General features: G+C 42.8%; 1 protein-coding gene across 3 annotated transcripts; it reads left to right on the forward strand.

Annotated features, from left to right (window-relative positions):
* The first annotated feature begins 11803 nt into the window (after positions 1-11803).
* LOC121541504 (scavenger receptor class B member 1) lies at positions 11804-44136 on the forward strand. 3 transcript variants are annotated; one of them, XM_041850570.2, is made up of 14 exons: positions 11804-12215; positions 19984-20144; positions 23414-23555; positions 23654-23857; positions 25046-25141; positions 26759-26874; positions 26960-27126; positions 29372-29490; positions 38963-39036; positions 39275-39326; positions 39720-39866; positions 40734-40778; positions 41664-41736; positions 42828-42925. In XM_041850570.2, the coding sequence occupies exons 1-14, from the start codon at positions 12102-12104 to the stop codon at positions 42839-42841; spliced, it is 1524 nt and encodes a 507-aa protein (XP_041706504.2). In that variant the 5' UTR covers positions 11804-12101; the 3' UTR covers positions 42842-42925. The 3 variants fall into 3 exon arrangements, with proteins under 3 accessions (XP_041706504.2, XP_041706506.2, XP_041706505.2); XM_041850572.2 differs by lacking the exon at positions 40734-40778; XM_041850571.2 differs by lacking the exons at positions 40734-40778; positions 41664-41736 and having other exon boundaries at positions 42828-44136.
* Positions 44137-67832: the final 23696 nt, after the last annotated feature.

The raw sequence follows: 67832 nt of genomic DNA on the forward strand, positions 1-67832 counted from the left end.
GGGTTTTTCACGCTCAACAGTTTCCCGTGTGCATCAAGAATGGTCCACCACCCAAAGGACATCCAGCCAACTTGACACAACTGTCGGAAGCATTGGAGTCAACATAGGCCCGCATCCCTGTTGAACGCTTTTGACACCTTGTAGAGTCCATGCTCTGACGAACCGAGGCTGTTCTGAGGGCAAAAAGGAGGGCAAAAGGTGTTCCTAATGTTTTGTACACGCAGAGGTTCGATTGTCACAATTAAAAAGAAATGTGTTTGCATGATTAATACCTAAGGAAATGAATTTCCATGTGTCCTGTCGGTGCTTGGAGTTTTAAAAAAGTTAACCCAAAATAAGCTAGCAGTGTAACTAAAAGTCTTATTGAAACATCTCAGAGCTTTAATAAAACCTCCCATGAAAACTTTTAAGGAACCAGAGTAAAACGTTCTCAGAACCTCCCTGCAACCTAAAAATTTACGTTCCCATAAAAGGCAACATTTTAACTTCTGTTCTCAGAAGATTTAAAAAACGTTCAGTTTCACTGGTCAGGAAACTTATGGCTTCGTTCCCAAATCCAATGTGAAACCAAAAACATACGTTCCCACAACTTCCAAAGTACCAAATGTGCTATCTGGGTACCCACTTAATATTTGTAAATCCAGTGTATATTATTACTATGCACACGGCCTCTTCTATTACTTCTATTATTTTTGACTTGACTCTTTTATTGTTATTATTGACAAGATTGACAAGATGGCGCAGACAGACACGGTCTCCCAGTTTCTAGCTCCTAGCCAACTTTGCAGTATTATTTCTTACATTATTTGCTCAGAATGTTTCTAGCATTATTACCTATAGCCGGAAATACATTTTGGACATTAGATTGGTGGTCACTCACAAAAAATTAGACCAGAAATCCGACTTCCCTGACCTGGATCATTTGTTTGGTCTTTTTGAGGGAGCCCCATTTATCCCGGGTACCTTTACCGAAAAAACTGGCTTCTGGCAAACAGTTGTGGCGAACCTTTGGCCAATTTGCCACAAATTTGTAGGAAGCTCATATTTTAACATACAAATTAGTTTTGCTGAAAACTGTTGCAGTAAATTTACGGCAACTTGTGAACCTCTGGCAAATAATTCTGGGAAACTTGTGGTGAACATTCTGTGTGTTAAACTGTGTGTTAAACAACATAGAAATGTATCTACATAAACCAAATCACATAACTTTAAATGAACTTACTTCACAGAGAAAAAAACTAAACATACTAAATGTAGTAAATATACTAACCAACAAATACAATTTGATTTGACATCTATTCAATGTTTTTAACAGATAAAAAATAAATCCAATACAACTTGAAATCATCAGCATGGTAATGAAAACAATAGCAAAGACTGGATATTTCCCAAATAAATTATTTCAATATTTTTATGTAGCTACATTTATATGAGAGAAATTTGAACACTATGGGGATGTTGACCTTAGGATGTTTAAAGGGACAACTAAATAATTATTTACATGAGCCAAGTGATAACTGAGCAATAGATTAACCAATGGAATTTTAAAACATAATCAACACAATTTTAATAATTAAAACAACAAACTAAATCAAACCCAGTTCAGAACTATTGCCTTTTTTAGTTAACTTTGGAGATGGTGGCCCTGTGGAAGTCCTTCGTCCAAAGCTTGTTGAATGCATGCACTGGAACAATCAGAAAACAAAAATTATGATACTGAAAACAATATATATTTTGGCATCTTAAAAGGTAGAAATTGAGTTATGCCTAATGTGGCAATTCATATTATTATTGTTACTCTAAAAAATGCTGGGTTAAAAATAACACATTCTGGGTAATTTTGACAACCCAATGCTCGGTCAATATTGGGCAAACACAGCATTGGGTTAATTCAACCGAGCAGGTTTGGGTTGTGCTTCTAACCCAGCGCCTTGGGTTGAGCGCTTGACCAAACTGCTGGGTAAATTAGACTATATTGCTGGGTTAAAACAATAATAACTGTATTTCATTCATAAAGCACTTTTCACAATCCCCAAAATGTAAAATTGGTATTTAAAAGAAATTGTTTTTGCGATAGAATGAAAGTGTACCAGAACGCGCTTCAGTAGTTGAACTAAAGGAAAACAAGAAACATACCATACTGTAGGCTAATGTGCATTAAAAAAAAACTAAAAGTAAATTTAACAGAGCTACAAATAGTGCCTTAAGTGCATATTAGCATTGGAATGAGACACTCATGGCTCATCCATCCATTGATCTATTAATTCACAGGAACACATCAGCCGGAGAGCTGTGCTTCCTCCTGTCACTTCTTACAGTACATACAAGGGCAGATACTTTCCCACTATTGTTCAATAGAAAACAGATATGCTCGCAACAGTCTTAATGCGGGCGATTCTGTTCCTTGCAGCTGCTACACCGTGGTCTTTAGGAATTCCCATGCTGGGGAACAGTGGGAAAGTTGATATCAAACACATAATTGGACTTGAAGCATCCAGTGCCCTAAGTAATGTACCTTGCGCCAATGCCAGTCCACTAATGACTGTCAACACCTGTGAGTAGTCCCCAAGAGCCAACACAAATGCGTAGGGTCTGGTCACCTCCGCCTGGTGCAGGTACTCAACCATGTTGGTCCCAACCTGTTAGAGGAATCATTTGATTTTAGAATATGAGGACTTGTGCATAGCATGGAGGCACACTGACCATGCCATCACACACAATTTATTTTATATATTTTATAGCCATCTATCAACACCCAATCCTTGTTTGATGCCTACATCTTCCATTCATTTGGGGTCATAGGTCAATTTACGCAACACTAACCATGTTTCCAGGCAACCATTTTATGCGGATGAATTACCTGAAATTACAACCAAATAATTGCAGCCTTACCGCAAAAGTGGAAGAGGAAAGTGGAAGGGGGAGAAAGTAAGGAACTTGTCTGTCGGCCTTGCATTAAAGAACATAATTGGTTAAGGAAAACTGTGATAAATAAAAAAGTATATCAGTTTCACTTAAGGACCAAAGGATTGACAGCCGTCCCATATAGATTGCAAAATAGTTGGGAAGAGATCTTTGACGTACCGATCCCATGGCATAGTGTTTATGAACTGACACGCAAAACGACACCGGATTCAAAAATTAGAATCTTTCAATTTAAATTATTATATAAAATTCTTGCTACCAATAGAATGTTATTTATATGGGGGATACAATCTTCCCAGCTCTGCAGATTTTGCTGTGAAGAGACAGAATCATTAGATCTTTTGTTTTGGTTCTGTCCATTTGTAGCTTGTTTTTGGACACAGGTCCAGGAATGGCTAAAGGATTGCAATATTTACCTGGAGCTAACCTTGCAGATAGCATTACTGGGTGATCTGAAAAGTCATAGTCAATCAATCAATAATATAATAATACTTTTAGCAAAAATGTTTATTTTTAATACACAATCTGTAAAAGCAATGAGAATAGAAAGGTTCAGAACTTTTGTAAAACATCACAGTACGGTTGAAATATATATGGCAAATAGAAATCCTACATGGATGGTGTTAAGAGATAGATGGGAGGTATTGAATAGAGTTGAAGGATGGGACTAATAACAAATAACAACAAATTATAACAAAGATAGCTAATAATGTAAGCATACTGTGTCCATAATAAGTATATAGGTTGTATGTTGGGAGCTTTTGGGAAAGAGCACAGTTAGAAAGATATGGCATATAGAAGCAAACCGGATGGACATCATGAAAATGATCAGAGAGGTTGAGAGTAGAAGAAGTTCAGGAGCAAAAAAATAAATAAAATAATATATATATAATAGAATTATTGTAAAATTAACTCTGTCCATAAGGTGTAGATAGTAAGTATAGATCGGAAGTAGAGGCCTGGGCATTGTTGTTCACTAATTTACTCCAAGTAGGGAAAGGATGGCGGGGTTGAAAAGTAATAAAGGGGAGTATATATATATATATAAAACATGGGGGATTGGAAGTGATGCAGACAATTACATTGATAGAAGATACAATCTATCTGCAATATTAAACTGATCCATCCCCCAAAAATGAAAAAAAATGAAAAAAACACTAACCATGTTTCCAGGCAACCATTTTATGCGGATGAATTACCTGACGCATGAAAAAAGTCACAACCTGGCTGATGGAAACATGAAATGCCGGTACAATTTTATAAATGCCTACAGACAATTTGTTCATTCGACATGGTGGGATCTTTTTGTGTCGTTAAAATTAATTATGCGAGAAATGGCGGTGGAAACTCAAATATTGATATAATAACCATCATATCGAAGTAAACTTGGAGTCACGCGATGATATATTGTGTGGTCCTCCCACTATGACTCGGGAAAGTATGCAGTTTATTAGGCTACAGATTAAATATATTATGATGAACTTCACAGGATGGCGAATGTGCAAGGTGATGAGCTTGATGCTCCTTTTCAAAAAATATTCAGGTCTTAATCTGGTGATGATTGATGCTTGGCTGCCGTTTGACAAATACAAACAATATCGCTCTTATCCATAATAATCTCATAATGTAGATAGCCTACACCCACTGTATGTGCGAGCTGTTGGCTAGAGTGCATGTGCCAAGACCAGAGTGGGCACATTTTCTATATAACGCAAAAGTTTGTGACAAAACCATCAGTAGAGTTGAAAATGCGATGGAAACCCATTTAACTTTCTTTTTTTGTACATGGGAATTTAACGGCAAAAGTTATTTTTATGTAATCACGCACAGCCTTCTAACCTCAAAAAGTAAGTTTCCTGGAAACATCTCTAGTTGAAAATGTGCATATTGTTTTATGCAGATTTTAGAATATTCGCATGAAAATCTGTGCAAATTGGATGGAAACCTACCTAATGTCTTGGAGTGTGCAGTTATGAGTAACAGATTTTGGAATGCTGTTCCTTTCATTCAAGGTTTACAAAAGGCCATCATCTAATTTCCCCATCAATCTCCCTATGCCTATCCACTATTTAAACTTACAGGCTGCAAGTCAATGAAGGATTTTCTGGTCTCCATGAAGCTGGGTCAGAATGTCTTCCAGCCTATCTTGTAGACTGGTGTTGGGAGGACCACTGGCAGAAGTCTTAAAGAGATGTCACCTTGTGTATCTGGAGAGAAGAATGTGTAGTAAATAACGTAAATAACTTGTTTCAGGCTAAAAATAAATGAGCATTTGAGGCACCACCAGCAGGGTCATTTCAAACTAAACCTGCACATCGAAGATAAGATCTTGAGCCTGCTTCTCTCTGGGCTGGCGAAGCGAAGTTTTTTGTCCTTGAAAACCGCGATCGAGTTTTCAGTGAGTTTCCCCAAGCAGTCTGGGTTTAAAATGTAGAAGTCCTGAGCAATTTATAGTAAAGCAGACAATAACTTTTTTTGTAATATTTCATTTTACTTATTGTTTTTTTGACAAAGAAAAACATACATTGACAAAAACAATAGACAACTTAACATTTACATACATATCCACAAACATGAATGACATCACACTTGCTCAGATCCACATGTTCCCACCGTATCCTTCTAATGCTTGTGAGACTCTGCCCCATATGACTTCAAATTGTGTTATGTTGTAGCCTGACAAACAATTCATTTTCCATTGCAATTAATCACTAGTCTGGCTAACAGCTAACTCTTGAAGTCCTACTGACTTCAGAGTCTGGAATGGCTCTTTGATGTTGTCGGCACAATGTGTCGATAATGAAGGGGGCTGTGCTTTTACTGGTTGGCTCTCCTCTGTGTCTTTCTCACTAAAACACCCACAGCCACATACAGCCCCTGAGCGCCGCCCCCTTCTATTACAATGGATGGATTTTCAAATCCAAACAATGTGGTCTCAACCCAGAGGGGAAAAAAAACATTTGAGAGAACCAATCAAACCCTGTTGCACAATTTATTAGCGAATATTGCATTAACAAACAGCCTCCTTTTAAGACCAGTGTGGTCACATCTCTCCCTGCGCTGTGAGTCACGTGGTTCGAGTCAGCCAGGCTAGTTAATTACAACAAACAGAATCAAATTCAAGTCTAATGTTTTAGTAAAAAAAGCCTGGAGTATCCAGCAGACGCGGATAATCTCGGACTATCTCGACTGTCATGGCCCCATTCTGTTCAGACTATAGTCGAGTCGTCCAAAAGCAAGAGCTTTTCCTGGTCCATCTCTTCCGCTGCAAAAGAGAGGGTCAAAAGTAAAGGGGGTACCTAATCAGTTGCACATCTGAATGCATTAAACCGAAATGTGTCTTCCGAATTTAACCCAACCCCTCTGAATCAGAGAGGTGCGGGGGGCTGCTTTAATTGACATCCACGTCGTCGGCACCCGGGGAGCATTTGTTGTTGGGGGTTAACTGCCTTGCTCAAGGGCAGAATGGCAGATCTTTCCATCTTGCTGGCTTGGGGATTCATACTAGAGACTTATCAGTTACGGGCTCAACGCTCTTAACCGCTAGGTTTAACCACTAGGGGATTTTAAGGGATAGTTTCACCCACATTTCTAAATAAATACTTTGAGGGAAGGGTTGATAAGCCAGGTCAAATCATTGAATAAAGGAAATGGAGTGAGGAAAGATCAAAATGAATAGGGGCGGCAGTAGCTTCGAGGTTAGAAAGGCAGGCGGATATTCGAACCCCCGAGCTGCCTGCGGGGAAATCTACAGGGAGTGATCTGTCAGCCAGAGGGTTACCAGCTACAATATCTCTGTATACTACCTACTGCTGTTGTGCCCATGAGCTGCTCCCAGCCTGTGATATGTGTGTTGTGTGTCAGGTTGGTCAATGTGATAGAATATCTGTGCAAATGAAGGCCAGACTATCTATGGTAGCTGTGCATGTAATGTATCTAGACCGAAAGTATGAGATAAGCCTGCCAAATTGCTTGGTTAAATTAACCCAGATGTAGAATAAGTAAAATCTAGCTATGGCAACTTAGCTAGCCAGCTAACTTAGCTAACATTAGCTAACAAGTGAAACAGTGTCCGAGACAGTCCAGAAGAAGTGTCAGTTTTAGCTAGCTACCGTTACAGACACTGACATAGTTAGCTAGCGAAATGTCGACAAAAACCGTACATTTAGTTATATTCCACGTCAACACTTCAGTAAGCTAGTGTCCCAAGGACTGGAATATGTTCCGGGATTCATCCAATGGCATTAGGGGTTTATACCACCTCAATCCGGACGTTTATAAGAAATCCCGCTATGCCTTCAGACGAACCATCAAACAGGCAAAGCATCAATACAGGACTAAGATTGAATCCTACTACACCGGCTCTGACACTCGTCGGATGTGGCAGGGCTTGCAAACTATTACAGACTACAAAGTGAAACCCAGCCGCGAGCTGCCCAGTAATGTGAGCCTACCAGACGAGCTAAATGCCTTTTATGCTCGCTTCGAGGCAAGCAACGCTGAAGCATGCATGAGAGCGGCAGCTGTTCCGGACGACTGTGTGATCACGCTCTCCATAGCCGATGTGAGCAAGACCTTTTAACAGGTCAACATTCACAAGGCCGCGGGGCCAGACAGATTACCAGCACGTGTACTCAGAGCATGCGCGGACCAACTGGCAAGTGTCTTCACTGACATTTTCAACCTCTCCATGACCGAGTCTGTAATACCTACATGTTTCAAGCAGACGACCATAGTCCCTGTGCCCAAGAAAGTGAAGGTAACATGCCTAAATGACTACTACCCCGTAGCACTCACGTCGATAGCCATGAAGTGCTTTGAAAGGCTGGTCATGGCTCACATCAACACCATCATCCGGAAACACTAGACCCACTCCAATTCGCATACCGCCACAACAGATCCACAGATGACGCAATCTCAATCGCACTCCACACTGCCTTTTCCCACCTGGACAAAAGAAACACCTATGTGAGAATGCTGTTCATTGACTACAGCTCAGGGTTCAACACCATAGTGCCCACAAAGCTCATCACTAAGCTAAGGACCCTAGGACTAAACACCTCCCTCTGCAACTGGATCCTGGACTTCCTGATGGGCCGCCTCCAGGTGGTAAGGGTAGGCAACAACACATCTGCTACTCTGATCCTCAACACGGGGGCCCCCAAGGGTGTGTGCTTAGTCCCCTCCTGTACTGCCTGTTCACCCATGACTGCGTGGCCAAGCACGACTCCAACACCATCATTAAGTTTGCTGACGACACAACAGTGGTAGGCCTGATCACCGACAACGATGAGACAGCCTATAGGGAGGAGGTCAGAGACCTGACAGTGTGGTGCCAGGACACAACCTCTCCCTCAACGTGAGCAAGACAAAAGAGCTGATCGTGGACTACAGGAAAAGGAGGGCCGAACACGCCCCCATTCACATCGACAGGGCTGTAGTGGAGCGCGTCGAGAGTTTCAAGTTCCTTGGTGTCCACATCACCAACAAACTATCATGGTCCAAACACACCAAGACAGTTGTGAAGAGGGCATGACAACACCTATTCCTCCTCAGGAGACTTGGCATGGGTCCCCAGATCCTCAAAAAGTTCTACAGCTGCACCATCGAGAGCATCCTGACCGGTTGCATCACCACCTGGTATGGCAACTGCTCGGCATCTGACCTTAAGGCGCTACAGAAGGTGGTGCGTACAGCCCAGTACATCACTGGGGCCAAGCTTCCTGCCATCCAGGACCTAAATACTAGGCAGTGTCAGAGGAAGGCCCAAAAAATTGTCAAGGACTCCAGTCACCCAAGTCATAGACTGTTCTCTCTGCTACCGCATGGCAAGCGGTACCGGATCGCTATTTCTAGGACCAAAAGGCTCCTTAACAGCTTCTACCCCCAAGCCATATGACTGTTGAACAATTAATCAAATAGCCACCCAGACTATTTACATTGACGCCCCCCCCACCCCCCACCCCCCCGCACGCTGCTGCTACTCACTGTTTACATGTACAAATTACATAACATTTTTTTACATTTTAAAATTACCTCGACTAACCTGTACCACCGCACATTGACTCGGTATCTGTACCCCCTGTATATAGCCTCGATATTGTTATTTTATTGCGTTACTTTTTTTTTTTTTTTTTCTACTGCATTGTTGGTTAAGGGCTTGTAAGTAAGCATTTCACTGTAAGGTCTACACCTGTTGTATTCGGCGCATGTGACAAATAACATTTGATTTGATTTGATGTTGTCAACAGAAGAGTTAGTGAAGTAGGTTACTGCCAAGATTGCTAGTTGCAGCAAGTTGCCTGTGTGTTACAGGCAACATTTTGTAAGTCAGTTATTGTCAGTTATGTATAGCCTACGCTCCAGAATATGATGTGATTCGATGAGATCACTGACATTTTGCCAAGGCAGAGAGGAGTGGCGAACACCGGACAGCAGTGGCTTAGTGCCAAATGTCATTACACTTTTTGGTGTTTTGTGTAACAGTCTCTTTCCATTCACCACTGTTTGGAGGCTGGAAATGTGTTGCTAGTGGATGAATGCGCGGGTAGCCTAGTAAAGGAGCCCTTTAAAGTGTTTGTTTGACAATCAGATAAAAACATTATGACTAGTTGTATTTATGCCACAATAAAAGGTAATAAAAAGTTAAATGACATACAGTATCTTTACAAGGCCCACAGAGATCCTATTGAATTAATATGGATTTTATTTGTAATTCTATGACTAGGCCCATAAAATGTTTTGGTGCACATGCAAGCGCGTGCACACATACAGTGAGGGAAAAAAGTATTTGATCCCCTGCTGATTTTGTACGTTTGCCCACTGACAAAGAAATTATCAGTCTATAATTTTAATGGTAGGTTTATTTGAACAGTGAGAGACAGAATAACAACAAAAAAATCCAGAAAAACGCATGTCAAAAATGTTATAAATTGATTTGCATTTTAATGAGGGAAATAAGTATTTGACCCCCTCTCAATCAGAAAGATTTCTGGCTCCCAGGTATCTTTTATACAGGTCACGAGCTGAGATTAGGAGCACACTCTTAAAGGGAGTGCTCCTAATCTCAATTTGTTAACTGTATAAAAGACACCTGTCCACAGAAGCAATCAATCAATCAGATTCCAAACTCTCCACCATGGCCAAGACCAAAGAGCTCTCCAAGGATGTCAGGGACAAGATTGTAGACCTACACAAGGCTGAAATGGGCTACAAGACCATCGCCAGGCAGCTTGGTGAGAAGGTGACAACAGTTGATGTGATTATTCGCAAATGGAAGAAACAGAAAAGACCTGTCAATCTCCCTCGGCCTGGGGCGTCATGCAAGATCTCACCTCGTGGAGTTGCAATAATCATGAGAACGGTGATACTTTTTTCCCTCACTGTAGGAGGTCCCGTACCAGGCAGAAATTGTATCTATTTTCACCCATGCTCTATGTCAAGTGTCCTTGAGCACTGCTAGTTTTAAATTAATGTTACTTTTGAGGAGATCATTTGACAATTATTTACTTGATTCTGTGCAGCTTTAAGTGAAGTGCAGAAATGCATTCTTGCCAATAAGTCTGTGGCCATATATCTTTCAAACTCACAGATCTGGTGGTGTAGCTGCACTGTAGCAGGACATTACCAGTTGCCTGTTGAGGTTATGAGTTCAAATTCCATTTAATGCTGAGTCCTGAGAGTTGTCACAGTACTAGATTCTTGACATATTTATATACTAGATTCTTGACATAGCTCTAATATATCTACTGCTGTACATATCACTCTTAGTATATATTGTGTTAATTGCATTTGGATTACTGTTACATTGCTATTTGGTTGTTAATTGGATTCATTGCGCCATTTCTTGATTTATTTTACATTTTATATTATTGTTTACTGTTTGACATTTTACTGCATTGTTAAGAGCTAGTAACATAAGCATTTCGCTGCACCCGCTACAACATCTACTAAACTGTGTAGACTATGCAACCATTTATTGGTATTGATTAATGTACTGCATTGTTGAGGGAGCTAGCACATTAGCATTTCACTGCACCCTTTATACCTGCTGTAAACTGTGTATGTGACGAATACAATTTGATTCAATTTCTGATTTGACATGCGTTACTCGCCATGCATGTCTGTTTCTGTTTTCCCACCACCCACCCCAGCCTCCACTTGTTTGGGCTCTGCTTTTGTTTCGGTCAGGGGGATTGGTATAGCATACCTTGTTCACTGCCTGTAATTATTATTATCTTACATGATGTATGCTCTGGCAGTGAGATACCCTGGAGGAACAGAGCCTAATGCCAAGCACTGCATGTAATCTTCGAATAAATGGCTAACGAATACGCAGTGTTTCCTGTCTGAAAGAAAGGCTTCCCTTTTATAATTCCTTTGAAGGGCTGCTTCCTTTGAAGGGCTGGAGGATACTGTAATGTGTATGTCAGTAAGTCAGCCTTGAGAGTCAACTTGGATCAATCGAAATAGCCTTCACAGATTTGCAGCCTTCCACGGGGCTCTTTCGGTCCAGAGCGTTAAACAACAATTTACACATGGCATTAATATTTTCTGTCTGTTGTTTGTCTGTCTGTCTCAATTCATAACTACAACACAAAAGGTGACTGATCAATATGTTGGGCTCTGTCTTCCTTTTCCCACCTGGGGCCTCATTTATGAAATGTGTTTAGTTTTTTAAATGTTAATGTATGATCAGTTCTTAAAATGTGAGGAAACGCTATTCATACAATATTTATATACATGAATAATCATATATATAGATTTTGCATGAAATGTTGTGACATAAATGAAATGCATCTCTGTTAACGCAAATAAACTGCAGCCCCCACCAGCCTCAGCGCGTAGGGAGGCGTGGCTTGTGCAATATAAACACTGCAGTTCCACTCTTGAGCGCTCACAGTCGACTTCAAGACAGCATTATTTTTGTACCTGTTTTTGTACTTTAGGGTCATATTCTGTAGAGTGGCAAGGTCCTTCAACACTTGAGGTGTTGTTGTGAATTGGTTGACAGTCCGTATTTTTCTCGCCTTGTCTAGATCTGCAACGATCCAAGAAGCGCCCCGAACGAAAGCCAGTAAACTTGACATAGCCGATAGCTCTGCATGCATTGTTTCTAGATACATTTCAGTAGGGCTACAGTTTTATTGGTGAATAGTTAAACTGTGTCCATAACAATGAATAAATCTAAGTTAGCAATCGGACTTTTTGTCGCAGGTATTCTGACTGTAGTGTTTGGGACAATTATTGTATTCGTTGGACCAATCATCATTGACGAGCAAATAGTAAAGGTAAGTGACTGAGATTAAAGCTAAATATTGTAGCTTTTTCCTATAGTTTTATACTTCGGTTGTAGGCCTACGTCTAATGCAAAGGCATCGTTTTCTCCTCGTCAGTCACGACTAACGTATAGCGAAGTGCCTATAGTTAACCTGATTTATTACTCTTATTTCTATTTCTCGTGTTTTTTTTCTTTGTACTTGACTTTTTTTTATTTGTTTTATATTGCTATTGATTACTGCGTTGTTGGGAAAGGCATTTCACTGTAGGGCCCATCAATGCCTATACCTACCATGTGGTTACACAGTCTGAGATTAATGCCATACATTTGTTTGGAACATTTCCTAGTTCTCTACAAGCCAGAACGTTGAATAAAATTTCATTTGAATGTTCTCCACTGGTTGCGGTCGGTACTTTTGTGGGTGTGACTTTGAAAAAAACGATCCACAGGTAAGCATTATTAAAATGACTTTTCCAAACGCTGGTACTGCCGTTGAGATTTATCAACTGGCACATGTGCAAAACCATGTAGGCTCTCGGTGTAAAGTCCTTAAGTAAAAATACTTTAAAGTAGTTTTTTTGGGGTATCTGCACTTTAATATTTATATTTTACAACTTTTACTTCACTACATTCCTAAAGAAAATAATGTACTTTGTACTCCATACATTTTCCCTGACCCAAAAGTACTCGTTACATTTTTTAAATACTTAGCAGGACAGAAATTGTAAAATTCATGCATTTATCAGAGAACATCCCTGGTCATCCCTACTGCCTCTGATCTGGAGAACTCACTTAACACTCATGTGTCGTTTGTAAATGATGTTGGAGTGTGCACCTGGCTATCTGTACATTTGCTAATTATAAGGAATTTGAAATGATGTATACTTTAGTGTATTTTAGCAATTACATTTACTTTTGAAACTTAAGTAAATATAAAACCAAATACTTTTACTGAAGTGACACACTTTTACTTTAGTCACCTTAATAGAAAATATATTACATTTTACTCAAGTATGACAATTGGCAACTTTTTCCACTACTGTGTAGGCTAAATACCTGCAAGACTTCGGTTGGTATGTGTTGATGACTGTAGACTTATATCAGGGTTCCCCAAGGCGATTTTATTTGAAAACACCAGCAAATCAGCTCCAAGTGATTTTAATTTAGGAAATCTGTTCCAAAGTAGAACCACACATAATAGAGATGCATTACCAAAAGTATGTGGACACCTGCTCGTTGAACATCTCATTCCAAAATCATGGGCGTTAATATGGAGTTGCCCCCCCTTTTGCTGCTATAACAGCATCCACTCTTCTGGGAAGACTTTCCACTAGATGTTGGAACATTGCTGCGGGGACTTGCTTCCATTCAGACACGAGCATTAGTAAGGTCAGGCATTGATGTTGGGCGATTAGGCCTGGCCCGCAGTCTGCGTTCAAATGTATCCCAAAGGTGTTCGATGGGGTTGAGGTCAGGGCTCTGTGCAGGCCAGTCAAGTTCTTCCACACCAATCTCGACAAACCATTTCTGTATGGACCTCGCTTTGTGCACAGAATTGTTATGAATGTAATTGTGCGCTGTAGCTTTTAAGATTTCCCTTCACTGGAACTAAGGGGCCTAGCCCGAACCAGGAAATACAGCCCCAGACCATTATTCCGCCTCCACTAAACTTTACAGTTGGCACTGGACATTGGGACAGGTAGCGTTCTTCTGGCATCCGTCAAACCCAGACTCGTCAGCTGGTGAAGCGTGATTAATCACTCCAGAGAACGTATTTCCACTGCTCCTGAGTCCAATGGTGGCGAGCTTTACAACACTCCAGCTGACGCTTGGCATTGCACATGGTGATCTTAAGCTTGTGTGCGGCTGCTCGGCCATGGAAACCCATTTCATGAAGCTCCCGACGAACAGTTCTTGTGCTGACGTTGCTTTCACAGGCAGGTTGGAACTCTGTAGTGAGTGTTGCAACCAAGGACAGATGATTTTTCAGCACTCCCTGGTCCCGTTCTGTGAGCTTGTGTGGCCTACCAATTCGTGGCTGAGACGTTGTTGCTCCTAGACGTTCCACTTCACAATAACAGCACTTACACTGACTTGTTGGAAAGGTGGCATCCTATGACGGTGCCACGTTGAAAGTCACGGAGCTCTTCAGAAAGGCCATTCTACTGCCAATGTTTGTGTTTTTTTGCCTGTGTATATGTTGTCAAAAAATTCTACCCACAAAAGGACGAAATCAGCAGACAACAGGTGGTTTACACTAGATAGCCAATTCTGACTGTGGCTGTGCTATCGTAAAAATGTATGACAATAAAATTTGTTTTTGTTTTTAAAGGTTCAATATAGTAATCTATACTGTATATTATTTGATATGTTCTTTATCGATTGGTTTTGCCCCACAACTTCCCCTAAATGTTAGGCTAGTTCTTTCTTGATCACGTGGCGCAGTGGTCTAAGGCACTGCATCGCAGTACTAGCTGTGCCAGATCCTGGTTCGAATCCAGGCTCTGTCGTAGCCGACTGCGACCGGGAGACCCATGGGGCGGCGCACAATTGGCCCAGGGTAGGTGAGGGAATGGCCGGCAGGGATGTAGCTCAGTTGGTAGAGCATGGCGTTTGCAACGCCAGGGTTGTGGGTTCCATTCCCACGGGGGGCCAGTATGAAAAATTAAATTAATGTATGCACTCACTTAACTGTAAGTCGCTCTGGATAAGAGCGTCTGCTAAATGACTAAAATGTAATGTACCTTTATGCAGTATTATGCATGATTTTCAGCTCTAAGTTCCTGGTTGATAAACCCAAGAGAAGATCGAAATGATATGACATCTTAAATGATTGATATGAACGTGCATATTGGAACCAGTGCTACGGTCAGATGACATGAAAATAGAGGTCTTTGGCCACGCAGACCAGTGGTGGGTTTGCCGTGGAAATAAGGATGCAGAAAGAAAATAACCCCATATCTACTGTAAAATATGGTGGTGGATCTGATGTTATGGGGCTATTTTGCTTCCACTGGTCTTGGGTCCCTTAAGGTCAACGGCATCATGAACTTTACCCAGTACCAGGACATTTTACCCAAAAACCTGGTTGCCTCTGCTAGGAGGCCAAAACTTGGTCGCAATTGGATCTTCCACCAAGACAATGGCTCCAAGCACACATTAACAAAACCCATAAATAAATGATTATCTGATCACAAAAATCAACATTTTGCTATGGCCATCAGTCTCTTGACTTAGTTGAACCCCATTAAAAACCTGTGGTTTGAATTGAAGAGGGCAGTCCATAAGCGCAGACAAAGGATTAAGGATCTGGGAAGATTATATATGGAGGAATGGTCCAAGATCCCTCCCAATGTAATCTCCAATTTCATAAAACATTTTAGAAAAAGGCTCAGTGCCATTATCCTCAAGGTGAGGTATTGAAAACGGGGTGGCAATTTACGTATGTGATTCGTATACAAATGTAAGCAAGGTTTGAAATGATGTTTTAGTCAAATATTATATCAGTTTGGGCTTCTTGCGGTCAATTTGTATTCTACAAATTTATTTGTAATTATTTTCCGGCCCCCTGACTATCCGCTCAATAAAATATATTGTTGTAATCGTCACTAGCTACCACAGCCACAATGTTATAAACCCCACCTATTTCTACAATTTATCTTAAATCTGACACGGGCCTCCCTACTAACCTTATGCCTAAGCCTAGCAAAAATATAAATGCAACATGCAACAATTTCACTGATTTTACAGTTCATTGAAGGAAATCAGTCAATTGAAATAAATAAATTAGGCCCTAATCTATGGATTTCAGGAGGGCATAGGAGCCAGGCCCAGCCAATTAGAATACGTTTTGCCCCACAAAAGAGCTTTATTACAGAAATAAATACTCATCAGTGTCACGACCGTCTATAAAGGGAGCAGACCAATACGCAGCGCGTTGAGTGAACATGATGACTTTAATTAAGAAAGCACGTAACTACAAAACAAAAGACGATAGTGAAGTCCAACAGTGACAAATACTGAACCTGGAACAAAAACCCACAAACACAAGGTGAAAACAGACCGTATAAATATGGCTCCCAATCAGAGACAACGAGCCAACAGCTGACACTCGTTACCTCTGATTGGGAGTCACTCAACCAAACAAAGAAATACCACACATAGAACCACCCAACCAAACAAAACACCACGAAACGAACACACCCTGGCTCAACACACAAAGTCCCGGAGCCAGAGCGTGACAGTACCCCCCCCTAAAGGCGCGGACTGCGACCGCGCCTCAATAAGGCTAAACAAGGGAGGGCTGGGTGGGCATACCTCTTCGGCGGTGGTTCTGGCTCTGGTCGTGGTCCCCACCCCACCATAGTCACTACCCGCTTCCGTAGCCTCCTCCACATGACCACCCCCCAACTAAACCCCACTGGATTAAGGGGCGGCACCGGACTAAAGGGCAGCACCGGACTAAGGGGCAGCACCGGACTAAGGGCCAGTACCGGACTAAGGGGCAGCACCAGGCTAAGGGACAGCACCGGACTCAATGGCGGATCCTGGCTGGCTGGCTCTGGCGGATCCTGGCTGGACGGCTCTGGCGGATCCTGGCTGGACGGCTCATGGCTGGCTGAAGGATCTGGCTGCTCATGGCTGGCTGACGGATCTGGCTGCTCATGGCTGGCTGACGGATCTGGCTGCTCATGGCTGGCCGACGGATCTGGCTGCTCATGGCTGGCGGAAGGCTCTGGCTGATCCTGTCTGGCGGAAGGCTCTGGCTGATCCTGTCTGGCGGAAGGCTCTGGCTGATCCTGTCTGGCGGACGGCTCTGGCTGATCCTGTCTGGCGGACGGCTCTGGCTGATCCTGTCTGGCGGAAGGCTCTGGCTGATCCTGTCTGGCGGAAGGCTCTGGCTGATCCTGTCTGGCGGAAGGCTCTGGCTCCTGGCAGACGGGCGGCTCATGCAGTGCTTGGCAGACGGACAGTTCAGACGGCGTTGGGCAGACGGGCAGTTCAGGCGCCGTTGGGCAGACGGGCAGTTCAAGCGCCGTTGGGCAGACGGGCAGTTCAGGCGCCCGTTGGGCAGACGGCAGACTCTGGCCGTCTGAGGCGCACCGTAGGCCTGGTGCGTGGTGCCGGAACTGGAGGTACCGGGCTGAGGACACGCATCTCAGGGCTAGTGCGGGAGAAGCAACAGGGCATGCTGGACCCTGGGAACGCACATAAGGCCTAGTGCGTGGTGCCGGAACTGGTGGTCCCAGGCTGAGGACACGCATCTCAGGGCTAGTGCGGGAGAAGGAACAGGCCGGACCGGGCTGGCGACGCGCACCGTAGGTTTGGTGCGAGTGGCAGGAACAGGCCGGGTCGGGCTGGCGACGCGCACCGTAGACTTGGTGCGGGTGGCAGGAACAGGCCGGACCGGGCTGGGGACGCGCACCGTCCGGTTTGGTGCGAGTGGCAGGAACAGGCCGGGTCGGGCTGGCGACGCGCACCGTAGGTTCTGTGCGTGGAGCAGGAACAGGCCGGGCTGGGCTGGCGACGCACACCGTAGGTTCTGTGCGTGGAGCAGGAACAGGCCGGGCTGGGCTGTCGACGCACACCATAGCCTTGGTGCGTTGAGCAGGAACAGGCCGGGTTGGGCTGGCGACGCACACCGTAGGTTCTGTGCGTGGAGCAGGAACAGGCCGGGCTGGGCTGGCGACGCACACCGTAGGTTCTGTGCGTGGAGCAGGAACAGGCCGGGCTGGGCTGGCGACGCACACCGTAGGTTCTGTGCGTGGAGCAGGAACAGGCCGGGCTGGGCTGGCGACGCATACCGTAGGTTCTGTGCGTGGAGCAGGAACCGGCCGGGCTGGACTGGCGACGCACACCGTAGGTTCTGTGCGTGGAGCAGGAACAGGCCGGGCTGGGCTGGCGACGCACACCGTAGGTTCTGTGCGTGGAGCAGGAACAGGCCGGGCTGGGCTGGCGACGCACACCGTAGGTTCTGTGCGTGGAGCAGGAACAGGCCGGGCTGGACTGGCGACGCACACCGTGGGCTTGATGCGTGGAGTAGGAACAGGCCGGTCCGTACTGGGAACACACACCACTGGCTTTAACTGGGGATCAGGAACGGGCCGGACCGGACTGGTAACACACCAGTCTCTCACGCCGTGCCGCAACAACTTCCCTTCCTCTACTCGCCAATGGCTCCCGTAATCCGATAGCCTTCTCTCCACGTCTCCCTGTGGCAGCCTCCTGCTGCCCAGCCGCCAAAGCCATGTGCCCCCCCAAAAACTTTTTTGGGGTTGCCTCTCGTCCTTCCAACGATGACCCTGCTGACGCCGTTGCTCCTCTCTCGCCAGGGCCTTGATCTTCCCCCAAGGTCCCTTGCCCCCGAGCATGTCCTCCCAGGACCACGATTTGCCCACCTGGGCCATCGCCAGCCTCTCGATCTCCTTACCAGGCGCCTCCTCCCATGTCCAGTCTCTTTGCTCCTGGACACGCTGCTTGGTCCTTTTATGGTGGGTTTTTCTGTCACGACCGTCTATAAAGGGAGCAGACCAATACGCAGCGCGTTGAGTGAACATGATGACTTTAATTAAGAAAGCACGTAACTACAAAACAAAAGACGATAGTGAAGTCCAACAGTGACAAATACTGAACCTGGAACAAAAACCCACAAACACAAGGTGAAAACAGACCGTATAAATATGGCTCCCAATCAGAGACAACGAGCCAACAGCTGACACTCGTTACCTCTGATTGGGAGTCACTCAACCAAACAAAGAAATACCACACATAGAACCACCCAACCAAACAAAACACCACGAAACGAACACACCCTGGCTCAACACACAAAGTCCCGGAGCCAGAGCGTGACAATCAGTTTCATCAGCTGTCCGGGTGGCTGGTCTCAGACAATCCCGCACGTGAAGAAGCCAAATGTGGACATCCTGGACTGACGTGGTTACACGTGGTCTGCGATTGTGAGGCCGGTTGGACTTACTGCTGAATTCTCAAACTGTTGGAGGCGGCTTATGATAGAAACATGAACATTCAAAATTCTGGTGGACGTTCTAGCAGTCAGCATGCCAATTGCACGCTCCCTCAACTTTAAACATCTGTGGCATTGTGTTGTGACAACTGCACATTTTTAGTGCCTTTTATTGTCCCAGCACAAGGTGCACCTGTGTAATGATCATGCTGTTTAATCAGCTTATTGATATGTCACACCTGTCAGGTGGATGGATTATCTTGGCAAATGGGAAATGCACACTAACAGGGATGGAAACAAATTTGTGCACAACATTTGAGAAATAAGCTTTTTGTGCATATGGAACATTTCTGGGACCAGCACTTTACATGTTGCGTTTTATATTTTTGTTCAGTATATTGTTTCCGATCCTGACATACAGAAGCCCCAGCCAGAAGGGAGCCCTGTGCAATGAATGTTTTACGTCACATAGTTTATAGGCCTACTGTACGTCTTGCTTTCCCAAGATGTCTCTCCTGTTTTTAAGGATGATTCTGCCAAAACCAATTCCCCCCTGGGGATAATGATACTTTCTACTGCTACTACTATCCTTTATTACAAACACTGGTTCAAATCACTCTGGTTGGCGCAGAGTACTGGCAACCACATAGTTATGGGTTTGGTTCCCACGTGGGATCACAAACGCTGAATACGAGTGTCAACTGCCAGTGATCCCATCCTGCAGAGAAGAACAAGCTGTCGTACTGCACACCTTGTATATTATTATGTGTATATGTTATGTATAATAATATGCCTTTTATCATTATTCTCTCAGAACTTAGTAATAGACCCTAAGAATGAGATGTCCTACACCATGTGGAAGGACATCCCTGTCCCCTTCTTCATGTCTGTTTACTTCTTCAACGTCCTCAACCCCACCGAATTCCTGGCGGGAGAGAAACCCATGGTGGAGCAGAGAGGACCCTATGTATACAGGTAGGCTTTCACACCTGACCTTTAACCCGTGACCTATATAACCTCTAACCCAGGGTTTCTTAAACTATGGGTCGAGACCCAAAGTGGGCCCTGGGCGTGTGAGGCAGGCCACGAGATATGAGAATACATCTATATTCACACAATTTCGACTTAATTTGGCTTGTTGAAGGATGATTTGGGTCACGGGAGGACGGTCAATTTCTCATTTCGGTCTCGAATTGAAAAAGTTAAAAAAAGCTCTAACCCTTTTCTTAAATGAAATGTTTTGACATTTTAGTAATTTGGCATACACTCTTATCTAGAGCGACTTACAATAAGTGCAATTATCTTAAACTGGCTAGGTGAGACGACACATCACAGTCGTATGAAGTACATTTTCCCTCAGCAAAGTATTTATCAGCAAAGTCGGTGCTAGTAGGAAAAGATAAGTGCCTTTTTTTTAAAACCGATGACCTATGGTGGAGACAGAGGTCAGCCTGCAGGCGCCCGGCCCGCCACAAGGAGTTGCTAGAGCGCGATGAGCCAAGTAAAGCCCCCCGGCCAAACCCTCCCCTAACCCGGACTACGCTGGGCCAATTGTGCGCTGCACTATGGGAGTGCCTTAGACCACTGCGCCACTCGGGAGGCACGTGTCGTTTCTTTTTAATCCTGGCTTTGCAAAGTAGCCTATCCATAAAATATGTTTATGGTCTATTCATCAGAGTGCCTTGAATTAAATATATATGGCACATCCTAAAACATATACACACACACGCCTACCTGCATACTTAATTTCGCTTGTTCAAGTATCCATCCCCATCTCCAAAGAGCGCTTCTCATCTAGTTACCAAAGACTCGCTCCTCCAAACGTATTTAAATGATTCTGTCCTATAATACAGTATCAATGGTAGGCCTATGCATCTTTTGCTTATTGAGGATAAGGAACAGGATGAGGAAAAGACCATCAACAGAACTTGGGGGGGTGCTGCATACTAACCAAAAACAGGGGAAATCACACAGGCACAGGGAGATGATCAAGTAAGGAAGTAGCTATACTGCACCAACCCGTTCTCACACGATTTTGTAAACCTGCATGTCAATCACAGATAAAGACAGTAGGTTACTTAAGACAGAAACGATATGAACCAAGCACAATTGTATCGATTTTATTTCCGTTTCTCTCGCACACTGCTCTTGATGGGATCACTGCTCTTTATTAAGCTTTATGTATATGTTTGTATACGTTTCTCTCGTAACCCCATTTTCAAATCAGGTGACCCCTAGTTTGGGAAACACTGCCCTAACCCTAAACTAGCATGTTGCTTAACCTTAACCCTTAGCTAGCATGTAACAATTTAACACCCCAAAACTGAACCTTAACCCCTAGCCTAGCTAAATGTAACTGAAAATTGGTTGACACAATTTAATTTAGAAAATCGTGTGGTAGTTTGTCTTTTTCACGATATTCTATGTTGGTGTGTTGACTGCACTGCTGTACGTTTGGAGAAGGGTGCAATTGCGGCCTGCAGTTTGGGGCAATCCTGCATCTGCAGGAACACCTCTTTATACGTCTATTGGTCCATTTTTAAGCTAGGACCCCGGTACACATGTGGGAGGCGGGGGCCCTCCAGTACAGTAGGTGGCGGTAATACACCATAACGTTTGATACAACCGCTGATAAACCCCACAGAAGAAGAGGCAGGGGCGACAACGCCAGTAGCTAGCTAGCTAGGAGAACGGTCGATGGTGTCCTTCGCCCCCGCCTGATTTGCAGGTTGTAGTTCAATAGTTCACAGGCAACCGTGCGAATGTTCTAGGTCAATGAGGCCATTTCATACCTCTGTCACTGAGTTTCAGGTTAATGGCTGTAGTTTAGTGCCAGCTGTGAGACCCAGAGCCCCGTGGGGCTAAATGCTCAGCAACCCAACAGGAGCTCCAACGAACAGTATTCTTCTCATCCTTTCACCCTAGGAGTGAGGGATGAGGAGGGCATTTCTCCATCATTCACCTGGGGGGGGGGTAGAGACTCAAACCCTATTCGAGGGGCTCCTCTCTCCTCCCTCTCGCTTTCTCTCTCACTGTCTCTTAGCCTCTGTCACCCCTGGGTCGTTCCATGTCATTTCAGCAAGCCATGACACCCACCATCTTAGGTTGTTCTGAAATTGTTTCTGGAGTTAGAAACAGATAAGATTAGCGTTCTTGAAATGTTTTTTTGTCAAAATATCATTTGATCTCTGGGACATTAAGCCAAATTGGTCATTTTAATTTAAAGGATTCATATAATATTCCATAAATATAGTACCTAACATCCAATTTGGACAGAGTATTGTTTCTTCGTCTTATGTAATGTTCTCAGTGAATTTGGTGATATTTAGTTTCCCGTTCAGAGAAATTAGTATTTGAAGTTGTTAGGTTTGTCACGTCCTACCAGGTTCTGACCATTTCAACAAAATGTTGCAGGAATACTAATTTTATCTGTTTTCTAACATAAACGATTTCAGAACAATCAGATGGTGGGTGTCAATCTTCTTTCTTGATCTTTTTGAGGTGGAATGACTATTGGATAATCTGTACCCCTTTCCGTATGGATCTTGCCTCTTTCACCCTATAACGTATCCAGTTTCTCTGTTCTAGGACTACACAATTGAATTTGCATCTGTGCAATATTCATATCACAAGCAGCACAGTTCCTCCTCCTCGCTGTTAGATTCACTATGTTTGCATGCTGTTCTGTTAGGTCAAATGCAGTCAACCAATTGTTCCAAACAAGAACGATGCTGCGTTCCACTTTGCTTCTTAATAGAAGTCATTCTATTTCTATGATTCAAACAATTCACCCAAATGTTTGGATTTATATCGCACCAAAAAATTTATATCGCAATATTTGGTTAAAAAAAAAAATCTACCTTTTTCCCCCATATCGTGCAGCCCTATCTTCCTTCTCGCTCGACCTTTCCTCCCTTTCTCTTTATCATTGAACAACTTATGTCTTCTTAGAATTTCTACCCTGTTTTCATCTCAGTAAGCTAATAGGAACCAGTGTCAGTGGAATGTCCTTCATTGTTAATAAGAGGACCTAAAAACTGAGATGCTCTACCCCTGCAAGTGAACTCTCTATCCCCTTTCTCTGTTTCCTCTGCTTCTCTTTTCCCTATCAGCTATTCATTCAGATCTCCAGTCATCTTAACTATTAGTAGTCTATAAACCCTTTATATGTAAATGGATAGACACTTTACAACATTATACTGTCAGTTGGAGGTTGACCTGGGTTTTGTGGTTGTGTGTTTCAGGAAGCGTATTCAGAAGCAGAACATCACGTTTCATCCCAACGATACAGTGTCATATCTTGAATACAGGAGCTACTTCTTTGAGCCCAGCATGTCAGTGGGCAATGAGTCAGATGTGGTCACCATCCCCAACATGCTGGTGTTGGTAAGACTGCACTGCTGAGTGTATATATATACACACACACACTTTTAATACGAACTGGACTCCCATCTCTTTGCCCCTCTCTCCCCTCTGTCTCCCAGGGTGCGGCGGTGATGATGGAGAACATGCCACTCGGAGTGCGTCTGTTGATCAGCACCACCTTTAAAGGTTTTAAGGAGGGACCATTCCTCACCAAGTCTGTAGGAGAGCTGATGTGGGGCTACGACAGCAAGCTGGTGGACTTCCTCAATAAATGGTTCCCTGGCATGCTGCCCTCCACCGGCAAGTTTGGCCTCTTCTCTGAGGTGAGTGAGCGGGTGGAGGAGATGAGAGCACAATGACCGGAAGTCTATAGGTACAGTAGCAAATGCTAGCGTACCTTTAGACTTCCAGTCATTGCACTAACGCTAGTTAGCATTGGCTCGCAAAATTACCTCGTTCTTCCTTCACACTGCACGCAGAGACATTCAAACGGTATTCACTAGTTAATCTGACTCTGAGTATGTAGAAAAACAATTGCCAGGATCTCACAGTATCCCTTTAATGCTTGATCTAATTGAATTGAGGCCTCAGTCAGGCTTTGAAATTATGTAGTGCATGGGCAGTTTCCTCTTATGTAATTCACTGACAGACCTTAAAGATGCTGTATCTCCCGAGTGGCGCAGTGGTCTAAGGCACTGCATCGCAGTGCTAGCTGTGCCACTAGAGATCCTGGTTCGAATCCAGGCTCTGTCGTAGCCGGCCGCGACCGGGAGACCCATGGGGCGGCGCACAATTGGTACAGGGTAGGGTAGGGGAGGGAATGGCTGGCAGGGATGTAGCTCAGTTGGTAGAGCATGGCGTTTGCAACGCCAGGGTTGTGGGTTTGATTCCCACAGGGGCCAGTATGATTATTTTTTAAAAATAAAGAATAATGTATGCACTAACTGTAAGTCGCTCTGGATAAGAGCGTCTGCTAAATGACTTAAATGTAAAGAACTATTTATAACCTGTCAGAAATGTCCAGTTGATCAACTATGTTAGGTAGGTAAATTAGGCTAACCAGCTATCTATCTAAATCATGTAGTTATCCTGGCCAGAATGTGCCCAGTGGCCTCATCCCCCAGGGGGCCCAAATATTTGATTTTGAGTCTGTTATCATATTGTTATATGGAGAGTAGTTAAGTGTTGGCACATAGATGGACACTACATGACCACTTCCACACTCCATCCCCAGAGGACATTTTGAACAGTTTGGGGTCGCATGGGTAGTGAGCAATAACTGTATATATGAATGGACAAAGCCATCGATCACGTGACACCTTTCATTCCTATGTGAAGACTTAACACCGCATTGACGCCAAATAAAGTCGGTTAAGATGCCATCTCATGGAGACATAACATGCGCAGTTTGAGGTAGTATAGAAGTACCCCTTATCTACATCTTGTTTTAAGTTGGCTGTCTGGTTTTAGTGACTGGTTAAACGTCAATCTGTGTCTGTTTCTCCCATCAGTTCAACAACACCAACACTGGTCTGTTCACCATCCACACTGGGAAGGATGACATCCGGCTGATTCACAAAGTGGACTCATGGAACGGCCTGACCAAGGTGAGAGGTCAGGGTCTGGGGTTCAGGGATCACACAGCCATGACCTTTCACCTTTATGGTTGGGCTGAGAGCGGCGGTTAGAAGAAGCAGAGATGAGGAAAACCGATCTGGGTCTCTTGTAAAAGGACTTCATGAAAAACAATGGCAACTGTTACTGAGTGGACTTTTTTCACTTGGTCCACCCACCCCCTCAATGGTCCTGCTGCTCCCCCTATGGTCATTCCCCCCCACCACCTCTGGTCCTGCTGCTCCCCCCTATGGTCATTCCCCCCCACCCCCTCAATGGTCCTGCTGCTCCCCCTATGGTCATTCCCCCCCACCACCTCTGGTCCTGCTGCTCCCCCTATGGTCATTCCCCCCCACCCCCTCTGGTCCTGCTGCTCCCCCTATGGTCATTCCCCCCCACCCCCTCTGGTCCTGCTGCTCCCCCTATGGTCATTCCCCCCCACCACCTCTGGTCCTGCTGCTCCCCCTATGGTCATTCCCCCCACCACCTCTGGTCCTGCTGCTCCCCCTATGGTCATTCCCCCCACCACCTCTGGTCCTGCTGCTCCCCCTATGGTCATTCCCCCCACCACCTCTGGTCCTGCTGCTCCCCCCTATGGTCATTCCCCCCCACCCCCTCAATGGTCATGCTGCTCCCCCTATGGTCATTCCCCCACCCCCTCTGGTCCTACTGCTCCCCCTATGGTCATTCCCCCCCACCACCTCTGGTCCTGCTGCTCCCCCCTATGGTCATTCCCCCCACCACCTCTGGTCCTGCTGCTCCCCCCTATGGTCATTCCCCCCCACCCCCTCTGGTCATGCTGCCCCCCCCACCCCCTCAATGGTCCTGCTGCTCCCCCTATGGTCATTCCCCCCCACCCCCTCTGGTCATGCTGCTCCCCCTATGGTCCCCCACCCCCTCTGGTCCTGCTGCTCCCCCCTATGGTCCCCCCCCACCCCTCTGGTCCTGCTGCTCCCCCTATGGTCCCCCCACCCCCTCTGGTCCTGCTGCTCCCCCTATGGTCCCCCCCACCCCCTCTGGTCCTGCTGCTCCCCCTATGGTCCCCCCCCACCACCTCTGGTCCTGCTGCTCCCCCTATGGTCCCCCCCACCCCCTCTGGTCCTGCTGCTCCCCCTATGGTCCCCCCCACCCCCCTCTGGTCCTGCTGCTCCCCCTATGGTCCCCCCCACCCCCTCTGGTCCTGCTGCTCCCCCTATGGTCCCCCCCACCCCATCTGATCCTGCTGCTCCCCCTATGGTCATTCCCCCCACACCCCCTCAACAGGCTTTACTCTGCCTCATCCCCAATGGACATTATTTATTCATCGCTGTCACAGTGGTTATGTATATACTGCTATTTCTATTGTTTTTATGACTATTTTTATTATTTTATTTCACTTAGTCCTGCATGTTGGAGCTCGAAGCCTAAGATTTTCACTGTACCCTGCAATCACACCTGCAACGTGACTATTCAACTCTGAATCTGACTCTCGGCTAAATAAATGAATATAAAAATCTAAAGTTTGACTTTAGTCAAATCCTGAATGAACTATTTTTTAAAAAATTATTTCATGCTCTATAAAGAGAGCTCAATGTATAATGGATGGTAACCCTCTGTCTTTCTGTCTCTAGTTGACCAATTGGAAGACTCCCCAGTGTAACATGATCAACGGCACAGCAGGACAAATGTGGCCTCCTTTCATGACCAAAGAGTCCACACTGCCCTTCTACAGTCCTGACGCCTGCAGGTACAGACTCTCTCACTCACTCACACGCGCTCTCACACACGCGCTCTCTCTCTCGGTTCTTTCTCTCGGTTCTTTCTCTCTATAGGTCTTTGGAGCTGGTGTACCAGCGTGAGGGGATAATGAAGGGGATTCCCCTCTATCGCTACGTGGCTCCTAAGACTATGTTCGCTAACGGCTCAGACTACGCTCCCAATGAGGGCTTCTGTCCCTGCAGACAGTCTGGCCTCCTCAACGTCAGCAGCTGCAGATCCAGTGAGTGCAGACACAGATACATATACAATCCCCACATATTTATTTGGACAGTGAAGCTAAAACTTGTAGTTTGGCTCTATACTCCAGCATTTTGGATTTGAGATCAAATGTTTCTTATCAGGCGACGGTACAGAATGTCACCTATTATTTGAGGGTATTTTCATACATATATTTTACCGTTTAGAAATGAAATCACTATATCTAGTCCTGCCATTTGAGGAAGTCCTAAGTATTTGGACAAATTCTCTGAAAGTGTATTAAAGTAGTCTAATGCTTAGTATTTGGTCCCATATTCCTAGCAAGCAATGACTATATCAGGCTTGTTACTCTACAAACTCGTTGGATGCATTTGCAGTTTGTTTTGGGTTATGTTTTGCCCAATTGGAACTGAATGATGACTGGAATAATTATTTGAGTAGATAAGCTGTTTCTGAGGTCACATTTCAGGGTTGATTTCCATATACCCTTTTAGTCATGACCCACATACCTTGTCTGGTAAACAGACTGGTGGGGGAGGTATGACACACACACACACACACAGAGGAGCCATGCTGCTGTAGTAGTTATAATAATAATAATAATAATAATATGCCATTTAGCAGACGCTTTTATCCAAAGCGACTTAGTCATGTGTGCATACATTTTTTTACATAGGGGTGGTCCCGGGGATCGAACCCACTACCCTGGCGTTACAAGCGCCATGCTCTACCACTTGAGCTACAGAGGACCACAAACACATTGAGAAACACTTAGGCATGAGACAACGCCTCATGATTCATGACACTTATGTTGCCAATAGCACCCCATAGAACATGACATCTCAAGATAACATGAGCACTTGGTGCTGAATTGTAGCTTGAGAAATGCCCACACACTATAGAAATGTTTTATATAATCATGCATCAATGTCAAGGGGAGATTTAAACCAGGGATGGGCAACTTTGATGGGTGGGGGCCACAAAAAATCTGAACTCATCACGATGGGCCACAGTGGCTCTGGGGTCTGTGTACCCACATCCATACCCACACATGCAGTCAGAGCCGGCCCTAGGCTTTTGGGGGCCCTAAGTGAAATTATGTTGGCCCCCTTGAGAGCAAAACATTTTTACAGCGGAGAGAACATTTACATTTTAGAGTTAATTTACTGTAATTCTACAGATTTTGCAATTGGGTGTGAAGAAAATATTGCAGTTTGCGGCAACATTGTGCCATGGGCGGAAAGAAGATTTAGCAATTGGTTACATCCCCCAGCAATAAAACCCTAACAAAGGGGAACTAACAGAGTCATTGACAACCACCAAAACGAAACAGGTGATTTTAGGAGGGGTTCTGAAAGGTGTCCACTGAATGTTGACTAGCAACAACAACTGGGACCTAAAAGACACCCACCATGAGCGGCCACTCAATTTCCCCAAGAAGAGGCAAACAAAAGTAAAACCCACACCGAACTTAAAGACAGGAAGCAAACCAAAAAGTGGAGCAAAATGAAAACCGGGAAGATCAGATAAAGGATTGTGTTCTTTTAGAAATCAAATGGGGGGGCAACTAAGATGTTAACCCTCCTCATCTCTCAAGACACCTGGAGTACTGGGCCAGCCACTCTTAAATATCACCTGGGCCAGCACAGATGAAACACCTTCCCACTAACGAGATGACAAACCAGCACAGGTGTAACACATACTGACTAATGAGGTGACACCAATCGGTTGCGCTAACGTCCAACCTCGAAATATAAATGGAAAAAACCAAAGCCTGTAACAAATTTGATGCAATTCTACACATTTTGCCATAGGGTGGAGAGAAATGTTTGCAGTTTTTAATATGATATCTGAGTAAGAGTGATTTTAAAAAATCAAGTGGGGCCTGACTGTCTAATTCGACCATGATTACTACAAGTTTAGATAGTCGAGCCGGCTAACTTACTCTTTATTTATTTTGATTTTTTTTTTTGCTGAAATGGGCTTAATTGAGTGACTGACATGACAAGAGAAACTGCTGATGCACAACCAAATTTCAAAATGGCGCTTTGTGTATTCTACTATTCTAACTCAGAATTGATCCGCTTGCCTACAAAAGGTGGGCTGCCAGTTGCCCATCCCTGATTTTAAACAAAGTTCAAAGTTAGGATTCAACCTCTTGTCTCACAAATACTTGTTACAAAGGAAATGTATGATAATGTTGATGATAATAGTGGTGATGATGATGATACAAGTAAAGGTAATGTTGCGTTAATATTGTGTTCTAGACTCGCCAGTGTTCATTTCCCACCCCCACTTCTACAATGCTGACCCTGTGCTGCTGGACTACGTACAGGGACTTCAGCCTACTGAGGACGAACACGGACTATTCATAGACATCCACCCTGTGAGTCTCTCACACACACACACACACACACACACACACACACGCTATCCTGAAGTGGAACAGCTGTATTAAGAGGACATCCCATTTGTTCTAATAGATTCATCTCTTAGATCAGATTAGTGGACGGAGATGCGCACAACAAACAAACAAAAGCCTTTATGATCTGTTAGCCTGTCAGAAACCCACTGGTCTTTGACCCTATCATCCAGAGATAAGACTGCTCCAATGTGGCTCTCCAGGTTTGGAGTCAATCAATTAACCCCTGATCTACACCCTGATGGGTTTTATTTAGATGACAAATGTCACACCTCTGTCAGATTCAGTTGAGTTCCAGTTAGATTTGCTGTAACAGTTTTTAGACTCACCGGTCTGTCTCGGGTGCATAAGTGTTTCAAGACCGTGGTGGTGGTCTTTGCCACAGTCACCATTTGGTGTCAAAAAGGTCTAATTAAATGTCATTGACTTGATTGACAATGCTCCATATACCTGACAGGCAGGGTGCCACATCGTCTGACAGCCTGAAGCATCTGTGCCAAGTTTTCCCCTATTATAGACACGTGTGTGTGTGCTTTAAATTTTTTGCGAGTTGGGCCCATTCACATTAATGTTATAAACGTATAACTCAGAGGCAGTAAAAGTGAGGCCATTTCTCCTTATCTAAATTGATTGTGTAAACACATCTGATCTCATGGCTGTAGCGAATGTACACTGTACAGCCTGTCCTTGAGGCAATCACCTGACAATAGATAGAGAAGGCCATAGCAATTTCTTAGAATTATCCTCTAATTTTAGGTAAGCTAATATTTCTTGTCCCCTGGCTGAGGGGAAAATGTTGTCTTGGACATTCATTCTCGTATTTCAACAATTTGTGTTCCATGGGGACTCCTATGAGTTCAGAGGCAGGACTCATTCGTAGAAAAATGTTAATATCCACTCTGAATGTTTTTTGCAAACATTGTGATCTTCCTCAGCTGTAATCACAGAAAGCTTGACGAAAAGACACTTGTGGGAGCAGCCAACGAGAGTAGATATCATCCCTTTTCTTTTTCCTTTTTTTTTTACAGTTCTTTTTTGTCCCTAACTCCTGTGCCAACTTGGATATAGTGTACAGGCTGTACTATACTCTTTTCATAGTACATTTTTACATTTGTCATTTAGCAGATGCTCTTATCCAGAGGGACTTACAGGCACAAATAGGGTTAAGTGCCTTGGTCAAGAGCACATCGACAGAATCTTACCCTGGTTTTCTCGGGATGCCTTGCTGTAGAACGGTGACCATAACAAGATGAGTTGGTCTGTCGGACCGTAGGGGTGAAAACCATTAATGACCAGGGTTGCTGGGGTCCTTAATTATAAAGAGGGCTTTTCTGTGGCAGCGGTTAGTGTAAATGTCCTCTATAGATGGCAGCTCTGTCCGTACGTTTTTTTGGTGTCGTCTTCACAATCCTCGAAGGCCTGGTGGTCATGTACGTGGTTTAGGTTGCCTGCCATATGCTAATTCACCCAGTCAATGGGAACTTTTATAGTTTCATCAAGTCTCTGAATGTTAAATTCTCTCGAACAGACATTAGCAGCTAAAGATCAAAATGTGTGTTAATGGTAAACTGTCTGGCACAAGACCTTTTTAGCGATAACCTAATTGGAGTTGCAGCATTACTGTACTAGGAAATCGGTATGATGATGGTGTTATGATACCACTAAACCAGATTGCTGTTATATATAGATTAAGCCCAGATGTGAGGGTAAGGCTGTGATTGGTGCTTTTGGTGAGCCTGTACTGTTGCTGGCCAATACACTGGAACTAATAATTATTGGCACAGTGTCGTAATATAGCTGAAGGTGATAAGATGCACATATCCATCCGTACAATACATGTGAGCTGCTAGTATTTGCACCATTTTTATTTGCCCCAATAAAGTTGGGTTTATGATTGCTGACTAAGCAAGAATCGCACACTTGTTTTAGTTAACTCTCTGCTATCACGGCAATTATAAAAGCATTGCAGACACACAAAGACTGCTATAAGCTTTGTCTGGTAATTGGATACGTGACCGGTCTGTTGGTGTGTAGCAATTAAGGGGGGAACAACCACAGCAGGGTTTGAACCAGTCACCTTTTTGGGTCCAGGGCTAATGTGTTGGCGGTGTGCTACCAACTGTGCCAATTAGGGCCAGATCGCTTGGTAGTTTACTTCCATACAAGGAGGCATCGTTATCGAAGTGAAGACGTTATGTGGTTCATAACTGCTGCTGTAACGATTGGCAGTGGGATCAGACGGGGACAGTTGAGCAATGCATACCTCCAGGAGGGTGAGGATGGAGAGCGGAAGGCTCCCCAATGTGTGATTAACCATCTGGGGTTGGATCACAGCTTGATGCCTGATGGTCCCCAGGGTCCGATCCACAGCCCTGGGCCACAACTCTCCTAGAACTGTGTGTGTATGTCAAATCAAATGTTATTTGTCAAATGCTTCATAAATAACTGGTGTAGACTAAAAGTGAAATGCTGACTTATGGGCACTTTCCAACAATGCAGAGATTTTATTTTAGAAATAAAGTAATAAATACATGATTAACGATAACTTGGCTATATACACGGGGTACCAGCACCAAGTCGATGTACAGGGGTATGAGGTAATTGAGATGTAGATATGTACATATACACTACATTACCAAAAGTATGTGGACACCTGCTTGTCGAACATCTCATTCCAACATTATGGGGATTAATATGGAGTTGGTCCACCCCTTTGCTGCTATAACAGCATCCACTCTTCTGGGAAGGCTTCCACTAGATGTTGGAACATTGCTGCGGGGACTTGCTTCCATTCAGCCACAAGAGCATTAGTGAGGTTGGACACTGCTGTTGGGCGATTAGGCCTGGCTCGCAGTCGGCGTTCCAATTCATCCCAAAGGTGTTTGATGGGGTTGAGGTCAGGGCTCTGTGCAGCCCAGTCAAGTTCTTCCACACCGATCTCGACAAACCATTTCTGTATGGACCTCGCTTTGTGTACTGGGGCAATGTCATGCTGAAACAGGCAAGGGCCAGATGATTTTTACGCGCTTCAGCACTCGGCAGTCCTGTTCTGTGAGCTTGTGTGGCCTATACAATAACAGCACTTACAGTGGACCGGGGCAGCTCTAGCAGGACAGAAACTGAGCTCTTCAGTAAGCCCATTCTACTGCCAATGTTTGTCTATGGAGATTGCATGGCGGTGTGCTCAATTTTTATACACCTGTTAGCAACGGGTGTGGCTGAAATAGCCGAATCCACATACTTTTGTATGTATGTAGTGTAGGTAGGGATAAAGTGACTAGGCAACAGGATAGATAATAAACAGTAACAGCAGTGTGTGACGAGTTAGTGCAAAAAGGGCCAATGCATATAGTCCGGGTAGCTATTGGTTAAGTATTTAGCAGTCTTATGGCTTGGGGGTAGAAGGTGGGTGGGTAGGGAACCGGTGTGTGTGTGTGTGTGTGTGTGTTAGTGACAGACCCTGACTGTAACTAAAATCCAGTTTAGATAACGACAGATCAATGACCTCCCTTCAGTCTGTTTTCAGTCATTATCTATTGATTTATCTGTTAATGTTCGCACATGTAACATCGCATATGAATGTAACCTAGAGATATACTGAGGTGTTAGCTAATGGACTCAGTCGAATGTGATTTAGCTGTCTGTGTTATGGATATAGGCAGTAAAACTTTAACATGACAATGGTGGGGAAATCGCTCTTATTGACCAAAGTCCCATGTTATCCAGTTATATTAGGGCTGAGACTTGCCAGAGACCTCGCGATATGATATTGTCACGATACTTAGTTGCTGAAATATATGTATTGGAATTCTATATGTCATTGCTATTAGAAGTTTCAAACATGTTGCTCACTATGTCTGCTGCAGAGGTACAAGGAGATTGAGAGAATTAGTTTTGATCAGTTGGCTCACTATTTAACCCTGTGAGACCCAAACAGATTCAAATGAGGGGGGGGGGGAAACATTTATTACAATTCAGAAATACTTGTAATAAGCTTCTGATTATAAAAATAATCACTGTGAATTTCAAGTTTGTTTAACAATTTGCTGGAATCGTTTCAAAAATGTAACATTGGAATTCAATGGTAGAAAACATTTGGTTAAAAACTGTGTGAAATTATATTAAAATGGATCAAAAGCATTTACATGCGATGGTAAATATTGTGTAATGGAATATACAATGACCAATCCAAATGTTAGAATCAAAAATACTATCAATTTTTTTTTAAATAAACGTGTTTTTTTCTGTTTTCTAGGTATGGAGAACAGCTAATTTACTTTAGTAATATTTGGTTGACCTTTCTGACTTAATTTGGAGAGCACCTTCTCTTACTGCTTTACCATTAAAATGAATGGTCTCATAAACCACAATTATTTCAAATGATGTGTAGAGGGTGCATGAAAGCTACTCTTGAAATATTTGGTTGTCCATATTTGCAGAATTTGGAAGGGAAACGATCTCTAACTTTGCTATCAATATATTAATGTGACCAATGTCTGTTTGGCAACCCTTTAAGCCCAATGTAGCATTTTTGCAACACTTACAAAACTGGCTCGGAATGTTTTGTTTCTGTAATTATTTGTATTTTTTAAGAGAAGACAAGAAAGCATATTTCAAGTCATGTATTTGCATGTATGACTTCCTACACAAGCTTGTGTAGGTGACCAGTGTGGTGTCAGATGAGTGGACAATTTTCCAATGTTTCAGAGGCTACCGATGCCACTAATCATACTGACACACAATTTGATTTGACTTATTTGTTGTATTTGTCACATGCGCCAAATACAACACGTGTACACCTTACAGTGAAAATGCTTACTTACAACCCCTTAACACTTATTTTTCTTAAAACTGCATTGTTGGTTAAATAAAAATTAACTAATAATTTAAGAGCAGCAGTAAAATAACAGTAACGAGGCTATATACAGGGGGTACAGGTACAGAGTCAATGTTCGGGGCCACAGGTTAGTCGAGGTAATTGAGGTAATATGTACATGGAGGTAGAGTTAAAGTGACTATACATAGATAATAAACAGAGTAGTAGCAGCATAAACTACTAAGAGATATGTAGGCCTAATGAGATGCACTATGTAATGTTAGATATGTTTTTTGTTGTTGTTTAGGACCTGTACAGGGTGCAATTTAGGAAATGTATTTTTGCTAAGTTGCATCTCACAGGGTTAAAAAGATGGAGAACAAGCAATAGGATGAAAAATACTGGAGTTTTGGTACAGCTGACTTGCCCTAGATAATGCTACCTACAGTAGAAAACATAATTGAGTTATCGATATATCGTCCAAAAATAATATTGTGACATAATTATTGATTTGGAATTATAATTTTTTCCATCACTGTCATGTGATGTGACATAGGCAGGTATTGATGTTTCAGATGGGGTGAAAGATGACTCATGACTTAAGTTGTGAAAGTAGGCCGAGGGTAGGTGTCTGCTTGGACAACGAAAGCCTTGTTCACAATCACACTGCAGGCCTTTTTGCTGAAATGCGTTTTGGAATACTGACTGTGCAAACAGCAAGTTACAAGTGACCAAATCGGATTTATGTGTGTTCAAACTGCAGTCATTTGCTGACATGGCTATTTGCAAATGTATTACAAATTAAAAAATGAAATATCACATTTACATAAGTATTCAGACCCTTTACTCAGTACTTTGATGCAACTTTGGCAGTGACTACAGCCTCAAGTCTTCTTGGGTATGAAGCTACAAGCTTGGCACACCTGTATTTGGGGAGTTTCTCCCATTCTTCTCTGTAGATCCTCTCAAGTTCTGTCAGGTTGGATGGGGAGCGTCCGGGCTCTGGCTGGGCCACTCAAGGACATTCAGAGACTTGTCCCTGAAGCCACTCCTGCGTTGTCTTGGCTGTGTGCTTAGGGTCGTTGTCCTGTTGGAAGGTGAACCGTCACTCTGTCTGTACTTTGCTCCGATCCTGACTAGTCTCCCAGTCCCTGCCGCTGAAAAACATTCCCACAGCATGATGCTGCCACCACTACCATGCTTCACTGTAGGGATGGTGCCAGGTTTCCTCCAGACGTGATGCTTGGCATTCAGGCCAAAGAATTCAATCTAGGTTTCATCAGACAAGAGAATCTTGTTTCTCATGGTCTGCGAGTCTTTAGGTGCCTTTTGGCAAACTCCAAGCGGGCTGTCGTGCCATTTTACTGAGGAGTGGCTTCCGTCTGGCCACTCCACCATAAAGGCCTGATTGGTGGAGTGCTGCAGAGATGGTTGTCCTTCTGGAAGGTTCTCCCATCTCCACAGAGGAGCTCTGTCAGAGTGACCATCGGGTTCTTGGTCACCTCCCTGACCAAGGCCCTTCTCCCCTGATTGCTTAGTTTGGCCAGACTGCCAGCTCTAGGAAGAGTCTTGGTGGTTCCAAACTTCTTCCATTTAAGAATGATGGAGGCCACTGTGTTCTTGGGGACCTTCAATGCTGCAGATATGTTTTGGTACCCTACCTCAGATCTGTGCCTCGACACAATCCTGTCTCGGAGCTCTACGTACAATTCCTTCGACCTCATGGCTTGGTTTTTGCTCTGACATGCACTGTCAACTGTGGGACTTTTTTATATAGACAGGTGTGTGTGCCTTTCCAAATCATGTCCAATCAATTGAATTTACCTCAGGTGGACTCAATCAAGTTCTAGAAACATCTCAAGGATGCACCAGAGCTCAATTTCAAGTCTCATAGCAAAGGGTCTGAATACTTATTTAAATAAGGTATTTCCGTTTTTTATTTTTAATACATTTGCTAAAATAAAATCTGTGTTTGCTTTGCCATTATGGGGTATCTTGTGTAGATTGTTTAGGAAGAAAGTATTTAATCCATTTTAGAATAAGGCTATAACAAAATGTGGAAAAAGTCAAGGGGTCTGAATACTTTCCGAAGGCACTGTGTGCGCGCCCATCTCAGTGAACTAATCCATTGCGGAGGCCTAGACTAAAAGCCAATTTATGCTTGATTCGAAAATGTGGTCGGAGGCTCCATATGGAGGGTGTGACGCAATTGCGGAGCCTCCAGAGCAGGGTTCTTCAATCCTGGTCCTGGAGGGCCGAAACACTTCTGTTTTTTATTTCTACCTGGTAGTTAATTGCACTCACCTGGTTTTCCCAGGTCTGAATTAGCCCCTGATTAGAAGGAGAGGATGAAAAACAGAGGTGTTTCGGCCCTCCAGGACCAGGATTGAAGAACCCTGCTCCAGAGGCATGCAGAGGCCAAATTGAGCTCTGTACTGCATCGCCATGCGCCTCCCAAATTTGGTAACAATGCGGAGGGCTCTGTATAGCTACGCATTGAGATGATTGGTTGACGGTAGGTGGGGTCATTACATCCTGTATAAACACAAACTCACTTCCTTGACAACAGCTCTGCACTGCGCCGCGAAGCGCAAGAAGTATGAATGCCCTAACTTCTGCAGAGGCCATATCACTGTAAATGCTGCATGGCCAATGCAGACGTCAGATTGACCATGCGCCCAGATGCACAATGCACTTCTATCCCCAGAATATGCTCTCTCCCGCCAATTTGTGCACATTCATTGTGAATTGTTTGATTGTTAGTGTATATCAATCCCCCATTACATACATCACCAGTAGTACATTTACTGTTAATTCCTATAATTTCTAATCTGCAATGTTTGTTACTTTGGTTACGGTAATTTACAGCTGTGTCTGTCCCAAGCTCACTGGCAGGGAAACTCTAAGGGCCCAGAATATTGTAATACAATGTTGCAAGTTCGCTAGCGCAAGCTTCGGGCGTTACCCAAGTTAATAGTTGTTACAATGTTTCAAGTTTGTTGCAGACAGGCCATGTGTAGCCAATGATTTATAGGATATTTATTTTTATCAGGATATTTTCTACCTGCAGACTGCCATTTTTTTTTTTGTTGGCATTATGTAGGCTATTTTTACATAGTTGGCAATATAAGTTATTTTTTAGGTTTATCATTTTCATTTAGATTTTGATAAAATGTTGATTAACCCATGACATTGACTTTGAGGTATGAAGACTAAGACTGTATATTAATTAAATGAAACTTTCACGAAAAATTGCATATGAAAACCATAACTGGCACGCAGATCGGTAGAAATGGTAAGATAAATTGGCATTCCACATGAGAAAGGTTGCTGACACCTTGTGTAGCCTATTACCGGCAACTTCAGGAGAGTAATGGCAGAATCTGCAAAAGCCAGCAGGAGTGGGAGGAGAATAGTTGGGTCAGGTTTTTTTTCTTCTTCTTCTGGTTATCTAGATCTCTGGCGCCCTCTTGAGGCATCAAACCGCAAGCTCAATGCATATAGTTGATTTTATTTTATATGGAAAATTCCAAGAATACCAATATTGTTTTTTTGTCGGGGACAGCCCTAAAAGCCTCAAAGGATGAGATGATCCAACTTTCAAAACTAGTGCTTTTTGGCTAGTCACGAGTCGGCTGGCTAGCTAGGTAGCCGTTTAGCTTTCTAGCACATTCAGTAATGTGTTTGTAAACAATTAATACACTAGCTAGTTAGCTACCACTTGTTCTTGTCAAACTGTCAACAGAGTATCTAGCAAGAAACAAGCTAGGCCAAATAGCAGTCAAAAAACCACTTGAGGGCAAATAAGTCAGATATGACCGTTCGTAAGTTGCATGGCTAGGAATCAAACCACCTACAAAGGTGAAATATCTGATTCCATGTGCTTTTTGGCTGTTCCCTACGAGATTGCTGTGTTGGGACGCACTTGAATCCCTTCAAATGGTCTTCCCACCCAAACAAATCAATCACACCAGCTAGTGTTTCCAGCTAGGACCCAATCTTCAGCTGCTAGTGTGATCCATTAGGAAGTTTCCCCCACTAATGGATTCACTTCCTTAGAAGCATATAAACAGCTTTGACTGACTGACTACTGATCTATTGCTCCTGTATCTGTAATTACATATTCTGGCTACATAGGCAAATCTAACACTTATCACGTACTGTAGATTATGGGGAGATATTTCCAGTATGAAGTGCAGCGCAATGCAAACAGGACAGCAGGGCAAGGAGTGAAGTACAGTGGAGTGACCCGTATGTGAAGCGGGTATATATTTAACCCCTAATGAGCGCGAACCCATTAACTTCACCCATAACACATATCTGATATGGATTTACTGTGTGTGTGTGTGTGTGTGTGTGTGTGTGTGTGTGTGTGTGTGTATATATATATACATTGTAAACCACCAAAAGGACATCCATCCAACTTGACACAACTGTGTGAAGCATTGGAGTCAACATGGGCCAGCATCCCTGTGGAAAGCTTTCGACACCTCGTAGAGTCCATGCCCTGACGAATTGAGGCTGTTCTGAGGGCAAAAGGGGGTGCAACTCGATATTAGGAAGGTGTTCCTAATGTTTTGTGCACTCGGTGTGTATAGATATCTCCCTCTCTCTCTGCAGGAGACTGGTGTGCCTCTGAATGTGTCTATCCGTCTGCAGCTCAACCTGTACATGAAGATGGTGTCAGGAATCACGTAAGGATAACCCCTAACCCTCAACCTCTCTGATTTATAACCCCTATCTATCCCCCCAACCAATCACTCTTCATTTCAACATGTCTGTCACATGAGGACATCCACTTATCCCTGACCCTTGACCTTTAACCCCAAAGGCCAAAAAGCTGAAGGGTCCCATTCAATCTGGGCGTTTCCGTTGTTTTATTTAGGATGTATTTGTGTGTATCTCCTGTGAGTGTCTGTCTGTCTGTTGCAGGGAAACGGGGAACATCTCAGAGGTGGTGATGCCCATGATCTGGTTTGAGGAGGTGAGTGATGATGGGTTCTCTTATCCCCTAACATGCTCTATACCTCTATACCCCACCAACACTCTCCTAATCTAACCAACACACACTCTATATCTCTCACCCATACCCCTTGATAAGCGTTTCTTAATCCTGGTCCTGGGTACTCAAAGGGGTGCGTGTTATATTTTTGCAAAAGCACTACAAACCTGATTCCACTAAGCAACTCATCAAACCTTTGATTAGTGGAATCAGGTGTGTAAAGCTAGGGCAAAAACAAAAATGTTCACCCCTTTGGGTCCCCAGGACCAGGATTAAGAAACACCGCCCTAGCGTATATAACCCTAACCCTTTTAACACCCTCATAACTCTGTCCACTCATCAGATTTGTGTTGTCTGTCTGTCTCGCTCTCGTAGAGTGGTTATATCGACGGTGCCATCCTGAAAACGTTCCACACTAACCTGGTGATATTGCCAATGGTGATGGTGTACATGCAGTACTGTTTCATAGGCCTTGGCCTGGCCACCATACTGGGAGCTGTACTGCTACACTACAGAGAGAAGGTAACGTCTGTACAGCACATGGACAACGCTCGCTGCCTGTGTGGATGAGAACGTTGTGTGTGTGTGTGTGACATTCTTTGCTTTGCATGGCATGCGTACTAAGTAATGTGACTCTTGCACAGTCCTGAGCAGCCCTCTGTTATCCACCAGAGAACAGAGACTCTTCCCACAGCCTCGGCTAACAAATCAACACACTGGTGCTCCCCTTTCTAAACAGCATCCAATCTCCCTCTGAGTATCAGTAGATTGTGATTTATACTGTACAGTGGTGCCACTTGGACACACACACGGTCCCACCCCCACCGCCTTAATCTCGTTAGGGAAATAATCTCGCTCGTGATTAGTCTAACATATGCCTTTGGATGAGTGTATTTTACATAGCGAACTCTATACATTAGCCAGTTAATTTGATAAAGACATTAACATAACTCTCAAGCAAATGCTAGCTGGTGTTAGCGCAATGACTGGAAGTCTATGGGTATATGCTAGCAGATACCAATAGACTTCCAGTCATTGGGCTAATGCTAGTTAGGATTGGCTCGAAACTACCTCTAACTTCCTTCGTACTGGACACAGAGACATAAAAATCATTGCCTCATTGCCAAAATCCTGAAGTATCCTTTTAAGAATCAAGTATGGGGTTATTTGGTGTATCAAGTCAGTGCTATGCACATTTCAAGGTTATTTTCCTTTTGGAACACAATGTTCCCCAGGGACAATAGACTGTACCCATAAGTACTGTATATGGTTATGGCATGCACACACAAACAAACAGCACGTACACAGAGGCATTTCAGGTCATGGCGTTATGACTAGTGTGGTGTTAATGATGCAGGGAATCAGTTGTCCTGTTTTTCTTTCTTCCAGGCATTGTTGAAAAAAGATCTGCCTACAGTGATGGAGAACCATTGGGTTGGTCCACACGTTAAACTGTTCCCAATCACTCCAGAAAAGATGCCGCTATCATATCAATCAGAATAATGTGATAGTAATATGAATGTAAAATAATGATTTACCCTGACAGATTCTGATTGGCTTTGATTTTATCATAAGAACCCATCAGTAGGGAGGGATGGCCAACTTTGGTCCTTGGGGGCTGCTCTGTGTGCAGGCTTTTGCTCCAGCCAAGCGCTTACACACTACAGTGTTCATGGTCTTTAATCTCGACCATCATGAATTATAGTCTCTAGCTCTTTAGTCTAGTTCTGTTGGTCATTGAGATTTGAAGACCGTCATTACTGTAGTATTAGCAGAACCAGGTGTTTGGAAGCTGGGTTGGAGCAAAAGCCTGCTCACACTGGCCTTCCCGGACTGGAGTTCTCCTGATCAGTAGGAGAAAGATGCGTATAAAGAGTGTCAGTTTCAGGCTAATTGTGTTACTGTATAAAGCTGATGTATCAGAGGAGTATGGGATCTGATCATCCCTTCTCAACTGGGTCAGGTGTCAATCAATCCAAATGTCACGATTGATTGGTCAATACTGTCTGTATGAGATGCGTCATTAACCAATCGCATGAACCCTGGTTGTCCTGCATGCCCCGCCCTCAATCCATAGTCTTTCTCAGTTTTGAATCAGCATGAACACACACGCACAAACTGCAACAATGAAACTACACACTGCATGAACACACACACTCAGCACATGATTTAAATGACCCAATGGCTGAGCGACTAAATACTGCACTTCCTGTCTCTGATGTCAGTCAAATCAACCACCTGACAGCCAGTCAGGTTGGTCAATGATTTCCTGTAGCTCCTCTGACTGGCTGATTTAGTAAAGGTCTGGCTATCTTTTAGGCAACGGTTAGAGACCCAGTAAACAGCTCAGATGCCCACAAACAGATGGACAAATGTATCATGAATGACACAGGTGGGTTTCAGGCTGACATACACTCTCACCTTCTCTCTTGTTATGTCCTACGTGTACACACACCCTTTTCCTATATATTGGGTGTACACACCTTTTTTGTACAGGTGACACACAAACACAAATTGTGGACTCACACGAGGCATCACACACACCCATATTAATTTACTAACATCCCTATCATTTTTAAAATCAACTATTTTCTCATCCACTGCTGTTGTGCCATGTTTCATATGACCCAGTGGTCTGCCGATGTTTGAGTGTGTGTTTTTTGAAGTGTCCAGTCCAAAGAGCATGGTTTGAGCCAGAACGCCGACAGCCCAAAGTTAACACATTCTCTTGCAGCAGACCCGCCGGTTGAAGACTGCTGTTGTATGATTAGGAACAAAGTTTTGGGAGTTTAAATGTTGACAGAATGTTGTGGTTTACAGGTGACGCTCTGTAGTCAAACGGGTGTATTCATTACGGAAACTGTTTACCGTTTAAGAACCAAATGAAGCAAACGGGTCAAAACAAGTTTCTATTGAACACATTTGGGTAGATCCCACTCCATTTTGTTCCGTTCGCTTCAGTTTAAGAAATGTTTTACAACTGAATCAGCGGAATGAATACACCCAAGGTGAAATGGACTGCAGCTGACATGAGACTGGTTTTGTCTGTTTGGTTGCATGTCTGTCAAAGTGTCAAAAAATCTCTGTTTGGGACAAGAGGCATTATGTTTTGGGGCCTTTTGTAGTGAAAAGTTTGATAGATTATTAATACGTTTTCTCTATGCACAACACAGGAAGCTGGTGAGGGGTGGACGGCTCATAATAATGACTGGGATGAAGTGAATGGAATTGTATCAAATACAAGGAAACCATGTCTACCATTCCAGCCATTACTATGAGCCCGTTCTTCCCAAATAAGGTGCCTGTGATGCACACATTAACTTAACGAAATTACAGTGGCGTGTCAGCTGCCTGGCTCGGCTCCATAACAGACTTGATCCTAACTATGTTAAGTTGTTGTGCTTCTAACATCCAATCTCTTATACTCTCACACGCTCTCCCTCTCCTCTGACTTTTCCCATCCATTTCTCTTTCTCCTGACAGCTCATAATTTGTGAGAGGACTGTCATACCGGACGCCAAAGTGAGCACTTCACCCAGCGAACAAACCCCTCTAATACAGGACCACGTGGACTAACGCATGCGCACACACATGTAGGGAGAGCTGCCTAGGCCAGTTCTGCAGGACTCTGTCTGCATGTGTTTGAGACTGAAGAGCACTGGAACCCCAAAACCACTGACTATTCTCTCTCGCGCGCTATATATATATATCTAAACTCTCTCAGGCCTGGCCTGGTGCTCACCTGACTACACCTCACCTGGTACGGTTCTCACCTGGTCCTGCATCTGCTCCAGGAGACTTTCTCGACCTTTAATTCTGTTCAGGGCTCACTGGTCAACAGGGAAGGGCAGGACCACCCCGGTTGGTTCTGCTCTTTGGTGTCCCATCCAACCCTCCAATGAGGATCCACTCTGAGATTACATCATCATGGAACATCACCGCATCCACACAGTCGCTGTTATGTGTTATCCTTCCATTTCTTCAGATGCTTTAACAACAACTTAATATCATGTGTTTTTACTGTTCCTGAAATGCCATAGGAAACCACTCCGCTAGATCTGTATTGTTAAGCGTTCCTCTCCTCTGGGTAGATGTTACCTGTATGCACAGATCTAGGATCAGCAAACCTTAGCCATTGCAGGAAGAAATGCAAAACTGACCCCAAATCAGCACCTAAAAGCAACTTCATTCTACAATATCTCACCAGACCAAAGAAACAAAAAGTTTACTTTCTGCATTGACTGGAATTTAAATGGGATTTACCCCAACCCAGGGGCTTAGGCACGGATTGGCCTGGGTGGGCAAAGGCCCACCCACTCAGATTGCTCAAAAAATGGTCTACTTGTCAGTGTTCCAAATGGAACATTTAGTTGTCTTTTTACCTTAGCACAGTACTTGACTTGGGCAGGAGTTCACTGGAGCTGAGTACTGGCACCTTCAAATTTTCTTTTGCTTGAATTCATGCACTTCCTATTGAATATTAACTCAAAAGTATTAAGGTGTTCCTGCACCTAAATATAAACGGTACCGGCACCCAAACTGAGTACTGGCAAGTCAAACACTGGCCTAAACATGTATACACCATCAGATAGAATTCATAGCACACAGTAAGAAGGGGGTGAGAAAATGAAAGGGAGATATATATTTATAATACATTTTATTTGGCAGATGCCTTTCAGGTCACTCAAGGACATCTTACATCAAATCTATTTCATTTAGGCCTATGTAATGAATCTGAATTAATTATTTACTGGGAAATAAAAAATAAACTGTCAGCTTATTTCAAAAATAATGGGCGGGTTCTGTCTCGTGTCACTTCACACTGGTACCATGTGCAGTAAACCATAGCAATAGCTGTGTAGGATACTCACCATTAGCCAACAAAGCTCACTGTTAAATTCTTTTCAAGATGCCATGTATAGAAGAGGATGTTGGAGCATTTGCCATGTTAATTAATATCAGTGATTTTGACATGAAGGGCCTCCAGTCCCCCTCTATATTAATCACTGATCTAATCAAGCGCTTTAAAGACCATTTCAGTACATTGAGCAATCATCAGCACTACAACTCTGTTTTTATTCAACACTTTTAGAAATCATGAAACACTCTTATCCACTTCGACTCGCTCTCGCTCCCTCCTGCTGAGTCATGACCATCAGTCCAGTGAAATAAAAAAACAAGTTATTTAAATTTATGCTCCGTGTCGCAAATAATAGGCTATTGTCTTACCTGTGTTATATAGCCTAGCTTGAGACTCGTTTTGAAATATAAGTGATTCTATGTTATTTATAATAAGGGGTAGGCCTACATGGAGAAAATCAAATCTGTTATATGAAAATAGGCAAATGTATGAAACAATATTTATTTCCAATCAATGTAAATAGCCTATGATTTTTAGGATTTTAATTTAATTGGAAATATAATTTTGCCCTTTGCTTCTCTCCCCATGAACTATAGTTAGGCCCTATAGGCTATTGATCATTTAATTGATATCACAATACATTGTAGGCACACTTGATCTCTGGCGCCCAGCAGAGAATTGCACTCTGCTTGCATTTTGACTCATAAAGTGATATTGACTAAGAAAAGGTAGTCTATATAGGCTATGGCCTGTTATTATGTGTATTTGCATACTGTTAGGCTATAATTTACATTTCCTTTGGTGTTTAATATGCAGCGTGTAACCTAATGCAAACCTAATCTCCTTTGATTGGCCTCAGTGATTAACACTAGAAAAGCCTGGCCTCGTTGGACAGCTGTTCGTCAGATTCTTCATATGCTACTTAACAATTGATAATATTCTCACCCATCAGATTATTGTCAAAGTCTTTGTTAACTCTGTGTAAAATTAGTTTTTATATAGTTTAGGTGTAGTTTCGATGGACCATCAGCTGCACAGGCCTGATGGGCAGATTATATTAAGATTCTAACAACGATAGTGTGACTTATTTAGGAAAAGTCAAGGACAGGGGTGACACAACTTTAAAAATGGCAGAGTAATAAAAAAAGTTCTTTTTGTTTCCTGTCGATATGACTCTCTCGGCTCTCCTAGTGTTAAATGGTTACATTTGTGGCCGCTTAGCCTACTATCTTCTGGTTGCTGAGCCAGATAGGTTGCCAAGCCTATTGTGATTATTACTGCTATATCAGGGCATTATAGTCTATTAATTATAGAACTATGGTTTATTATGTGTAGGTCTATGAGTATTTTTTTGGCCTACCTAAATTTTAGCTGGCCCTGCCGTAAATGGATTTCTGCCTACGCCACTGCCCCAACCCATTTTTTTTTGGTTGCAATGTTAGGAATAACGGCTCTTTCAGAGTAAATTAGGTAGGATCTAGAAATGTCCCTCTGCTTATGGCATAGGCACCAGCAATGACTGTTGAAGTTTTACAACACCAACGTGCCTTTTTAATTGGAAACTTCTTTGCCCAAGCCCAAATTGATTCCAGACCCCTAAATTGACTCCTAACCCCTTGGCACATTTGAGAGGATTGGATAGCTCTGGTAGCTCTACCTTGCCCTCTGGATTTTCACCATACAGCAAATGCTCACGGTCAGGGGCTAGTCAGCCTTTGTCACAGGCTTTCACTTCACCTTCGGTAACGTGAGCGAAGCCTGGGCGTCCAAGGCTAGGGGCAAGGGGTCCATTTGGAATTGGGCTGTTTATGGTGTGTCCTCTGTCTATTGTGGCCATAGACCAGGGGTGCTCAAACTTTTGAGCTTGGTGGGCCAAAATATAATCTGAGTGGTGGGCCGCGGGCCGAACAAACAAGTATTTGTACAAATAAAAAGTAAACAATAGCTTTTTAGTAAGCAATCATAAAATCACACTTCAAACATTGTAGCCATATAACTTGAAACCTAACACATTCTGATTACCAGTATTAAATTTTTTACCGTTGTGGCACAGACACTGCTACCAAGTTTCTATGTTCATAAGGCTAATAACTTGAATATGTTTCAAATTACTTGAATATGAGAAAGGTGTAATAATTTGTATTTGCAGCAGTAAGTCACCAAAATGTATTGGAAAGTTCATTAGGCAGAAGGGCCACTAGCCTTTTGGGGGCCCTAAGTGAGATTTGGTTGGGGACCCTCCACCTCACAGGCAAGACAATTTAGGGTGTGTCCCTTCCCCCCCAGGGGCCATTGTACAAATGTTGTCATGACTTATGCCATGTTCATATGATATCCGAGTGAGTGACTAAGTAAAAAAAATATGTGGGAAGCCCCTGGTGGTCAGGGACCCTGGGCATATGCCCTGCGTGCCCATTTGGTAATTCTGGTGATGATTAGCCTACTACAAGGTTTAGATTGCTGGCTAGACTACCTTACCTCGCAATCAACAACAACAAAAAATCGCTGACATGGGCTAATTGAGTGACTGTCAGTGACTGACCATAAGAAGTGGAAAACTGCTGATGCACTACCAAATTTTGAAATTGCACCTTCTGTATTTACATTTTCTAACTCTCAATAGTAAGAGACCCCGACAAAGTTCCTTTGTTGTTTTTTTGGAACCTTATGAAAGGCCAAACCAAACGTTGTCGGCCCTGCCATAGACCATACTGTACATAGTAATAATTCTGTGATAGAATGTAAAGAGCATAGCACATAAAATGCTTGTGTCCAAACTATGGCTGTCTCAAATGGCACCCTATTCCCTATATAATACACTACCTTTGACCAGAGTTCACTATATAGGGAATAGGGTGCCATTTGGGACACATTATTGGGAATAGGGTGCCTTTTGGGACACATTATTGGGAATAGGGTGCCTTTTGGGACGCTTCCAAGGGTCTGGATGCATTTCATTGTGTGCTTTTTGACAACACAGGATCTTTGAATGAGATGGCTGATGTGAGATTTGTGAATTTGCACCCTCGTACTCCTTTAGTGGTGAGAATGAATAACTTTGTAAATAATGAATAAATGTGCCATGAATTGGCATACAGTACTTCCACTGCTGGGTTGGTCTCCTGTGGTATTTTACATCAGACGTGTGTGCGTGCATGCATGTCTGGTGACGGTAAACACACTTTTATTGATTTATAACACTACCTTTTTCATACTTAATGTGCAGTATAACCCATGATGCTTCAGATACTGTACATGTACTGTAGTCTATGACATGTGCTGAACTGCCAACTCTGACCAAGATCCCACTGTTTGGATTGTCCCTATAGATGCTCAGACTATCAAACGATCAACAACCACTTGATATGCAACAACTTGGAAGGGAAAGAGGGAGAGAGAGATGTGGGAGGAAGAAGGAGGATAGATAGCAAGAGAGGTGGGTGAGGTGATCCAGTCTCTCTCCTCTCTGCAACATGTTCCCCGTGTTCTGTTTCATCTTATCCGTCACCTCGTCTATAGTACGATGGAGCGACCGGATCTTGTCCTCCCCTCTTCTTTCTCATCCCCCTCTCCCTGCCCTGGGGGGAAAGTCTCCTGGAAGAAGTTTAGCTGAATTGAGTTTATAATGCTCTTATGTGCATGCTCAAAAGATGCCAATCTTATCTGCAAATGGTTGTGTAGGTGTAGGTTTTTACTCCAGCCAAAGTAGTAATACACCTGATGCAATTTATCATCTAATCAGTCTTCAAAAAATAAGACAGTTGATTCAGCTGTTTTACTGTTTTGGCAGGTTCGAAAGCCTGCACCTACTCTGGTCCTCACAGGGTTTTTATAAGAAAATACACGCTGAACACCATATTCACAATCACCAATCATGTTTCAACTGTCAGTGGTCACCAAGAAAAATTCTAAAATAATCCTGTGTCATGAGTTGTGGTAGGAGAAATGTTAGGATACACCTGTGTCATGAGTTGGTTTGGGATATTTAGACATTATCTTCCTGATTCTTCAGTCCTCTCTCTTATAGTCCCAGGGCCACCCATTGAAATATAATTAATGGAAAGGATGTCTCCATTCAAGATCAAAATGGCATATTGGGTGGACTGGCAGCCGTTGTGAGTGTACCATGCCAGGAAGTAAAAGCAGGAAGTGTACCTTTCAATATGTGCTGTGATTTGTTGATCCAATGACATTACAAAAAACACATTCCATTTCATGAGCCACATCAGTTAGCATAATTTGAATGAACATTCTACATTACAATGGCAATCCAGCATCAGTTGATAGAACAAAACAAAATACCATGGAAATTATTGCATCACAAAACCAGGCAGCCATTGTGAGTTTACCTGTCAAATTGCCAGGGTTAGAGCTTCCAAGCCCATGCTCTTCATTCTATTTCTATGGGGCCACCCACCAAAAATGTGTTGTTCAGTGACCCTGGAAACAAAACTGCCAAATTTCAACAACATTATGTAGATAATGTTATGAATATGAACACTTTGTGGTTCAAAACTTGTAAAAGTTGCACGTTAATTTGTTATTTTTAATCAAAGTTACGATTTTTATCATCAAAATCAAAACTCATCTTGGGTAATTTCCCTTGCAACGTTCCGACGTTGCTATGTTACACTTTGGTTACTTTTGTTGCACACTGGCACACAGAACAACACTATATATACAAAGTATGTGGACACCCCTTCAAATTAGTGCTGACAGGTGTATAAAATCGAGCACACAGCCATGCAATCTCCATAGACAAACATTGGCAGTAGAATGGCCTTACTGAAGTGCTCAATGACTTTCAACGTAGCACCGTCATAGGATGCCACCTTTCCAACAAGTCAGTTCATCAAAATTCTGCCCTGCTAGAGCTGCCCCGGTCAATTGTAAGTGCTGTTATTGTGAAGGAAACATCTAGGAGCAAAAATGCTCAGCTGCTAAGTGGTAGGCCACACAAGCTCACAGAACGGGATCGCCTAGTGCTGAAGCGCGTAGTGCGTCAAAATGGTCTTTCCTCGGTTCCAACACTCACTACCGAGTTCCAAACTGCCTCTGGAAGCAACCTCAGCACAATAACTGTTCGTAGGGAGATGGGTTTCCATGGCCAAGCAGCCGCACACAAGCCTAAGTTCACCATGCACAATGCCAAGCTTCGGCTGGAGTGGTGTAAAGCTCGCCACCATTGGACTCTGGAGCAGTGGAAAAGCGTTCTCTGGAGTGATGAATCATGCTTCACCATCTGGCTAGGCCCTTTCCTGTTTCAGCATAAATGTTTTATCCATGTAGTGGTTTTCTCAGTTAATATAAGACATTTTGCCAGCTGTATTTAGCCTACAAGGGCCACCATAAAAGCACAGCTCTCAAAACATTCAAGATCCAGGCAGCTACATAAAGCGCATTCTAGCATCTGAGAAAAATGCTTTTATCTCGGGATTCCTCCTGTCCTTTACATAATTTGCTTCGTGCAAGCATGGACAACACCGGAACATGTATAACAATTGTAACCAAGGTGTAACATAGCAACCTCATAATGTTGCTAGGGGAAATTACCCAACATAATTAATCTGCAACTTCTACAACTTTTTAACCACACAGTGTTCATATCCATAAAATGATCTACGTAATGAAACTTTGCAATTTTGTTTCCTGGGTCACTAATGCCTTTTCTGGTGGGTGGCCCATGGACTACTACAGTCTACATATTCACCCCCTAATCCCTCACCAAACTCTCCCTCTCCTATTCTCTTCCTTCTCAGACAGGTTTTTCTACATATTTCCACTGCACCTTCTAACCACTCCACGAGTCAGCTGTTGTTTTGAATGAGTGCTTGCATTTGCGAGAGAGAAAGAGAGAGAATATAGTCTGCTGCAGTTTTAGTCTGGGGGGGGGGGTTGGAGAAAGAGTGAGAGAGATGCCTGGAGGAGTGTATGTCAATGAACAAGAGATGATGAGCATGCCTAAGAGGAGACGACAGAAGAGGACAAAAGAAAGAGGGACAGAGGGAACAAGATGAACAGAGAGGGAAATGAAACAAGACAGCAGTCAGGTAAACAAGCGAGGGAAGAATCTATTAAAGCTGAGAGATCAAAAGAGAGAGGGAGGGAGAGAAACAGAGAGCGGAGGTGTGGAAGAAAAAGGGGATGAATGAACTGGTGACCTTCAGCGCTGCTAAACTTTGGTTGTTACCACGGTGATTGATGTCTTACTTTGACTCTGTCTGTCTGTCTGTCTGTTTGTCTATCTGTGTACATGCAGGTGTGTGTTATTTTAACTTGCCCTCTCTCTGAACCCTTTCTCTATCCCTTCATCCCTACATCCTTCTCTCCATTCCTCTCCTGTGAGGTTTGAAGTTAGGCAGGGATGACAGTCCTATTGGGGACATCAAACAAAGCATATAACCCAGGTCTCCCCACAGGCTTTAGAAGTCTGAACACTGGTTCAGAACAGAACAGACACTCATACACACCTTGATGTGGATGTCCAGGTGATTCAGTGAAGAAAATAAACTCTTGTGAACAAGTGTTTGTGTTTTTTTTTGTTAAAAATAAAATACAAGACATCCCAAATGGATGGGGTTGGTCACAGGGTGGGGTGGGGAGCGGAATGTATAACTCTTTAATTTAATTTTAATAATCCTTCAAATATGCATGTTGCATGAGATACATTAGAGAACTGAGGTGGTTCCCTCCAGAATCCCTTCCCTATGTGTGAACTTGATTATGTTCGGCTTGGATAGAGCTCTCATGAGGTTTGGTTTAACATGGTAGTATCTTGCTCTAGTCTAGGAGAGGTAGATGCAGCCTTCCAACATGGGGAAGGCCAGTATACAGTGAGGGAAAAAAGTATTTGATCCCCTGCTGATTTTGTACGTTTGCCCACTGACAAAGAAATTATCAATCTATAATTTTAATGGTAGGTTTATTTGAACAGTGAGAGACAGAATAACAACAAATAAATCCAGAAAAACGCATGTCACAAATGTTATAAATTGATTTGCATTTTAATGAGGGAAATAAGTATTTGACCCCCTCTCAATCAGAAGGATTTCTGGCTCCCAGGTGTCTTTTATACAGGTAACGAGCTGAGATTAGGAGCACACTCTTAAAGGGAGTGCTCCTAATCTCAGTTTGTTACCTGTATAAAAGACACCTGTCAACAGAAGCAATCAATCACTCAGCTTCCAAACTCTCCACCATGGCCAAGACCAAAGAGCTCTCCAAGGATTTCAGGGACAAGATTGTAGACCTACACATGGCTGGAATGGGCTACAAGACCATCACCAAACAGCTTGGTGAGAAGGTGACAACAGTTGGTGCGATTATTCGCAAATGGAAAAAACACAAAAGACCTGTCAATCTCCCTCGGCCTGGGGCACCATGCAAGATCTCACCTCGTGGAGTTGCAATGATCATGAGAACGGTGAGGAATCAGCCCAGAACTACACGGGAGGATCTTGTCAATGATCTCAAGGCAGCTGGGACCATAGTCACCAAGAAAACAATTGGTAACACACTACGCCGTGAAGGACTGAAATCCTGCAGCGCCCGCAAGGTCCCCCTGCTCAAGAAAGCACATATACAGGGAAGTCTGAAGTTTGCCAATGAAGTTTCCCCTCACAGCTCCGTAGGCAAGCACCATGGTCTTGTAGCAGATGCGAGCTTCAACTGGAAGCCAATGGAGTGTGCGGAGGAGCGGGGTGACGTGAGAGAACTTGGGAAAGTTGAACACCAGACGGGCTGCGGCGTTCTGGATGAGTTGTAGGGGTTTAAAGGCACAGGCAGGGAGCCCAGCCAACAGCGAGTTGCAGTAATCCAGACGGGAGATGACAAGTGCCTGGATTAGGACCTGTGCCGCTTCCTGTGTAAGGCAGGGATTGTACTAACATTCATTTCTGTACTGAACAAAAATATAAATGCAACATGCAACAATTCCAAAGATTTTACTGAGTTACAGTTCATATAAGGAAATCAGTCAATTGAAATAAATGAATTAGGCCCTAATCTATTGATTTCACATGACTGGGAATACAGATACAGTGGGGAGAACAAGAATTTGACACACTGCCGATTTTGCAGGTTTTCCTACTTACAAAGCATGTAGAGGTCTGTAATTTATATCATAGGTACACTTCAACTCACAGTTGAAGTGTACCTATGATAAAAATTACAGACCTCGACATGCTTTGTAAGTAGGAAAACCTGCAAAATCGGCAGTGTATCAAATACTTGTTCTCCCCACTGTACATCTGTTGGTCACAGATACCTTTAAAAATATGGGCCTCAGGATCTCGTCAGGGTATCTCTGTGCATTCAAATTGCTATCGATAAAATGCAATTGTATTCGTTGTCCGTAGCTTATGCCTGCCCATACCATAACCCCACCGCCAACATGGGACACTGTTCACAACATTGACATCAGCAAACCGCTCGCCCACACGTCGCCATACACATGGTCTGCGGTTGTGAGTCCGGTTGGACGTACTACTAAATTCTCTAAAACGACGTTGGAGGCGGCTTATGATAGATAAATTAACATTAAATTATCTGTCAACAGCTCTGGTGGACATTCCTGCAGTCAGCATGCCAACTGCACGCTCCCTCAAAACTTGAGACATCTGTGGCAAAACTGCACATTTTAGAGTGGCCTTTTATTGTCCCCACGACAATGTTCATGCTGTTTCATCAGTTTCTTGATATGCCACACCTGTCAGGTGGATGGGTTATCTTGGCAAAGGAGAAATGCTCACTAACAGGGATGTGAATACATTTGTGCTCAACATTTTTGAGAAATACTATTTTTGTTCATATGGAAAATATCTGGGATCTTTATTTCAGCTCATGAAACATGTGACCAACACTATCATGATAAACTAAAGAGAGGATGGAACTAATAACAAATAACAACAAATAATAACAAAGATATCTAATAATGTAAGCATACTGTGTCCATAATAAGTATATAGGTTGTATGTTGGGAGCTTTTGGGAAAGAGCACAGTTAGAAAGATATGGCATATAGAAGCAAACCGGATGGACATCATGAAAATGATCAGAGAGGTTGAGAGTAGAAGAAGTCCAGGAGCAAAAATAAATAAATAAATATATATATATATATATATATATATATATATATACAGTGGGGAGAACAAGTATTTGATACACTGCCGATTTTGCAGGTTTTCTTACTTACAAAGCATGTAGAGGTCTGTAATTTTTATCATAGGTACACTTCAACTGTGAGAGACGGAATCTAAAACAAAAATCCAGAAAATCACATTGTATGATTTTTAAGTAATTCATTTGCATTTTATTGCATGACATAAGTATTTGATCACCTACGAACCAGTAAGAATTCCGGCTCTCATAGACCTGTTAGTTTTTCTTTAAGAAGCCCTCCTGTTTTCCACTCATTACCTGTATTAACTGCACCTGTTTGAACTCGTTACCTGTATAAAAGACACCTGTCCACACACTCAATCAAACAGACTCCAACCTCTCAATGGCCAAGACCAGAGAGCTGTGTAAGGACATCAGGGATAAAATTGTAGACCTGCACAAGGCTGGGATGGGCTACAGGACAATAGGCAAGCAGCTTGGTGAGAAGGCAACAACTGTTGGCGCAATTATTAGAAAATGGAAGAAGTTCAAGATGACGGTCAATCACCCTCGGTCTGGGGCTCCATGCAAGATCTCACCTCGTGGGGCATCAATGATCATGAGGAAGGTGAGGGATCAGCCCAGAACTACACGGCAGGACCTGGTCAATGACCTGAAGAGAGCTGGGACCACAGTCTCAAAGAAAACAATTAGTAACACACTACGCCGTCATTGATTAAAATCCTGCAGCGCACGCAAGGTTCCCCTGTTCAAGCCAGCGCATGTCCAGGCCCGTCTGAAGTTTGCCAATGACCATCTGGATGATCCAGAGGAGGAATGGGAGAAGGTCATGTGGTCTGATGAGACAAAAATATAGCTTTTTGGTCTAAACTCCACTCACCGTGTTTGGAGGAAGAAGAAGGATGAGTACAACCCCAAGAACACCATCCCAACCGTGAAGCATGGAGGTGGAAACATCATTCTTTGGGGATACTTTTCTGCAACGGGGACAGGACGACTGCACCGTATTGAAGGGAGGATGGATGGGGCCATGTATTGCGAGATCTTGGCCAACAACCTCCTTCCCTCAGTAAGAGCATTGAAGATGGGTCGTGGCTGGGTCTTCCAGCATGACAACGACCCAAAACACATAGCCAGGGTAACTAAGGAGTGGCTCCGTAAGAAGCATCTCAAGGTCCTGGAGTGGCCTAGCCAGTCTCCAGACCTGAACCCAATAGAAAATATTTGGAGGGAGCTGAAAGTCCGCATTGCCCAGCGACAGCCCCGAAACCTGAAGGATCTGGAGAAGTTCTGTATGGAGGAGTGGGCCAAAATCCCTGCTGCAGTGTGTGCAAACCTGGTCAAGACCTACAGGAAACGTATGATCTCTGTAATTGCAAACAAAGGTTTCTATACCAAATATTAAGTTCTGCTTTTCTGATGTATCAAATACTTATGTCATGCAATAAAATGCAAATTAATTACTTAAAAATCATACAATGTGATTTTCTGGATTTTTGTTTTAGATTCCGTCTCTCACAGTTGAAGTGTACCTATGATAAAAAATTACAGACCTCTACATGCTTTGTAAGTAAGAAAACCTGCAAAATCGGCAGTGTATCAAATACTTGTTCTCCCCACTGTATATATATATATATATATATATATATATATATAATTATTGTAAAATTAACTCTGTCCATAAGGTGTAGATAGTAATTATAGACCGGAAGTAGAGGCCTGGGCATTGTTGTTCACTAATTTACTCCAAGTAGGGAAAGGATGGTGGGGTTGAAAAGTAATAAAGGGGAGTATATATATATATTTTTTTTAAAAACATGGGGGATTGGAAGTGATGCAGACAATTACATTGATAGAAGATACAATCTATCTGCAATATTAAGCTCATCCATTCCCCCCCCCAAAATTTTTTTAAAAAAAATTAAAAAAACATTAAAAAATATTAAAAAATAAAAACAATCAAAAAAAATATTTTAAAAAATTACAAAAAAAAGAGAGGATGGATCGACCAAATATTTCACTCCAACTTTAGTGCTAAGGCCAGAGGGGCAGCCGTCCTTCTCAGACAAAGCACCCTGTTTGTCTCCTCCAAAGTAATTTTAGATACTAATGGCAGATATGTTATTGTGATGGGGAAATTGTTTAACGTACAGGTTGGTCCTAATTGGGATGACGCAAACATTTTCTCTGACCTCATTGCAACATTGATATTGGGCGGAGATTTCAACTGTGTACTACATCCAAGTCTAGACCGATTCAGACCGAAGCCCAATAATGTAACTTCAAAATCTGGTGCAGTAATCAGCTCACTTCTAGATCCTATAATTTGTCTGATCCGTGGAGGAGGAGCGATCCCCCTGCTAAACAGTACTCTTTTTTCCCCCTCCAGTCCACCCCTCATACTCTAGGATTGACTTTTTCCTGCTGGACAATATAATTATTCCTTTTGTAACTAATAGCCAATATCACAGCATCTTATCTCAGACCATAGCCCTGTCCAGCTAGATATCCGCTTTCCAGACAGTATTGCGTCCCAACGCGCATGGCGATTTGACCAATTACTACTATCATGTAGTGTCTTTAAAAAATATATATCAACTCACATTGATGTCGTTTTACAGCTCAACTGCACCCCTGACATGTCTCATTCTACTGTGTGGGAGTCGTTAAAAGCATATATAAGGGGCCACATTATTTCATACACAGCGTATGACAACAAACAGCACACTAAACGCTTATCGGAGCTATCTTAACTCATTCTAGACGTGGACAACAGATATGCCTCTTCTCCGACTCCTGAACTCTACAAAGAGAGACTGCTACTCCAATCGGAATTTGACAACCTTTCCACTAAACAAACCGAGCAGCTTCTGTTAAAGTAGAGGCAGACATTTTATGAACACGGAGAGAAAGCTGGCAAGTTATCTCACCAGCTTCGACAATCCGCTGCTAGCAGCACCACACCTGAAATCTGTATTGCAGCAGATTTAACTTCTACCAATCCCAAAGAAATCAACAATCAATTTAAGCAATTCTACTCTGCTCTTTACTAGTCAGAGGCTCTTCCTGACATCTTGTGTGCATGCATTCTAGACAATCTAGGTTTTTGTACTTCCCATTCCCATTTTTCTGCCAAAGTCGATGTTCAAACAACTGGACAGCTGCTATTCCAACTTCATTTGGAATAGGTCAAATCCACGAATAAGAAAGGTATATCTAGAGAGATCTAAGCCCGCAGGCGGGCTGGGCCTTCCCAATTATTTTACACCACTACTGGTCAGCAAATATATCTAAATGTGTTTATTGGTTTTCTACATTCAACTTGGGCCATCATGGAGTTACAGTCAAGCCTTCCAACTTCTCCTGTCTCGCTCCTGTGCTCCCCACTGCCCATGCACCTTGGCACCCATGTTTTGAATCCCATTGTCAAGAACTCCCTTAAAATCTGGTCCCAATTCCGAAATCACTTTAGCCTTAACCAAGCAAGCTGCTTCTCCCAATTAACATCTAAACATACTGAATTTTTCAGACATAACATATGCACAGCAAATCCCCTTATTGTATGGGAGACCTTTAAATGTGCCTTTAGAGGCCATGCAATTCAGTACTCATCTCGAAAACAAAAGCAATTTAGGTCAAAAGAGTCCATACTAACAAAGGAAATAGAAGGTCTAACAGAACAGATAGATAGCAATAAAAACTGTAAGACAGAGGCTCAGAATAAGTTAGAGGAAAAACAAAAAGAAATGGAGGAACTTATTCAAGAAAGATCAAGTGCAATATATTATCAAAATAAAGCAAACTGGATGGAATATGGGGGAAAATGCACCAAATTATTTTTTTTATCTTCAACATAGAAATGCTACCAAAAATAATTTACTGAAACTGGTTACAAATGATGGAGTCACTCATGATTCACCAAATTATATTTTGAAGGAGGAAGCAAAGTACTTTAAGCATATGTTTTTGTTTCAGTCGCCTCCATCTGCTCTAACCGAAGCTAATTGTATGGATTTTTTTCTATTGATAATAAACTGACAGCCATACAGAAAGAATCATGTGAAGGTGAAATTACAGAGGAGGAACTTCTGGACGCAATTAAAGACTTTAAGTCCGAAAAAACTCCAGAGTTGGATGGCATACCAGTTGAGGTATACCAAACCTTTTTTGATATACTTAGAGGACCGTTATTAGTATGTTTTGACTACTCCTATGTAAATGGTAGATTATCAGACACTCAAGAAGAAGGTCTGATTTCATTATTACTGAAACAGGATACAAGTGGGAAATATCAAGATCCAGTCCATAAAAAAAATTGGAGGCCCCTTACACTTCAGTGTTGTGAAGCAAATATTCTAGCAAAATGTATAGTGCATATAATTAAAAAGGTATTGTCGGACATTATTCATTCTAATCAGGTTTTTTACATGGAGATAATATAAGGCAAGTACTGGAAACAATAGAACACTATGAAAAATCTGGGAAACCAGGCCTGCTATTCATAGCAGACTTTGAAAAGGCATTTGATAAAGTACGACTGGAGTTTATATATAAATGCCTGGAGCATTTCAATTTTGGAGAATCTTTTATAAAATGGGTTAAAATCATGTATAGAAACCCTAGGTGTAAAATAGTAAATAATGGCTATTTCTCCAAAAGTGTTAAACTGTCAAGAGGAGTAAAACAAGGTTGTCCACTATCGGAATATCTATTTATTATGGCCATCGAAATGTTAGCTATTAAAATCAGATCCAACAATAATATCAAGGGATTAGAAATCAAGGGATTAAAAACAAAGGTGTCATTGTACGCTGATGACTCATGTCTTCTTTTAAATCCACAACTTGAATCCCTCCACAGCCTCATAGAGGATCTACAGTTGAAGTCGGAAGTTTACATACACCTTAGCCAAATACATTTAAACTCAGTTTTTCACAATTCCTGACATTTAATCCTAGTAAAAATGCCCTGTTTTAGGTCACTTAGGATCACCACTTTATTTTAAGAATGTGAAATGTCAGAATAATAGTAGAGAGAATGATTTATTTCAGCTTTTATTTGTTTCATCACATTCCCAGTGGATCAGAAGTTTACATACACTCAATTAGTATTTGGTAGCATTGCCTTTAAATTGTTTAACTTGGGTCAAATGTTTCGGGTAGCCTTCCACAAGCTTCCCACAATAAGTTGGGTGAATTTTGGCCCATTCCTCCTGACAGAGCTGGTGTAACTGAGTGAGGTTTGTAGGCCTCCTTGTTCGCACACACATTTTCAGTTCTGCCCACACATTTTCTATAGGATTGAGGTCAGGGCTTTGTGATGGCCACTCCAATACCTTGACTTTGTTGTCCTTAAGCCATTTTGCCACAACTTTGGAAGTATGCGTGGGGTCATTGTCCATTTGGAAGACCCATTTGTGACCAAGCTTTAACTTCCTGACTGATGTCTTGAGATGTTGCTTCAATATATCCACATAATTTCCTTCCTCATGATGCCATCTATTTTGTGAAGTGCATCAGTCCCTCCTGCAGCAAAGCACCCCCACAGCATGATGGTGCCACCCCGTGCTTCACGGTTGGGATGGTGTTCTTCGGCTTGCAAGGCACCCCCTTTTTCCTCCAAACATAACGATGGTCATTATGGCCAAACAGTTGTATTTTTGTTTCATCAGACCAGAGGACATTTCTCCAAAAAGTACGATCTTTGTCCCCATGTGTAGTCTGGCTTTTTAATGGCGGTTTTGGAGCAGTGGCTTCTTCCTTGCTGAGCGGCCTTTCAGGTTATGTCGATATAGGACTTGTTTTACTGTGGATATAGATACTTTTGTACCTGTTTCCTCCACCATCTTCACAAGGTCCTTTGCTGTTGTTCTGGGATTGATTTGCACTTTTCACACCAAAGTACGTTCATCTCTAGGAGACAGAACGCGTCTCCTTCCTGAGCGGAATGACGGCTGCGTGGTCCCATGGTGTTTATACTTGTGTACAATTGTTTGTACAGATGAACGTGGTACCTTCAGGTGTTTGGAAATTGCTCCCAAGGATGAACCAGACTTGTGGAGGTCTAGAATTCTTTTTCTGAGGTCTTGGCTGATTTCTTTTGATTTTCCCATGATGTCAAGCAAAGAGGCCCTGAGTTTGAAGGTAGGCCTTGAAATACATCCACAGGTACACCTCCAATTGACTCAAATTATGTCAATTAGCCTACCAGAAGCTTCTAAAGCATGACATCATGTTCTGTAATTTTCCAAGCTGTTTAAAGGCACAGTCAACTAAGTGTATGTAAACTTCTGACCCACTGGAATTGTGATACAGTTAATTATAAGTGAAATAATCTGTCGGTAAACAATTATTGGAAAAATGACTTGTGTCATGCACAATGTAGATGTCCTAATCGACTTGCCAAAACTATAGTTGGTTAACAAGAAATGTGTGGAGTGGTTGAAAAACCAGTTTTAATGACTCCAACCTAAGTCAAATTAAATCAAATCAAATCAAATTTTATTGGTCACATGCGCCGAATACAACAGGTGCAGACATTACAGTGAAATGCTTACTTACAGCCCTTAACCAACAGTGCATTTATTTTTAACAAAAAAAGTAAAAATAAAACAACAACAAAAAAAGTGTTGAGAAAAAAAAGAGCAGAAGTAAAATAAAGTGACAGTAGGGAGGCTATATATACAGGGGGGTACCGTTGCAGAGTCAATGTGCGGGGGCACCGGCTAGTTGAGGTAATATGCACATGTGGGTAGAGTTAAAGTGACTATGCATAAATAATTAACAGAGTAGCAGCAGCGTAAAAAGGATGGGGTGGGGGGGCAGTGCAAATAGTCCGGGTAGCCATGATTAGCTGTTCAGGAGTCTTGTGGCTTGGGGGTAGAAGCTGTTGAGAAGTCTTTTGGACCTAGACTTGACACTCCGGTACCGCTTGCCGTGCGGTAGCAGAGAGAACAGTCTATGACTAGGGTGGCTGGAGTCTTTGACAATTTTGAGGGCCTTCCTCTGACACCGCCTGGTATAGAGGTCCTGGATGGCAGGAAGCTTGGCCCCAGTGATGTACTGGGCCGTACGCACTACCCTCTGTAGTGCCTTGCGGTCGGAGGCCAAGCAGTTGCCATACCAGGCGGTGATGCAACCAGTCAGGATGCTCTCGATGGTGCAGCTGTAGAATTTTTTGAGGATCTGAGGACCCATGCCAAATCTTTTCAGTCTCCTGAGGGGGAATAAACTTCCGACTTCAACTGTAGATACATTCTCTAACCTCTCTGGATTACAACCAAATTATGATAAATGTACTATTTTACGTATTGATTCACAAAAAAATTATGTTATTTGAAGAATCTCAAATATAAAATATATTTTGATTTGTTTAACACTTTTTTGGTTACTACATGATTCCATATGTGTTATTTCATAGTTTTGATGTATTCACTATTATTCTACAATATAAAAAATAGTAAAAATAAAGAAAAACCCTTGAATGAGTAGGTGTGTCCAAACCTTTGACTGGTACTGTATGTATGTATATGTATTTGTATGTATGTATGTATGTATGTATGTATGTATGTATGTATGTATGTATGTATGTATGTATGTATGTATGTATGTATATATATATATATATATATATATATATATATATATATATATATATATATATATATATATATATATATATATATGCAAATAAATATATATGGGGGATTGGCAGTAATGCAGACAATTACATTGATGGAAGTTACAATCTATCTGCAATATTAAAGCTGATCTACCCCCTAAAAAATAAAACATCTAAACATATTTTCCCAGCATCGCAGATTGACACATAATTCCAGTTCTGGCATAGGAATGGCCTGGTGTTTTTTTAACCTATTTGTTGATAACATATTTGTCTCATTTGATACTCTGATGGTTGACCATAATATTCCCAATACCCACTTTTTTAGGTACCTGCAAACTCGCAGCTTTGCTAAAAAACACTTCCCTTCATTTCCACTCGAGCCCACTAAGTGTCCAGTCGAGAGGTGCTTAGATCTTAACCCGTATCTGAAGGGCACAATCTCCAGATAATAAAGTGCATTCGGAAAGTATTCAGACACATTGACTTTTTCCACATTTTGTTACATTACAGCCTTATTCTAAAACTGATTCAATAAAACAATTTCCTCATCAATCTACACACAATATATATCCCATAATGACAAAGCGAAAACAGGTTTTGATCAATTTTATTTACATAAGTATACAGACCCTTTGCTATGAGCCTCGAAATTGAGCTCAGGTGCATCCTGTTTCCATTGATCATCCTTGAGATGTTTCTACAACTTGATTGGAGTCCACCTGTGGTAAATTCAATTGATTGGACATGATTTGGAAAGGCACACACCTGTCTATATAAGGTCACACAGTTGACAGTGCATGAAAGAGCAAAAACCAAGCCATGAGTTTGAAGGAATTGTCCGTAGAGCTCCGAGACAGGACTGTGTATAGGCACAGATCTGGGGAAGGGTACCAAAACATTTCTGCAGCATTGAAGGTCCCCAAGAACACAGTGGACTCCATCATTCTTAAATGGAAGAAGTTTGGAACCACCAAGGCTCTTCCTAGAGTTGGCCGCCCGGCAAAACTAAGCGATCGGGGGAGAAGGGCCTTGGTCACTCTGACAGAGCTTCAGAGTTCCTCTGTGGAGATGGGAGAACCATCCAGAAGGACAACCATCTCTGCAGAACTATTTTTTATATTTTTTATTAACTCCACCAATCAGGCCTTTATGGTAGAGTGACCAGATGGAAGCCACTCCTCAGTAAAAGGCACATGACAGCCCACTTGGAGTTTGCCAAAAGGCACCTAAAGGACTCTCAGACCATGAGAAACAAGATTATCTTGTCTGATGAAACCAAGATTGAACTATTTGGCCTGAATGCCAAGTGTCACGTCTGTAGGAAACCTGGCACCATCCCTACGGTGAAGCATTGTGGTGGCAGCATCATGCTGTGGGGATGTTTTTCAGTGGCAGGGACTGGAAGACTAGTCAGGATCAAGGGAAAGATGAACGCAGCAAAGTACAGAGAGATCCTTGATGAAAACCTGCTCCAGAGCGCTCAGGACTTCAGACTGGGGCGAAGGTTCACCTTCCAACAGGACAACGAACCTAAGCACACTGCCAAGACAACGCAGGAGTGGCTTCGGGACAAGTCTCTGAATGTCCTTGAGTGGCCCAGCCAGAGCCCAGACTTGAACCCGATTGAACATCCCTGGAGAGACCTGAAAATAGCTGTGCAGCGACGCTCCCCATCCAAACTTGAGAGGATCTGTAGAGAAGAATGGGAGAAACTCCCCAAATACAGGTGACAAGCTTGTAGTGTCATACCCAAGAAGACTCTAGTCTGTAATCGCTGCCAAAAGTGCTTCAACAAAGTACTGAGTAAAGGGTCTGAATACTTATGTAAATGTCATATTTCATTTTTAAATTTGTAATAAATTTTCACACATTTCTAAAAAACAGTTTTTACTTTGTCATTATGGGGCATTGTGTGTAGATTGATGAGATATATATATTTTGTAATCCATTTTAGAATAAGGCTGTAACGTAACAAAATGTGGAAAAAGTCAAGGGGTCTGAATACTTTCGGAATGCACTGTATGACATAATATAGAACATTAATCCGCCTTCCTGGGCAAATACAAAATCTGCATGGGAGCAAGACATGGATGGCAAGCTACCTGATGACATATGGCAACATAGTATTGAGCGTATCCAAATCTCTTCATTCAATGTTTTTGCACCGTCTCATTACAGATTGGCAAAGATATTTCCAAATGTTGACCCCAAGTGTTTGAGATGCCGTCAGAGTCCAGCGACTGTGGGACACATGTTTTGGTCATGCCAATCTTTGAGTGGCTTCTGGGACCCCATTTTTTAGGCATTCTCACATATGTGTAATAACACTATTAGTCCCAACCCGTTCACTGCTATTTTTGGAGTACTTCTCCTAGATCAGAATGTTACCACACATTCAATTGCTAGCTCACCGCCTTGTCCACTTTCACAGGAAGTCTGCAAAGCCACCTTCCTTTATGCAGTGGGTTAAGGAGGTGATGTCATCTCTGCCTCTGGAAAAGGTTAGGTACACTGAGGGGGCATGGGTCCAGACAAAAGTTTGACTTAACCTGGTCATACAATACGTGGAGAGCCTGTCTTTTACTTAGTATAACTTGTATATTTTAGTAAGCAGTCATGTCTGTTCTAGTGGCCATATATTGTGCTGAAAATACCGTTTTCTTTCCATTGTTTTTGTTTTGTTTTTGTTTCTATTATTGTCAATTTTTTGGTCTTATTTAATTTACTTTTCTGTGATATCCTTGTACGATGCCTTGGTGGGGTGGGTGGATGGATGGGAAGGAGGGAGGGAGGGAGGGAGGGAGGGAGAGAGAGAGGGGTGGATGGGTGGATGGGATGGGTGGGTGGGTGGGTGGGTGGGTGGGGTTTCCAATCTGGGTGTAAAGCTTGATTCTATCTCCCTGACAATTTGACAGCCACATCAAACAACTGTGTAAAGCGTCATTCTATCACCTCAAGAACATTGACAAACTCCGTCCCACCCTCACTCACGCTGATGCAGATAAGCTCATCCATGCCTGTATGTCCTCAATGCTGGACTACTGCAACGCACTGTTCATCGGGATCCCTGGCAGGAGTCTCCAGAAGCTCCCATACATCCAGAACAGCGCTGCCAGGATCCTGATGAGAGTACGGAAACACCATCACATCACCCCCATCCTGGCATCTCTGCACAGGCTCCCCATCTCATTCCTGATTGAATTCAAAACACTCCTGCTGACTTTCCAGTGTATTCATGGCAATACCCCTCCTTATCTCAAAGAACTGCTCTCCCTCCATAACCCCACCCGCACCCTCAGGTCAAGCGATAGCCTGCTCCGCCACGCCCCCAGGACCAAGCTCCGCTCCTTTGGGGATCGGGCTTTCAGTTCGACCGCCCCCAGCCTCTGGAAGAACCCCTGGACCACCTGAAGGCACCACAGACTCTGGGCTCCTTTAAAACAGACCTTTCTCTTTAGGAAGGCTTTCTGTTGATAGCTGTGCTCCTTGGTGTCCTTGTCCTTTGTAGTGTCAGCTGTGTTCTTTGTGTCAGTTGCCATGTCTAGTTGCCGTGTCTAACTTTTTATTTGATGCATTTTTAGATTATTCTGTATATTGGAAAGCTTCCTGTCTCTCTACAGTACTTTCATTCTGGATAGGAAATTACCTGCAATTTTCTCGCCAGTACGTGTGTGTGTGAACACGTAATGGCAAGAAAATTGCAGGTCATTTCCTATAGGCCCTAATGGCATCCAGAGTGAGAGGAGAAGGGAGACAGAAAGCTGTTAATAGCTGAATATTGATCTCATATCAATTTGCCACATATTAAAGCCACACACACACACATGCACACTCACACTCACACACACACACACACAGGCTAAAGCAGCTGGGTTCACGTAGAGTAGCTGTAACCATAACAACCTGGCCAACCAGAACAATCCTTTCTCTCTCTGTCACTTTGTCTCTCCTCCCCTCTCTCAGTCACTCTTTCTCTCTGTCTTGGTCTGTCTCTTTCTTTGTCTACCTTGCTTTTGCTCCCACTGCATCTCTCTCTTTCTCTCTTCCCTCCCTTCCATTCCCTCCCTCTCTGTTCTTAATACCAGTGCTGTCAAACTCTTGTTTGAACACAGAGGAGCAATAAAAAGGATCTGTCATTATGGATAGGAACACAAAGGAGTTATATGTCAGTTATGTTTCTCTCTCTGATACACACACGCACTAAACACACAGTCAACACACTCATCGTTGCAGAACAGGCAGTCACAGGTGGCTGATGAGGGCTTAAAATAGCCTTATTTGCTATCAATTGAATTGAAATTAAAATGTGGCACGGATTAGATTTATTAGGAACTGATTTAATTCTGGCAGACCTATTATGAGATCAGACTGAAGTTGTTGTTCCTGTGGAGTTCCTCCAGACACCAGAGCCCCATTCATACCTGGTGCTAACATTCATCCTTTGTCCTGATCTTTCTGACCACCTGCGGAAGTAGTCAGGCACACATTGTGTCTGGATATCAATCAAGTGTAAACAGATCTGGATGGATGAACCATTTAAATCATCATTATAATGTTCTCTAAAATAATTGACAGATAGCACCATTGACTTACGGCATCAGTAATTGTCAAAAAATCTAATGTTAAAATCCATGTTATTTTGAAAGAACATCTTTCAAATAATTTGCGAACAGGGAGGCACCATCTAATCTGGTCACAATGCAAACAGAGACACATTTTAATACAATGTGTAGACGCAACAACCCTTGATCAGATACTGATTGGATCATATTGATTAGATCATGAAACTCACGTTTGTGCAAGGTGTAAAAGAGGCTCTGGTGACACCTGTTGACAGTCAGAGCTCGTCTCAAGCCTCATTTATACCTGGTTCTAACATGCGTCCTTTGTCTTGATCTTATCCACATTCTGATTTTGCCTAAATATTTTGACAGGTGTAGACGATTAAAAGAGGGATTGTGATCTGATTGTGATCAGATCTTCCTGACCACCTCTAGAGGTAGCCAGGGACCCATTGTATCTGGATATCAATAAAGTGTAAACAGATCTGGATCAAACCATTTAAATCATCACTATACCGGCCTCTAAAACCATTGACAGGTAGCACCATTTACTCATGGCATCAATTATCTTAAAATAAATCAATACATATTAGTTTAAAATAATATCTATAAAATAATTTGCATATAGGGATGCACCAGGAAATATGGTCACAATGCAGACACAGTTAGAGCATTGGGCCAGTAACCGAAAGGTCGCTGGTTTGAATCCCCAAACTGACAAGGTGAAAAATCTGTCGATGTGCTCGTGAGCAACCCTAATTGCTCCTGTAAGTCGATCTGGATAAGAGCATCTGCTAAATGACTAATATGTCAATATTGATCAGATCACAAAACCCACATATTAGCGCAAGGTGTAAATGAGGCTTAAGTTAACTTTCCTCAGGTTCCTCAGGTACCTTACTCCCTATATAGTGCTCTAATTTTGAAGTTAAAGTTTTCTGATCAGACTGATCTACAGGCTGTTTACAGCATCTCCCCAGGCAGACAGCGGGTCCTCCTTTTGAATGGATTGTCCTGCAGGCTGTCTGTCGAGACAGACACTTAGAGAAAGTGAACTTCCCATTTAGAAATTTCCAAGTTAACTTTCCTCATGTTATCCAACATATATTATACACTACTTTAGAAGTAAAGTTTTCTGTATCATAAATACGTACATTTCGTGTGTATCAGCAGCATTCTTCAGATAGTTCACAACTTTGACAGAAGGAAGTCTGGCTACTGTTTGATGCAGTAAATAATGTGTATTCATACTACAGACAGGTAGCAAAATATAATGGTCACAATTTCATTCAATACACCACAAATATGAACACCGTAAAGCTCTTGGCAACATCTTTTGATGCACGACAAAACCAAAAATGGGTACAGCTGTATATTCAGTACATAGTCACGATAACATAACATAACTCCTAAAAAATTTTCACTTTTCATGTTCATTTATATAAACACACTCAATAAGAATAAATAACAGTGACTATACGTTATAAAAAGTATTGTGTTTTATGGAGGACATAATATTCTCAGTTCTTCAGGTAAATCAGTTTAAATAGTTTGTTGACCTTCTAAATAAAATAGTGACAATCATGCATCAATCGCACTATGCTACTTATCGTCATGTACTCAATACACAAAGATAGCTGAACCAATAGGCATAACAATGAGGTCTTTGTGTGTGTGTGTGTGTGTGTGTGTGTGTGTGTGTGTGTGTGTGCACCCCTGTTCTGCCAGACACACACACGCTGTAGGAAAGGAGCAGGTGCAGTCAGGTGTTCAAAGCAAATCACAGACACACACACACGGATCTGGGCATTGGGTGGCACTTGGCATGTCATACCTGGCTGTGATAGATGTCTTCGACCAACACACAGAGGGACCACAGTCCCTACCCTCACAGCTGTGGCAGAGACTTCCAGTGCCAGTGTTTGTGTCAACCAAGCATATATATACAGTACATACCTACTGTTCATGACACATACACACATGAAAGCATAGACACATACTAAGTCACATACTACCATGCTTTTCTCGTTTGTGGTGCCGGGGGTTACTGCCCTAACATTGTATATCAATAAAAAGAACTCACATACACACAATTTTATCTCTGCACATTTAGGGTAAGCCTACCTATTTAGCCCACCTACCTATTAAGCCCACTTCCATCTTTGGATTCAATTAAAAAACTAGTTTTATTCTAAGGCAATCAGATGTTTTATTATGAAGTTATTGAAAGGTACGTGTAAGTTCCCACAAGTGGACAATTTCAAAACGGATTAAAATAAACGTACATTTTTAAATACATTTTGTCATATTACTGTTAAATTAA

This window comes from Coregonus clupeaformis, chromosome 27, assembly GCF_020615455.1.
Source record: "Coregonus clupeaformis isolate EN_2021a chromosome 27, ASM2061545v1, whole genome shotgun sequence".
Classification (NCBI taxonomy): domain Eukaryota; kingdom Metazoa; phylum Chordata; class Actinopteri; order Salmoniformes; family Salmonidae; genus Coregonus; species Coregonus clupeaformis.

What these genes read in the sequence shown, in the direction of transcription:
- LOC121541504 (XM_041850570.2), top strand. Translation starts at nt 12,102, where the DNA reads ATGAATAAATCTAAGTTAGCAATCGGACTTTTTGTCGCAGGTATTCTG. An exon ending in AGTTTGGCCTCTTCTCTGAG is followed by an intron (nt 23,858 to 25,045) that starts GTGAGTGAGCGG and finishes TTCTCCCATCAG; the next exon opens with TTCAACAACACCAACACTGG. An exon ending in CGTCAGCAGCTGCAGATCCA is followed by an intron (nt 27,127 to 29,371) that starts GTGAGTGCAGAC and finishes ATTGTGTTCTAG; the next exon opens with ACTCGCCAGTGTTCATTTCC.